Source organism: Vidua macroura, chromosome 2 (assembly GCF_024509145.1).
Source record: "Vidua macroura isolate BioBank_ID:100142 chromosome 2, ASM2450914v1, whole genome shotgun sequence".
NCBI classification, from domain to species: domain Eukaryota; kingdom Metazoa; phylum Chordata; class Aves; order Passeriformes; family Viduidae; genus Vidua; species Vidua macroura.
The window spans coordinates 93,805,120-93,877,208 of NC_071572.1; the positions used below are offsets into that span (position 1 = coordinate 93,805,120).

General features: G+C 38.0%; 1 protein-coding gene across 1 annotated transcript; it reads left to right on the forward strand.

The window, feature by feature from the left end:
• The first annotated feature begins 338 nt into the window (after window positions 1–338).
• Window positions 339–45,773, forward strand: B3GLCT (beta 3-glucosyltransferase). The gene is made up of 16 exons (XM_053971902.1): window positions 339–481; window positions 8,362–8,423; window positions 10,641–10,680; window positions 13,626–13,735; window positions 24,589–24,665; window positions 27,102–27,213; window positions 28,745–28,881; window positions 29,714–29,777; window positions 32,183–32,314; window positions 33,307–33,376; window positions 37,432–37,545; window positions 39,172–39,271; window positions 40,217–40,336; window positions 40,866–41,010; window positions 44,127–44,307; window positions 45,422–45,773. The coding sequence occupies exons 1-15, from the start codon at window positions 394–396 to the stop codon at window positions 44,292–44,294; spliced, it is 1,539 nt and encodes a 512-aa protein (XP_053827877.1). The 5' UTR covers window positions 339–393; the 3' UTR covers window positions 44,295–44,307; window positions 45,422–45,773.
• Window positions 45,774–72,089: the final 26,316 nt, after the last annotated feature.

Consider the following 72,089-nt stretch of genomic DNA (forward strand, 5'->3'; position numbering starts at 1 on the left):
AGCCCGTTCCAACGGCTGGTTAAGAAGAGTTAATGGCTAAAGAGAGCTGTGCTTATTGGGATTATTTCGGGCAGGATGCTCACTCACTCCCTGTCCCATGACGAGCACCCGGGGAGCCGCGGGAGCGCGGGGCGCTGCCTCTCCCGCTGCTGCCGCCAGAGGGTGCCGCGGCCGCCGAGCGCCTCCCCCTGCTGCCGGCGCTGGCGGCCGGTCCTGCCGGGAGGAGGGAAGGGGAAGGCAGGAGGAGGAGGAGGAGGGCGGGCAGGCGGCGACCGCGGCACCGCCACCAGCCGGAGGCCGCTCGCCCGGGCTCCTGCGCCAGAGGCGGGCAACCGAGCGCACCGTGCCCTTCGCCTCCTCCCCGCGCCGTGCGGCTCAGCGGCCCCCGCCAAGATGTCTCGGGAGCTCGGCTGCAGCCGCTGGCTCCTCTTCGCTGCCTGCGCCCACCTCGTCTTTCTTCTCCCGCCGCTCCGCGCCCGGGGTGAGTGGCGGGGGCCGGGCCGGGACGCCATGGCGAGGTGAAGGGAGGAGACCCGGGACGCTCGGCCCCTCCGTGGAGGTGATGACAGGGAGGAGGGCACGGAGAGCTCGGAGTGGCGCCGGAGCCGCCGCCGCTTCCTGGCCGCCCTGTCCCGCCCCGCGCGGGGAGGCGGGCGGGGGAGCCGAGGTGCCCATGTTCCCGAAGTTTGTCGCCGATCCGGGCTGGAGCGCGGCCGGGCGGCGCGGGGTCCCCGCGTGGCTCCGGCTGCGGGGGCAGCGCCGGGAGCGGCGCCAGGGGTTGCGGGCAGGGACAGCCCGCACCGAGGAAGCCGGCCCTGGGATCGGGAACAGCTTCGTGGAGCAGCCGAGCCCAGCGCGGGCACTCGTGCTTGTGGCTGGGCAGCGCCGCACTGACGGGGTGTTCTGCTCAGGGCGGGGGGAAAGGTTAAAACCGCCCGCCTAAAATGCCAGTCGAGAGGAAAGAAATATATTACTGTGTTTTAGAGTTGCTTTTCGTGTGTCTAGTCAGCTGGGAGAAAATGAAAGGATTATTAGAATGTCAGCGATTGGGTTGCTGCAGGCTTCCTGGAGTTGGGAGCTGTTGGCGTAAGAGGCAGAAGTAAATGTTTACATCTGTTCTTTCTCTTTATTTCTATTCTTGAATATTTCCATCTCTGTCAGAATAGACTTGTCAGTTTGTTGTGAGCTTTTGGATTTGATTCTCTTCCACCGCTATGGCTTGCACATCAAAATCATGCAGGGGAAAACTGGTACTAATAAATCACGTTTTCAGCAAAGTAAACTGTGATATTTTGGTTTTTTTCTGCTAAACACTTTTCCTTTCACAGACACAGCTTGATTTTTGGAGGAGTCCTAATATTCTACAGCTCTTCCTAAAGCTGTATGTCATTGTTTCTGGGATGAGTAGTTTTGCTCCAGTAAGGTACTACAGCACTTGTAATTGCAAACGGATTGTAATCACGGTCAGAGAATAGCAGATTCAGTTTTTCCCATATCTGTATTTATTGTACATGCATAGATACCTGCCTATATGCAGGTAGAAAGCAGAAATGGAAACACTTGTGTTCTTGTTTAGTAGGTCTTGAATGATGCGTGTATGGAATTTATTCACCAGAAGCTTCCTGCAGGATCTTGGTTTTCTTTTGGTTTTTTAATACCTGTTTATGTTACAGAGTCTGTCCTTTCCCAAATAACTCATGCTTTTGAAATGGCCTGGATAGTAAGTTTGTTCTTCAAAAACAGAAATAATTTGGACTGCCTTCCACATAAGCAAACAGCTTGTCTGTCGGTAGTTAGGTAATTTCATAAATTCCAGCTTGCAAGTGGCAGCTTACAGAATGGGAAAATGTATTCAGGTGATTTTGTATGGTGTAACATCTAGGCAATCAGAAGGGATCATGACGATGCTTTTTCTTCTAGTATTTTTCTTTGCTTGCCTTGTATAAAGATAGTGGTGTACACAGCACTCATTTAGACATTCCAGTGGTTCAAAGTAGTGATTTCAGCTGCCTTCTTCCCATATGTGCCATTTGTGTAAAGAAATATAAGTAGTTGCTTTTATTTTATGAAAAGCTTCAGAAGCTCTAAATTTGCTTGTATCAGCCTCTCCTCTTCCTCCTCCCCATGCTTTCTCCCCATTTTTGTGTTGATGAATCTGTAATACATTCTTATCTGGCTTGACCAGAGTCTTTGATGAAGAAATATTATAAAAGCTTGCATCTAAATACACAAAACTAATTTATAGTGCTCACAGGCTGTCTCATAATGGAAGATCCCATTTCTTTGCCTGACAGCATCAGTGCAGATTTTCTCTGGAATCATGTCAATCCATAGAACCTTATGTTCTTTGAAAACTTGTAAGGGGGAAGAAACCAAACCAAAACAAAAATAGACCTTTAATTAAATTATTATGAGAAATATAAAGAGATTCTGATTTAAATGTTTTCTCTACTGCATACAACATAATCACTGGCTGTCATTATTTGAGGTGGTTATTATCAGTCACAGTTTGGCAAAAAATACATTAAGTCATAGAGTTGTTACTCTTTTGTAGCTCATTGAAACTGACCCACAGCTCAGTGGGGTGGTTGGAACAACTCTGGGGTCAGTCAACCTTGAATCAGACTGTGAAAGAGGAATATAACAGAAGTATTGCTTTTCCGTCTCAGGTAGATTAGTCTGTGAAAGCAAAGAGTTAACTCCTCAGTTTTTAATGTCCTTTGTACTTCAAGGACATATAATTGTAAAGGTTTGGAAGTTTATGCATGAAAGAGTATTACCAAAGGATTGCTTCTACACATAAAATGTGATATTATATAATTGTATATGTTTATACAGTGTATTGTATTTTAATGCTGCAGTGTTTACATCCATTTTTCTATCCTGCACATATTCCTGCAGTTTGGTTGCTGAACAATGAAAATAATTGCTGAGTTTTACTTTCTAGTGTTATAAGCACATCTATTTACTTATTAAAATTTTAATGGCAATAATGGAACACTTGACAAAAATAGGAATGGAAGGAATTGAATTGAACAGGAATTCTCATATTACATGTCCAGGTTTTGAATGGATCCAAACATGTTATTTAGGTTTCCCAGTGGATTTTAGTCATACCCTCAAAAGACATAAAGGCTGGTGATAATATAGAACTTTAAAGTCTTTTTAAGATTTCTTTCCTTTTCTTATCCTCAGTTCTTGGCCATTTAGCAAAAGGAGAGGAGGATTAATGACTGACATGGTCTGCTCCTGTCTGCTTGTGCCAGATGACATGATGTTAATGCACAACGTGTGTTAATAACCTTCAGAGTACACAATGCATTAGATAATGAAGTGGGAAATACAAGGTTACAATTGCATTTAAGATGGTGCCTTGCTGGTTTTTTTTCTGTTCTGGGTGGCTTTGTTTGCGAGAAACTGTACATAATCACCCTTGTCTTTTGGTTACAGTGGTATCTACAGGGCTTGAACTTTTACTGCCTACTAAGTTTCTTCTTGCAATGTATTTTCTCTGTGCTCTGTGGCAAGTCCAACTGAGGTATGCTTACTTTGTATTAGAAAACACAAAAGGACTAGGAGAAATTCTGGATTTTTCAAAGGTACCTCTAGCTCCAGAGATTGGTATGTGCTTTAGGGAGTTATACTAAAAGAAATCCATTGCAGTTGTCTGCGTTAATAATGACGTATGAGACTGAGAAGATACTCCTTTGTTATAGTAGCATCTGATAGCTGCTAGACATAGGTCATCCTTCTTTGTGCATGTATGCCTTGCACACAACAAAAACATATCCTTCACACAGAGAATTTATGGTTTCTGCCTGTGTTGTACAAGTGACCTGGCCATGAGCTGCATCTGGAGGTAGAATTTTTTTTATCAGTGGTCCACTCCTGGGAACATCCTTTTCAGAAACCTCCTGGAAGTGAATTGCATGTGAATGAATTAATCTTGGAGTTGTCCATTTGTGCCAAGGTTCTGTATTTTCTGCCTACCCTGTGGTCGGTCCCTTTGTTGATACGTTGTAGGCCAGATAAATTTACCATGTTCTTTTCCTGCTGCTCTTTTCCCAGTAAATCCTTAGAAGAGGATATTTATTTCCACTCTGAGAGATCAGGTTGCTTAGCCAGAAGAGTCTTGGCCACAGCTGACTTCTGAAGATTGCTTTATAAAATTAGATGTGCATAATAGATTTGCTAATCATGTAGAAGAGTGTTGCTAAGATAAATTTATACAGTCTGTGTGCGTGGAAAACTTCATTACTGTTGGGTGAAGTCTTGAGGTTTTTTGGTGGTGTCTTCAGGGGTCTGTTAGTCTGTTTTGTGAATGGTTCTTCAGAAGTTTAAAAATAGTCTGAACAGTTCTTGTCTTACTAAAATGTATTAGCTGGAAAAAGTCTTCCTGATATACTTAATGTAAAGGATACCAAGTCATTTAAATGTGTTTAATTGTTGAAAAAGGATGGGAAGCTGCCTTAGTGAAATCACAGGGAATAAGAATTATGATATAGCAAGAGACTTCAGTGTTCATTGCATGTATTGGTTTGTTGAATAAATTATGTATGTGAGTGTTGAAATTGCACTGTGTGACAGGGTCAGAGCTGGTTGATTTTCAAAGCTCTTCTACGATAATGATCCATCCCCACATGCAGGAAGGCAGGCAAAGATGGCAGGAGGCCCACACGCACATACAGGAGCTCCTGGCAAAGCTCAAACATCAAAAAGGAAGCACACAAGAGATGGAAATACAGTCAAGTCACCCCAAAAGTAACATGGAGACACTATCTGAGAGTGCAGGTATGCCATTAGGAAAGCCAGGGCCCACCTGGAGTTCAATCTGGTGAGAGATTCAACTTGTGGAAGGTAAGAAAAAGGGCTTCTGCAGGTGTATCAGCAAAAGGGAGTCTAGGGAAAATAATAATAGGCCTTCTTATGAATGGAGGACAGGGTTAAAAGAAGGACACGAAAGAGGGCAAGGAACATGAACCTTCTTTACCTTAATCAGTATTATTAAGACTCACCTTCAGAACACCCTGAAACTCATGAGAAAGTCTGGAGCAAAGAAGAGTTAATCTCACTGGAGGAGGACTGATGTAGGGGACATTTAAACAAACAGGACATACAGAAGTCCACAGGACCTGATGGCAGGCACATACAAGCACTGGCAGAGTTTGACAATGTCAATGCAAGAGTTGATAATATTTGAAAGGTGATGCTGACTAGCGGAGATTCCTCAAGACTAGAAGAATATCATTGTGGTCTTCTAGGAGGGCAAGGATAAGTTGGCTAGTGGTACCTCAGTCCCTGGGAAGGTGGTGGAGCAAATAACCCTCAGTATCACTGCCAAACAAGGAAGGACAAGACAAACATCTGAAGGAGACAAGAGGGTGACTGGAAGAAGTCACCATGTTTATATGAATGGGCAGTCATGCTTAACCAACCCAAAGGACTTCTGTGATGATATGAATGTGGGGAAAGCAGTGGATGTTATTAATCTCAACTTCAGCAAGGAGTTTGAGTTCAATCCTCTCTCCTATAATGTCATAACAAACTGATGGAAGTATGGGCCATGTCTGTGGATGGTGATGTGGATAGAAAGCTGTGTGACTTTGTGGGCTCTGATGAGTGGCATGGTGGCTCCAGTAGTGTTTAACCTTTCATTAACAACAATGGGATGTGCACCCTCAGGGAGTTTGCAGAGGATACAAAATGTGCAGGGGGAGTTGATGCACCAGCTGCTTGTGCTGCCATTCAGAGGGAGCTCAGCAGGCTGGAGAAGCGGGCAGAGAGGAAACTTGTGAAACTGAGTTCAGTGAAGGGAAATACAGAGTCTGTCCCCTGACAAGGAGGCACAACATTGCACAGAGGGGTCACATTGTCTGGGAAACAGCTTTGCAGAGAAGGATTTGAGAGTCCCAGTGTGCAGCAAACTGATCATGCACCAGCAGTGTGCCATTGTGGCAAAGATGGCCAGCAGCCCCTTGAGCTTCAGGGGGAAGAGTGTTTGCAGCAGGGCAAGGGAGGTGACCCCTCCTGTCTGCTCAGCAGTGGTGTGACACACCTGGGGTGGTGCATCCAAATCTGGGCTCTCCAGTACAAGAGAGACATGGACATACTGGAGTGAGTCCAGCAAAGGACCATGAACATCATTAATAGATTGGGACCCCTGATGGACACGGAGAGGCTGAAGGAGCTGGGGCTTTTTAGCTTGGAGGAAAGAAGGTTCAGGGAGGAGATCCAACATGTAAATACCTGATGGGATACAGTAAAGAAGACAGAGCCAGACTCTGGTACTTAACAGGATGTGAGTCTGTTTACACAAACTGAAATACAGGAAATTCTGTTTGAAAGTAATTACTTTTTTCTTTGATTTTTGCTTATTTTGTTGTTTGGGTTTTGGGTTTTTTTTTTTTTTTTTTTTTAAATCTAAGAATGAACACTGGAAGAGGTTGCTCAGAGAGTTTATGGAGTCTGTTCTAGGAAATAATCAAAACCTAACTAGACAAGGTCCTGAGGATCCAGTTCTGGGAGGTTGAACTAAATGATCATTAGGCATCTTTTCCAACCTCAACAAATCTGTGGTTCTGTAATACCAGGATGAGTAGGTTGGTTAATTAATTCCCTCAAGAGCTTTATCTGTGCTCTCAAAGATGTGGTGTGAAATAGGTGATCTGATTATTGTTTGATTTGTTCCAAGGATCATGTGTGTTAATATTTTATAAAGCATAGGAGCAGCGTGGCATGGGTTATTGAACGCACTGTGGTGACAGAGGCAGCATCTCTTGTCAGTCACAGTTATCTTAGGTTTCATGTATCATTCCTCAGGTGCATATTAAAAGCTGAAAATTAGGCTTGTGAATAAGCTGAATTTGAGGTGACACTTCTTCAGGTTAATACTACATAATTATTACATTTCCTGGAATAAGCATGTTATGTGTTGATCTTGTAATTAGGATTGTGTCAAGAGGAAGGTGTGGATCTGGTTTGTGTGGGGGAAGCTATTCCTTGTCTGAACCAGTAAATACTGTTATACTGGGAGAAAAGGAGGAAAATGACCTTGAGATTTGCTCAGTTGCTTAGAGCCTGGTTCTCATGGATTCAATCCCTGTACTGACCTCTCATTTAAGAGTTGTGGGTCCCTTCCATCTCAGAATATTCTGTGATTCTGATTTATGACCACCATGAGTCTGCTGTGTTAGAATTATTTTTGGGATGTCTGGATCTATCCATGTGATTTAAGATGCAGGTTAATCAGCACCTGAGATGTCACTGTGAACCTCAGCTCCTGGACACTTGATGAAATTTGATCTCCAGCTGGAAGAGCATAAGGATGTGGGTGTTCAGTGATGGGGCACCCTAGACGTAGGACAATCTTGTCTTGCCGTCCTATATTGTAGGTTTCTAGTGCATTAAAGGAATGATAACAGCTAACAATTCACTCTGAAGTCAATTTCAAGCAGTTGTAGTGAGACTTGAATCTGTTTTCTGCCTCAGTTTTTAAGAAAACTATGAATTTGACAATGAAGAATAGCATCTTGAATTCCTTCCAAATTGTAACAATTTGCTTTCATTTGCATCTCCTTAGTGCTTTTAAGAAAATGATTTCTTAAGAAGAATCTTAGCAAGGCATTCTTATGTTAAATGGAACTACTTTTACAAATGAGCAGGCTGAGACAAATTGAATGTCTATATCAACAACAAAAAAAGTAGCACCAGAACCTATTTTATGATTTTCTCTGATACAAATCAGAAGTGTATGAAAAGGGTGGTATTGCTATAAATAGTTTGAGATACTTCTGTGCAGATTAGTTCTGTGGGGTCCCTGTTCTTTTTGTAAACATTTATTTGGGTCTCATAGATTTACAAGTTCAACTGTTGTTCAAAGATGACGTTCAAAGCCTGTGATAGGCATTTTCAGTTTTGATAGACATTTCTGTCAGCCACTGTAAGTTTCTGTGGTTCCAAGAGAAGCTTTGGTAATCCAAACTTTAACCTAAAAACAGTGGACTGCAGGTCTCCCGTGTGGTAGCACATTAGGCTGTTATCAAGTGAGTTACTGAACTGAACAGATTTTTTTTTTTTTAAGGGTTTTATTTGCCTTGAAGCCAAGAAAAATTGGCTTCATATCAGAGTGATTCTTTTTTTTCAGTGGTGTTGTGGGAATTGTCAGGCAGCAAATGTATAAATTCTATAAGAACAGACTCATGTTCCCAAAGATTATTACAAATATGGTATCATTTAATGTGAAAAATCTACCTAAATGATGGGGGGAAGGAGTTTGGTTTTGGTTTTTTTTTTTGTTGCAGAACTTCATCAGTTGTGAAAGTGAGCTCCTGTAATATGAAAGAAGTCTGTTTTTTCTTTCAGCTTTTGCTGTAAGTGTAGTTTCTGAAGGTGCAGAAGATGAGACTGAACTACCAGTGATGCAGGTAATAAATTTTAGTTGCTAGAGCAGGAACATTTTACAGACATTATAAAATAAACTGGAATAGATCTGAGCAGAAAGCCCACTATCTATGGCATTGATTATTTTAATTATTGACTTCAGTAGTACCAAATTTCATATGATGTCTTTCTGTTCTGTCATGTAAGTTCTTTGTGCTATTGCTGTTGAGAAAAGTTTTTAGTATGTAACCTTTATTAGTTCAAACACAGGTTTTCCTTTCTTCTTGGTTTTGTTACATATGCAATACATGGAGAGGGAAATGGCTGCCTCTCTGCCAAGTTAGCATTATTACATATTAACACTCAAGTCACAGCTCAAGCAAAGCTTGCATATGAAATTTCAAATTAACCAGATGAGGAGAACTAATGGTCAGAGCTAGCCCTAGCTTTAAATAGCATGCTGAGTGTTAGGTGTGTATGCATGCATGTCCTTTCACAGACTTCTGACTACCATTTTTGTATGAGTACATATTTGTACAGATATTTGTGTATGTATAAAAGAAATTGAAGGGAGGAAAATAAACTGGAATGAATCAATGGTTAGAATCTATAGCTGCTATTTAGATCTAGTGATCTGACATCAAATACAGTAGCAGTATAGTCAGAAGTGTATATTTCTAAATAATTGTTGGTTTTCATGGTGATTGCTATAACTACAGTAGTTTTTTAAGTAAAAAATATTCCTATTGCAAACTGCTGATCTGCCTCAGTGTCTGGAAGACTTGGTCATGTCATTCTGTTGTCATTACTAATAGGTTGCTCTTTGTTAAATTTCATTACTGTCTCAATCCAGCTGTTACCCTTCTCATATAGGATATAATTTATGAAGGCTTTTCTACTATTTTAGAGTTTCAGAACTTTTCCTCAGATGAAGTCAGAGGTGCTTCCTAGAACTCTTCAGGCCAAAATATCTTTTTTTCCTTTTTTAAAAAAATAACATTAACAGGAAAATAACAGGCAACAATTGGTTTGTGTTTTAATAAAAGTAGTTTTAAATATGGCTTATTCTTCACACAGTGTACCACAAAACACATAGGTTTTTGCTTGCATGGAAAATCAATCTTCCTGTGTTTTCCTCTGTTACAGGTTAGCTTAGAATGTTAACTTACTGTGCTATATATAATGACAGTGTTGTGTATAGATATCAAAAGAAATTAATCTTGTAAGAAATCTTTTAAATTTTATTGATCCAGGCAGCAGGAAAAGGATCATAAGAATGGATGCAGTTGCAGTAATTTTTGAAAAGGTTTTACAGATGGCTACCAGTTTTTTACAGATGGCTAAAGTTTTACAGATGGCTATCATTTCAGTGTAAAAGTCAGAGGAAAGATTGCCTGATGCAAGTAGAACTAAAAGGATTACATACATCTGATATTTAAAAAAAGGGAGGGAGCTAAGTATTTAAAAATAGAACTTGTCTCAAGGAAAACTATGTATGAGCTTATTACTGAGGATATGTATGGCATTTCTATCTGGAAGTCTTAAAACACTGGAACCAAGATAAATCCTACAACATTCTTTTGCAATTAGTAAAGATGATTTGATTTTTCATCTGGCCAATCCAAAGCACTGGGCTGCTGTCACCTGGGGTAAACTGTGCAACAAATGAAGGCTCTGTTTTCCTTCCCACAATTTTCTAGGCAGTGCAGAGATACCTGATGTTTGTGATACCTGAGTAAATTCCAGTGGAGTCATGTTATGTGTAACAAACTTTTGATATTTGTCTTGATATATATTGCATTTGAGTCTTCCTTTAAGATTTGTGTTTTGATAGAAGCTTGATAGTAGATTAAATTAATAGAGTGTGTTGGGTTTTTTCCCCACACTGAGCACGTGTGTTTTTATTGTAGAGCTCCATATTCAAAACTTAGTGCTCAGGAGATACATAATAAAAAAAAAGATATTATTAGTAATAAATTAAAGAGCTCTGGTATAAATTGAATTATGGAAAAGTATTTTCTCCTTTTTTTTTTTTTACTCTTACTGTATTTTTTGTGTAATAGTATTCAAGCATATAGGATATCTCTTGCAATTCTTGATGATGAATAACATTTTACTTTATTTTTCATATTAATTTTTGACTCGAAACCTATATATATATTTATAATCTGGTGAGTGCTTTGACTTCCAGTGTGTTTCTGTAGAAATATTTGAGGCTTTGTGCATATTCTTACTTGGTTTTTTTTCTTTCTTTCTTCTAGAACTCTGAAAAAAGTAGAACAATTAGTAAAATAGGCAGAGGTAAGTATAGTGCTGTTTCACAAACACCTTTTTTTCTTGTTTCATGTAGTCTCATCAAACAGAAAATTCTAAATCTTTGATGGTACTTGCAGTTCTTGTAGTTAAGTTTTCTGTGAACATGTGCACTTGCACTGTGAAAATGATTAATTGCTTTTTGTAGTGCACTGTAGTTTAAAATAAAATTTTATGATACTTAGTAGCTGTTCCTGTAACAATTTAAGATGAAACTGAATTTTACCATTCTGCTAGGCTCTAACTGTACTTGTAATAACTAGGTTATTGTAAATTGCTTATAACAAATTATAATAACTTTGTAATATTTATAAGCAATTATTTAAGAAGCATGTCAAACATTAATAGGTAAAATAGTGGTAAAACAACTTTTTGCTGCTAGACAGGTGATAAATAATAAAAATAAAAATTCTGCAAGGCTCTGCCTTCTCTGAAGATGAGTCTGATGTCCTTCTGACAAAAAGTTAACAGACCTGACTTGCATTCTCTGCACTGTAACTGGGCTTCTCACTCTGCTAAACCCTCAGGATTTGGCTCTGCTTGTTCTGAAAGGACCCAGCTTAATTATGTCTGTCTTCTGGCATTTCCTAATATATTATTTGTCAGTGCTTTGAGGGTATGAGGAGCACTGGAGAAAGTGAAGTTTTTGGGGTGTCTTTCCTATTACTACTGTTAAAAATACATACTTGACTAGATGGACTGCAGGTCTGATGCAATCGGTTTTTTGCCTCTTCCTAATAAAGTTATTTTGTTTTGAGGGTTTGGGGGTTTTTTAGGTCTTTTAACCCATTTCTATAGGAAAATGTAAGAGTTTGAAACAGAATGTAGTTCTTGATGGTTCCTAGTTCCTCTGATATTTCATTCTTCTCTTTTGAACAGTTATATACAGATCAGTAGCACTTTTGGAAATTAATCTTTCAAAAGACTGTTCTTTCTCTTGCTTCATTGAATGTTTCTCAGCTTGAGAAACAACTGAGGTGTTTAATATTGTAACTATTTTCTGTTGACATTTTCATACACTGAGGATGTCTTTTATTAACTTCTTTACCTATAGCAACGGAAACGATTTCCATTTGATTTGATCATGAAAGTAGATGTTATCTCACTCCTAGAAAGTATGCTATTGTGGAATATCACAGGTGTTGTTAAATGTACCATAAGTGTAACTAAGTGCAATTCACATGCTTCCATATCTGTAAATATAGTTAAAGATACTATAACAGCAATTAATAAAAAGAAGGTAGTGCTTGCTTTTTGTCTCTGTGGGTGCTTTTGGTGTTGTGCATGTAGATTTAGCCCTTTGACTCTCATTAGCATCAACAAAGTGTAGTTTCACTTTTCACTCTGATTTTAATTTTTGCACTGGAAATCCAGCAAAGATCTTGCTAGGTAGCAATTAGTTGCTATTCAGAAGTTTTTATTATGCATGGGATTTTTAAGCAGTTTGTTTGGTAGTTCAGAGCATGAACACTGTTGATTCCTACACTGTATGGAGAAAAATGTGAAATGAATACTGATACCTGAACCAATGCTTATTCCATCTCTGTAATATATCACCAGGAACCTCACAGAATCTGATGATGTCTTGATGAATAAGCTAATAAATTGAGGGAAAATAATACTGAGGGAAAAGTAGAAAAGCATCTAACTGCAGCTTTGAGCTGTCATAGGTCTAAATTAACAAATAACTGTTCAGAGCACCAAAGCAATGTAATCGATCCTCAGGTGTTGGACATAGCAATCTTCTCATAGCCTTAGTGCAGATACTTGTGGTTAATGCTCTTTTCACAATGTTTTCCTGGTGATCCTTTTTCATGGGCTCAGTTTTACTCTTTTTTCCTTATGATTACTTTTCCTTCTTTGGACTTCTTCATTTTTTTTTTTTTTTTTTCTGGTGTGAACTTTGTTCCTTCTCCACAATTTTCAGTATTCTGTACAGGTCTCCTGGGCATTAGTTTCTTTCCTTGTGGCGCTGTCTCAAGTTATGTTCTGAGTTTCCTGGTGCACTTTCTACATAGTTTCTGTAAAGTTCAGCCTTTTGTGGCCAAACAGTCCTCATCATTCATTGATACTTAGTTAATGGTCTTGAGTGGGCTAAACAGTATAGATCAAATTTGCTAAGAGTTCTGGAAAAGGCATCTGTCCTCTTCCTTTTATTGTCTCATCCTCTCTTATCTGCTGTGCTCTGCTTCTGAATGAGATCATATCTTCCTGGTTTTCTAAGATTTTCCAGTATTGAAGGATTATTCTATCTCCTATCATCAAGATAATTTGGCTACCTGCTTCATCATCTATTTGTGTTTTACAATAGGCACTTTTATAATCCATAAATGTTTGCAAAGCTACTTCATTATTTCCTTTTAAATTTCTCTCGGTCTTCTCTCCTGTTTAAAGTTTTTATTTATGATGCCTTTAAACACTGTGAAGACACTTGTGAGATATTGGTGCTGTCATATTAGATAAGACTATCAACTCAGTGTTCTTGTGTGTGTGTGTGTCTCAACCTGTTGTTTGTTTCTGTGTAGGGTTTTAAACTCTGTTTGGGAAGCAGCTGTTCTCTTTCATGTTCTTGCATTTCCTGGTGAGGGGAGATGCTGGTCTGTGGTGAGCACCTTTTAACTCTGGTGACAAGGAGTGCTGGTGTATTGGAGAAAAAGCAACCTCATGAATGTGGCTGCTGTTAACTGCTGCACATCTTCCAGTCATGCCACGCTCTTTTTAAATGAATCTGGAAAAGGGCTGGTTTGGATTTTTGTGTGTTGGTATTTTTGTGTGTGTGTTAAATAATGCCTTTTACTAGTCCATGAAATGTTTGTATAATTACAGGAACAGTTTACTGTGTAATAGATTCCTATATACACCTGGGTTCTCACTAGCTTTGGAGCAAATCAGAAAATACTTTATCTTTAAATGTTCGTATTTCTTGTTTGCAGAATTAAAAGGAATTGTATTTGTCATCCAGAGTCAAAGTAATTCTTTTCATTCCAAGAGAGCAGAAGATCTAAAAAGAGATATTTTGGAACAGGCTGTAGATCTTGGAAAGGTATGTTGAGATAACACTAAGTGCACCTTGTTATTTATGCTGTTGCCACATTTTACTAAAAATATTGGGGTTTGTTGTGCCTTTTTTCAAATCCATTCTATTTCTTTTCAATTTTTTTTTGTGTGCTTATAAGAAAACTATTTCAGTGGTTATTTGCTGGTTGTACACTGTGATTTATCACTACTTTTAATTTCAACTATTAACCTTTGTTATTAATGGCTGTTATTGTTTGTATGGCATTTGATGCAAAAGTGATAAGAGACTTGGAAGAGGGCAGTTTTTCAATATGACTGTAGTGTGTTTACAAAGAAAAAAAAGATGCATTCTTTATGAAGTGAAAAACATAACAATTTAATTACTAGCTAGAATAATTTTGGATTATTATTTTGGAGCCAGTGAATGTGCTGTAATGTAGATTTGTCAGAATTCCATTGCACAATTGTGACTTGGTGGCAGTAGAACGGAAATGTGTGTGGACATTAAATTCCTAAGGCAGGATTCCCCCCTTCCTGCAGCAGCAGTCCTCCACACCTCTCTTGCCCCTGTCCCTCTGTGATGGAGAACCTGCCCTAACTATTCCTTGTTCCTCTGCCACCCCTCTGCAGACTGAGCACTCTCCCCTTGACCTGCTGGTGGGTCTCACTGACCTGAGAGCTGCATGTTGTACTTTACATTCTAAAGCGAAATTTGATTTGTAATGTGTAAGCCTAGAGAGGAGGTTTTTAAGAAACCTACACTGAAAGTTCCGTGTGCATAAACAATTATTTTCCTTGTCTTTTATAAAATTAAGAAAAATTTGAGTGGCATACATCCCCTGATATGAAATAGGTCAAATAACCTCACAGCAAGCTATTTTTCATTTCCATGTTCTTTGTTGTAAAAGAAGAAAAATCTGATGTAAATTGTCTTATGTACATTAGTCTTGTAGTGCCTAAATCAGATTGCTCGATGTTTTAGGCTTCATTTATCCAAGCTTATCAAACCTATTGTAATTAAATCCATTCTAAATACAATTTTTAATCCCTTAATGAAATCAGTCACGTGAATAGCCTTTGTTCTGCTCTTCCAGAGTCCTCTTTGGAATTGAGACAAGTGTTCAGATACAATGTGTGCAGAGAGGATTATGGTGTCAGTTGTTAAACCCAAGGATTTTAGTGGAGTTCTGTAATTCATGTTGCAGAATATGAGTAATGAAAAGTTCAGTAAGTAGAATTACAAGTGGTTTCAGTGAGGCTGGAATATCAGCATGTTTTGTGGGAAAGAGGTGAAATCATTTTGTAATCAGAGTTGTACCTGAAATTGACCTGGCTTCTAAAGACCTTTATTGCCTATTTAAGAAGCTGCCTTTATGGAAATGCTGAAATGGTGATGCTTTTCCAGTATTAATAGTTACCTCTTGAACAACAGTCATGGTGTTTTAAGAGAAGCAGTGATGGAAATCCCACCAATAATCTCATATCTGAAATTTAGGAAAAGGGGAAAGCCATCAGTGTATAGGAAAAAAATAAATGAGCATAATCAGCAGGTTCTTGGTACATCTTGATTGTTTTGGTCAATTCACAATGCCACTGTGAGACAGACCCCAGTAATGCTGAATATGGACATGGGGCAGATCATCTCTGCAATCCTGCATATCAATATTTGAAGTTGGCATTTTTCTCTGCAGAGAATCTATATGAAATTATTAGTTTCAGGCAAAAAAAAGTTAAATCCTTGTGTTTTCAAAGACAACTGCTGTATGAAAACAAAAGACTGAATCATCAGGTTCACTCCTCTGTTGTAACAAGCCCAAGCAATAGATGTTTAGTCCATAAGGTTTCATTAATTATTTTCTGCTAGTTTAAAATGAGAAATGGAATCCAACTGCTAGCTTTTGTTACTTCATTAAATTAGCATATATGTCTCACTGCAAAATGGATTAAGTCACTGGCATTAATCTTTACAAGTGATTTGTCCATTTATTTTCTTTCACGGTGTACTTAAAACAAATTTTTAATATGAAACCAATATGTAATTCCAGTCACCAGTAGATGTCAGTATTTTGTTCTTGCTTAAAAACATTTTCCATAGCGATTTATTGAATATTAGCCAAAACTCCTCTGTTAGAATTTAGCAATGGCAAAAATTCATTACAGTTTCTACCAATCTTTTTAATTTTCTGAATTAATTCCTGAACATTTAACCTCTGTAAATTAGACCTTCATAAGAAGCACCAAATAAGAATAAGGAAGCTGTTGGGAGTTTAAAATGGTAATATTTGGGACTATGCCCTTTATGTCTAAATAAATGAAAATCAGGATTACTTTTTGGCTATTACTTTCAATAGAGAAAATGGGTAAAATGAAGAAAGTTTTTCAAAAATTACCAGTCAGTGCTTTTTAATTGCCTGTGATTGTGATGCCATTTAGAAGACAAAAGTCTGTATATTTCCCTATGAAAACTGGTCTAGTAGAGAAGGAGATTTTTTTGCTTTGGGTCCTTGAGGGTTCTTGCATTGAATGCCCTCGGCCAATTCAAAAAACTATAATTTTTCCTGAATAGTCTAAAGAGCAAATGGGGTCCTATTAATAATGTGGTTATAAGATTCAATGGAAGAACTTCTTTTTCAAGGCAACAGAGTTATTTTTAAACTGATTTGTATATTTAGATAAAATATACATAATTTACTTGAGACTTTTCAAAATTAATGCCATAAATTCAATGCAATCTGTAATATACCTCTTGCTTCAATTTTTAGTTACTTGCTCAAATTCAGGATTCTAGCATGAAAACCCTGTTTGCTTCTCTCCTGCCTGTAATGGCTTCCCATTTCATGGAAGCCACTTCCCAGCTGAGACTGATCAGGCAATTAATTTTTGGATCCTGCAGTTTTAACAAGGCTTAACAGATTATATTTAAGTAAAATATTGGGCTACATTCTGACCTGACCCTCCATCTTTGTGTCTACAATAGTTTGTCTTTATGGCAAGGTTTTCCACCATATCAAGATCAACCCTATTTTTTTGATTAAGACAGGTATGTTTTAACTTCAAAATTTCTCAGTATTACTAGATTGATTCCCTTTGGTTTTTTGTGTAAAATAATAGTCTGCCCTTTATTTCCTTCCTAGCAACAGCTTTGGTTATTTTTTCTACAAGGGTTTATTCATTCCTGTGTTTGCAACATCATCCACAACTTTACATTTATTTTCCAAATCTGTCCATAAAACTACACTTATATTATGTGGGGAGAGCTTGCAGTATAAAACCCTAATAAGAGTGTGCATTTAAGTGGTCAGTCTATGAAGTTCCACTTTCTACTTTTTTATCTATATTAGCACCTGTGTTTATTTTATGTTGTGTTACTTATTCTGCTTGCGTATTCTGCCTAGTATCAGTATGCTCTTGGTCATTTTTCTTTGTTTGTCTTCATAATCTTTTATTCCTTTTAGGATTTGCATTTTAAAGTGCAATTGCTTATTCTGGGGCTTCAATATTTGTGGGCTCAAGTTGTGAAATGCACCTAAACTCTGTTCTGTGGAAAGGTGAGGTGCATTCAAAATAAAACCTTTTGAAAGTGTTCTAGGGAATGTGTACAAAAGATACTGCTTAGTTTGGAAAATGTTTTGGAGTTGTCTTAAATCTCTTCAAGGTCAGCTTGCAGGGCTTTACACATTTGAGTGACTTTTTTTCATCTTTGCTTTCCTCCAGCTGTTCTCCTAGCTTTTTGTTTTAATTGTCTGATCTTTGACTTCCTAATATGCCCTTGCTTCTCATTCTGCAAAGGTTCTGGCATCCTTTTGACAATTGCCAGGCTTTGTTATCAGCCTTGCTCATTAACTGTTGAAACTGTAAAAGTTACCTACACCTTGTGCTGGAAGGTGAACAGGATCATTTTCCTCTAATGGATGCTCAGCAGATTTGAAGGAATTTGTAGCAGTTGGATAATTCTGCGCTAATGAGATCTTTTAAATGTTTTAGTAGTGATGAGTGGTCTGCCCTCAGCCCTGCCTTGCACATCATATACCATTTTTATATTCCTGCTTTTACCAATCAAATATGTGGTAACTTCCTTTGATTTTTAAATGCAGAAAATAGGACTTGTCACCTCACAGAGATGTCTTGCCATGTCAGGGCAAAATATAAACAAGGAATTCAGAAGTTGAAAGTGCTTTAGACTGTGTCTCTCTCAGCATCTTCAGCAGCAATCTCTGCATACTTAATAGGATTTGAACAAACCTGTTTTACTAAGGTATTTCTGTATTACTAAGGTATTATTGTTGAACAAACCTGTTTTACTAAGGTATTTCTTTTCTTAGTAAAGAGTAAGAGATTGCTATAAAGCTTTCTCCTCCACTGCTCTTGGCTATATTAAAATTGTTCAATCATCTTTGAATAGAATGCTCAAGTATACATGAGACTAGAATTACTAAATCATCAGATTAAAATCGTTACCTGGTGACAGTTGTTTTGTTTTTGTAAATTCTCCTGAGCGTCTATACTGGTACTTGAAATACAGTCACCAAATTTCTTGCCTTGTGGAAGCTTTTTTCTTGCTCTCCTGTTCCTTCTCTTCTTCCCTAGTTAAAATAGGTACATTAGATTTACTTGGCCAGAGCCTGTTGTGGGGAAGGGACCTGCTCCCCCACGTATCACACTGATTGAGCTTGGGAGATAATGGTCTCAATCTTGCTGTCAGTGAAAGCTGCTTCAGGCTTTCCATGAATATAAATCTACTTATACTGCTAATCTTGCTGATAGTTAAAGAAGCATCTGAACCCCATAAATGGCTTAATTTCTTGCTTGAATTGTAGAATCATCAAAGTTTAAAAACATCTCCAAATCCTCAAGTCTTTGACGGAATACCACCACTCCCACTAAACCATATCAGGAAGTGCCACATCTGCTCAGTTTTTTGAATGCTTGCGGGGATGGTGACTCCACCACTGCCCTGGGAAGCTTGTTCCAGTGCTTAATCACTCTTTCAGTGAAGAAATCTGTCCCAATATCCAACCTGAAGTGTTTTTATGCACTAGTTTGGATTGACAAAGATTTTGCTTTTAAGTAAAAACTCATTTTACACATTAATATTATGCATTACAATACTTAAGTCCTATCTTAAACACATTCTAAACAAAGACCTTACTCAGACCAGGCAACATAATTATAGTGGTTCATCTTTAATATTAGCTTTCATGAATAATAGCTATGTACTGTGTACTACGTCTGTCTTCTGTATGATTGTTTTTATTTAGAATTCTTGTAAACTGTGAGCTTGGAGAAAGTATTCCTCACTGCTTTTTATTCAATCAAGTGAAAAGCAAACAAATGTCACTTTGCTGCAATATGTTGTTGTTATTCTAGGCTACTGTCTTATACACATCTGTGGTAGCATTTATAATAAGCACTCAAAACTTCTCCAGATTTTTTCCACATCTTTTCATTTTTCTTGCTACAAAATAAGGTCTGATTTGTTAATTTGCACACAGTACTTGCTCTTGATTTGTGAAAGCAGGGAAATGCTATGGCCTTTCACTGAACTCCCTGAAATTAAATGTAATATGTTATGAAAACTCAGTTCTTCTTTTTTAAAATGATAACCAGGCATCTGAGAGTAGAACAGAAGTAGAAATTCTCTCTGAAAAATTTTCTCTATGGAAAATAGTACATTATGCTTTATTACTTTGGGCTTCCTGAGGAGCAAAGATTATTGAAAATCATGCCTTATTAGAAACATGGGTTTTGTTGTTGTGGGAGTCTTTTACACCTTATTGTGGCTTTTCAGTACTTAATGGGATCTTATAAAGAAAGAGGGGAGCATACTTATTAGAGGACCTCTAATGATGAGGAAAGGGTGAAGTTTTTAAACTAAAGGAGAGTAGATTGAGACTCAGCATAAGGAAGAAATTTTTTACAGTGATGTTGGTAAAAAACTGACAGTTTGCCAGAGAGGGTGATACCCATCCCTGGAAACATTTGAGATAATTTTGGTCATGTTTCTGAGCAACCTGATGTAGCTGAAGGTGTCCCTGCTCACTGGAGGGGCCTGGACTAGAGCTTTAAAATGTTCCTTCCAACTCAAAACTGTTTTAGGATTCTATGAATGAAGCCTAAAGGAAGAAATAGAGCAAGAAATTAAAAGGACTGGACAACTTTGGAGAAGCTCCTAAATAACAGATGTGTTAAGCAGAAGCTAAGTTCTTTTACAGTGGTAATGTAAAATAGTACTTTAAATCATCCATGAGTTTTATTTGAATGGGATTATTGAAATAATATTTACTCTTGGATTCTTGGAAGTGGGGCTCTGATAAAATTGGTATTTGTGTCTTTAAAATGTGAAAAGTAATTGAAATGTGTATTGTAATTTTCAATATTTAAGGAAATTGTTAGAATATGGAGATGTGGTGTTTGGTATAATGTTTGCAGCTGGCAATTCCTAGTAAATTGTCTGACCCAGTGGGCTTAGAGGTAGGAGATTTGCTATTACTTTTTTATTATTTCTATTGGTATTACTTTCTTTTAGAAATCCTTCAGGATGTCTACAGAATTGGCATGTTTTTGAACATAAAGCTGAAGGGAGACTTAAGGATGTATTCCACAGCTCTACTTTGTCAAAGTAGTCATAACAGATGACTGTAAGAGCTTAGCTTATTTAACCTCCCAAGGGAAGGCTGAGAAGGTAGGCTAGCTCTGAATGTGTCTTAGGGTTGATTACTGAAAAGATAGGAGAATAGGGAAAATGTTAAGTGCTTGTAGGGTATGTGGAGATAGGAAAACATTTCTGAGTCTGGAGCTCTGCAGTTCAGCAGCAGTGCTCAGGGTTCAAGGTCCCCACTCCTGCCCCTCAGCCCTGGGCTTCATGAGGCAGTTTAATGAGCTCACAAAGCACAGAGATAATATATGCAAGACACAGGTACAAGCAAACTGGACTGATTAGGAGCAAATTCCTGTACAGTACTTTGTTTTTCTCTAGTGTACTACATGATGGCTTTTTGCTTTGCTCAGGTGACTCAGTAATATAATGAACACATTACTGTCGTGTTTTGCCTTTCACTGCAGTTCTGTTTCTGTTTCTATGTTATACTTGTAAAATCATGTCACACAGGACATGTAATTAATAGTGCTGAGCAAGATCTAATGTGAGTTGTGTTCTAATAAAGTATGTTCTCACAAAAGAATGCACTTAGGGCAAGGTTTGGTTATGCTTAGAGGAAATTCAGTGAACTATTTTGTAGTAAATCAAAGCAAACACAGTTCTGCTAGAGCATCATTGAGGATGTGACATAGAGTAGAAATCCCATTTTAGCTGGGGTGGATCTCTGCCATCCTGGGTGCATACAGAAGCCCATTTTGGCCTTGTAGTCTATGAAACCATAGTATTTTAGTTTGTTTTTACCCTGTATGGTTTTGTTCTCTATAAATTGCACATTTCTCATATAGGATTTGGTAGACTAATATGAAATTCCATGTAGTGCAGAAGGAATACAGATACTTGTTTCAGGTTAACAATTCCCTTACTTAGTTCTTAATTCATTTATTCTGAATTACCTTTTCTTTATTGAATGTGCTAGTCCTCCAAGTTTATTCATATTAATGAAGAGAACTTTCAATATTTAGATTCAAAAATCAGAGTTCTCTTGATGATCTGGTGTGAAATTGATTGTGTCATTAGCATCTTCATACTTCAACTTGCATAAAAAGTACTAGATGATTTTAAGATAAAATGAGGCTGTGTGAGTCTGTGTCTTTGGAACTGGCTTGAAAATGTGCATCCTAAGCCCTTTATTCACACTTAGATTTTCATTTGTGTAAAGTTTGCAATTGTCATCTGTGGCAGGTATTGCTGATCTCACTGTGCTGATAGAGTAGGTGGTATTTGCAGTAAAAGTATCTCTTGCTGTATTTCAGACCATAAGCAATTCCATTTCATGGTTTTGCCCTTTAAAGTCAGCTCAGTTGTGCAAGTGGGGAGAGTAGTTTCTTAGTCTTCAAAAAGTGATTGCATGATGTTATTTAGATTATAAGATACTTTACTTGTGTCACATGTAGAATGTTGGTGTGTGTGAAAACACATGTGGTTTGTGACTGTGGAAACAATAGCTTCAAGCTAGAATAACGAGTGAATGCTGTACAGGCCTTGGATGCATTTGTAGGAGAGTTTTATGAGACAGACAGACACAGGGTGCAAGTTACATTTCATTACCTTGACAGCACGTGCCCTTCCACTCCTCAAAGCTGACACCAGATACATTTTACTTTTTTGTTCTGTCCTTGTACTGAAGATAGAATAAATAAAATGAGTAGGTCAGCCCGGTTCCACTAGGTTCAGAGTAAAAATAAGAAAGGAAAAGCAACAGAAATCCTCCTGTATTTTTGAAAGTGGCTGTTTTAGACCTATAGAGCGTTTTAAACATCTCCTATATTAAATTAGAATTAATGCATGGTTAGAGGTGAGTGGAAGGAAAGGATCATGCAGGACATGTATTTTCATGTTTTAGAGGAAGTTGGGTTGAGAAAGAGAGCAGGTTTATGAGAACGTCAAAAACAAAAGATACCTTGTAAGAGTATTGGATTAGCTGAAGAGAGAGTGCTTTTTCTTTATCATCACTCCTTTGCTCTGCACAAAGGAAATAGAGTATGATAGTAGAGCTACTTAGATTATATAATTTACTTTATATCTTTTGCATCGGTAAATGCTGCTTTTATCTAAAATTAATCCAGTTTCAGCCTTCAGTGTGATAGAGACACTGAGTGTATTATTATTAACTACTATTTTCTTTGTCTATTTTTACATGAAATATGTGGCTTCCTACAAATACTAGCCTAACTGCAGGTTTTGTATGCGTGTAAAAATAAACGTTCTTGTGAAGACAGAGGTCTTCCCTTTTATCTTCCTATCTGCAGCCCATTAAGTAAGCATAATTTTGTGGTTTTATCATAAACTTATACCTAAAGTAAAAATAAATAAATTTATGTAAATAAAATCAATAAAGATAAAACTATACCAAAGTAAATTTTACCATTTTCACATTCTGGTGAAATACAAGATGCTGAGAATGAGTAAGACGTGCCACTTCCACCAAAAACTCTGAACATTTGGTTTTTTAATAAATTGTAAACAAGCAGAAACATATTTGTTAGGTTAGTTTGAACTGGAACCATAAATCAGAAGTGCTGATTTTTGAGATGCAGGTGAATATCCTGTTACAAATTGGAGTTTTGGCATGGTTTCTTTTCGATTTGGGTCATTCTAATAGCATAAATCCTTATTTTTGTATGAAGTTAATGCACTCCTGAGAGACATAGCTATTCTTTAGAACAGTAAAGATGTTTTCTTTAGTATATGAAATGTGGAGGTTTTATGTATTTCTAGATGCTGTGCTTAACCGCCCTTAAAAAGGATTTAAAGTAAACTTGAAGAGTCAGCAAATAGCATAAAGTTTATCTTAGAGGTTTTCTTAGAAAATAAATTATTTTTGTGTTTAAATGTGACTTTTATGTTAATGGCATCATTCACAAAAAGCATTAATCAAGCAGGAATGTGTGGCACATGCAAGCTTTAAGTGGAAAAGGATTAGGGCCTGAAGAGACAGGTGCAACCCTACAACTCATGGTCCTCTTTCTGGTTGTGGGAACACAGACCTCCAAATACAGACACACAAAGCCTCCTGCCCAGGAGTTAGAAACAAAATTTAAGGAGAAGAAAGGACAGACAGCAGTGATCAGAGCGAGCCATGGTCACACAACTATCCTGACCAGCAATTTGCTACAAGTGACCAACTCCCTTTTTTCCTTGTACTTACCAATGGCTTTTTCCTCCTTGTCCCAGTTTCAGCCAAGATAGGGGAAAAGGGGGATTGAGTGAGTAGCTGCGTGGTGCTTAATTTCCAGCTGGGCTTAAACCACTCCTCAAACACCATGATCCCTCTTTTGCTGACCTTGTGCTCTTTCCTAAGTATCCCATGTGAAGTTTTGTGCCAACCCAAAGTGCTGTTCCCCTGAATGCTGTGGTGAGCCCTATGCTCCTGTGGGCAGTGACTCCCTGTCAGACTGTCAGGTGAGCAGGGAGCCTCTCCCTTCTCTTAAGCTGGTGTCATACTTGGACAGAATGATGCTGCAGTGGGGGATCAGACTCGCTGATGGAGTAAAGTACTGCGTGTGTATTGAGGGATGTATCTGTATCCAGCTTTCCACATGTATTACAAATTGCGCAGTTTGGCTTATCAGAAGGCTTTGTTTAAATGGTGTTTTCTTGGAAACTACCCCAGAATTCTTGCTTATCTGCTAGACATTGGGATCTGCCACATCAAATAGGCTTTGAGTAACAAAAGAGCAAAGGAACTTATGAGAAGTATTTTCCTTTGTAGGAAAGCTTCTTTGATCTTCCAGGAAGAAAAAAATGCTAACTCCTCATTTTGATTTTTCTGTAAATCCATCGGTTTTTTTGTCATGATGTTAGTGTGACAGGTCAAAGCTCAGCTCAAAGTAAAGAGTGTTAGAACTCCCACTGTGTCTAAGGTGATTGTCCAATGGAAGCCTTTGTAGAACACCCTTCATTATTTATTTCTTCATGGGATGGAAGGAGATTACTATGATATGTTGATTACATGGGTTCTTATGCAAAGCATTGAATTTGAAGTCTGTTAGCTTTGTAACTAAAAGACAGTTAGGATATTACGGGTTGGAAGAAGCACCATCCCTAACTTAGAGTTTACCTCGTTTCATACCAGCATAAGTTATCTATGGCTGCTTGCCAGTCAAAACTAATGAAAACTACGTAGTCATTCCAGAATATTTTTTCAAAGATTAATTGATGTTTAGGAAGAAAGTACGTATAATTCAAGTTTAATGGGAATATTTTTATTTTTCTTAAAGGAATTGCCTACGGTTCTGCTTATTCATCAGATCGACAGGCATGAAGGTGCATGGACAATATTGCCATTAATGACAGAGTAAGTGTAATGAATGCCAGTTATTTTCAGAAATTTTTGTAACCAAGAATATATATATTAGTTACTCAGACCTCTTTTTTCAGAGGCAAAAATTTTTAATGAGAGTTGCAGCTTTATATTTTAACTTTCTTACTGTACTTTTGTTTTATAAAGCAATTTTGTGATTAACTTAAATCAGAGAAGCTTATTTAAAATAAAAACAATAACAATAGAATTTAACTGAGCAACAACCTTCTTCAAATCACTGTACATTTAAAAATTATTAGGTAAGTAAACTAGTCTAAAGAAACAGCATTTTTAAATGTGGATTTTTCTATTTTGTCCCCACTTTTTACAGTGTAAGCTGTGAGGTGTTACAGAAATTTTGATCTTTCAGATTACTTGGTTGAATGAAGTAGAATAAATTAAAAAAAAAGTGGATCATAATACTTACTTGGGTTTTTTTGCTTATAGAGTTTGTAAGAGACAGTATGTCTCTGCAGTGAGAAGTTGTAGGTTTCAGCATCTTTTTAGATGCTTATATGGCAAATTTTCATACTAGTATGATCAGAAAAGACAGGTAGTCTCAAATATCTTTTATTCTTAGCTTATGCAGATGGCTCCAAGGAGGACATGCTGGATTTACATCTTGCAAACTGTCAGGAAATTGTTTTAGTAATCCTGAAGCTCCATGGTACGGAAGACTATCTTTTGCCTGAAGCTTGCGTTTGAAATCTGCAGCCTCCTGAGGTTTAATTTAGTTAATATAATTTATTAGACGTATTCAGGGTGAGGTTGTCAGAGTGGTTGCAGAACAAGACTTTTCCTTCTGCTTTCCATTATTTTGTTGTAAATACTGCTTGTGTAGTGGCTGTGAGATATATGTAAACTGTGAAAAATAGCAGAAGAGATTTGAAGTAAATTAAAAAACTGGAAGATGATGTTCAAACTATCAATCATCTTTCTTTTCTTCCCTGCTTAGCTCCTGTTTCAATGACCTTGTGGTTCCTCTTCTGAATTATTTATGTCATGGTGACAGGGTTTACAGACACAGCTCTTACAAGATAGTAAAACTAAAAGAAAAAATATGAATGCTCATATGTGTGAGAAAGTAGAAAAAATTGTTTAGAAATCAGAAGAGGAATCTTAAGTAGAGGATTTCCGTCTTGAGATTTCTGCGATATGAGTTTCCTTGTGTGTATTGTTTCATTTAGTACTTTTGGCAAATGAAGACATGGAGTAGTTTAGAAGTATGTTGATGTTTTGAAGCTTGTATTGTTTTGTTTTCTCAATGGACAAAAGAGGAAGGGACTTCAGCCCATCCTGCAGCAGTTGATGATGCTTTTGTGATAGAAGATGCATCTGTATCAGAAAACTGCTTTCAAAAGGATAGTTTTCTCAGTCCTGTAGCTGTCACCATTTTTATGGAGGTCTCTAAACAGTTGTGAAAATTCTTAATTTTTAGTTCTTGGGCACAGGTTAAGTTGGACAAAATATTTAATTTCAGAAGATACAATCAGTGGATGTCTTATGACACAGTATCCTTACTCTGCCCAGGAGGCCTGCTGCATTTCGTCTCAGTCACCATGTTCATTCAGCAGAGAAGAAATCCCTTTTTAAAAAATTATCCAAAACAGGATCTTACTGTGGTATCTCCAAGGTTTCTTGCAGTCTGAACTCCAATCTTTTCTGCTTGGAGATCTCCATAAGACTCTGTTGGAGACCTTAAGTACTTAGCCTTGGGAATTATTCCCAAAAGCCATGCAAAGGAAACTGGAAAAATAAATATAGTAGGTTTTGTTTGTTTGGTTGGTTTTTTTTTCCTATTAGGATGTTATTAATTAATATGTGGCTCTGTTTTGATGAGTAGTGGAAGAATTAAGGCTAGAAGAACAGAGAAACAAGGAATGTAATTTTTCTGAAGGAGTCAGGAATACTGCATTGAGATTATTGCTATCTTTGAGGAGTCTCATCAGTCTGTACAGTTTGACTGTACTGGAAAAGCTAATGAAGTTTTTAGGCTGGGAATGATCAGTGTCCAGCAGCTGTGAGAAAACCTGTCATTAGGCATTTTGATGATGATGGCAGTGCTGTTAGATTTTAGATGACCAATGGTGGGGCCTCTTGGAAGAAGGGGAAGGTAACTTAAATTGCTGTCTGTGGACTTCTGAATTCATAGGTAGCTATTAGACTTGTACATTTCTGAATGGAAATTCCTTACGTATCTCTGTTCCCTTCTTTCTAGCATAACTGGTATTTTATAAATAGCAGCAGAGTCAGTATCTTTATCCATTCACAGTAGTCCTTTGATGTGTAATTCTAAATCAGTAGTAAAATTTTTCACTTCTGTGTAAATGAAGAATTGATGGCAAATTATTTATATTTGGGGAATGTGCTTTGAATTTGCTTTTTGTTCATAAGCCACCTTATTAGTAAAATGTTTCCTTCTTTTTTTAGCTTCTCTGTTACCTATGGTCGGAACTCCTCATGGATTTTCTTCTGTGAAGAAGATACAAGAATACAGGTCATAAAACTGGTAGAAACACTCAGAAGATTTGACAAGTCTAAGGTGAAATAAAAGTTTAGAGATTTGAGGTTTTTTTTATGTGATTGAGTGTGTTTTGCCAAATGTTGAAAAAGACGTGTCCAAACACCTTAAAATAGGGGCATAGGTTTCTGTTGCTGAGGCTGAGAGCAAGGCATTTAACATGAAGCAGTACAAATGCCTGTATAGCTGTTGAAGAACTGTTAAAATCATGTAGAGAAACCTTTTTTTCTGTGAATAGCCTGAAAATTATGCACCATAAATAAAAGATGAATATAGTCTGTTTTGTGGTCCCTTCTCCCCATTTTTCTGTCTGTTATCAATTCTGATTATCATCAGAACTGAATGACTGATGCTAGTTTGTCTCTGATGTAAAATAGTAAGGTGTTTTACTTGCATTCTGTTGCTGATCTGTCTTGGTGATAAGTATTCTATACCTATTGGGGAAAAAAAACAACACCAAAAGACTTGCAGAGCAAAATAGAAGCACAGTCACCAAGGAGCAAAGCAAATTTGGCAATGCAGCTGACATGAAAGGTGCTAATATTTAGAATTTTTAGTGTTCAGGGAAAAAAAAAAAACCACCTTGGTGTCAGTCCTTTTCCTGTAATAAAAGAAGCCAAAATCTCCTGTGTGAAATATTTTGCTTCTTTATTGTAATTCTGCTTCAGGACTCACTTCAGCATGTTTACTTCTTTTTCAGGTACAAGGCCATGTGTTTTCTCACAGTTCTTTTCTAAAATTCAGAGGTCTTACCTTTTGAAACACTTGGTCTTCAAAACTGAGGACTGAATATATTCAGACCTTTGGAATATCCTTTTTTTTTCTGTTGCAGAAACAGCTACTTGTAATTGGTATTCTCAGAATAGAAACGTGAACATTTTTATTCTAGATGCTGCCCTTTTGCCAATTTTACTCTCTCCTTTGCATTACATGCAGATTCTAATAAAGTAATAAATTATGTTCCAACCTGCAATAAAAGAAAAATAAAACATTTTGCTTTTGTACATAGTAATTGTCATCTTAGTGTAACAGTCCACCCCTGATTCCTTATATATAGTAGTAGTCCATCAGATACAAAATTTAAGGTGATTTATGCCAGAGCTCCTTCAGTATTAATTTTCAAGTCTCAGCAGTCTGCATAATAAAAAGTTGATATACAGGTTGCCCAGAGAGATTGTGGAATGTATTCAAAACATGACTGGAAATATGGGCAACCTGCACTGCGTGATCCTGCTTGAGCAGGGGAATTGGACTAGATGTTCTCAAGAGGCCTCTTCCAATCTCAGCCATTCTATGGGATTCAGTGTTCTTTGAACAGGTGGAAACTAAGACATGTTCTGGAGTTTGAAAATGCAGCCTGTGTTTGATTTCAGAGAACAATCTTTAGTTTCATTTCTCACCAAGTGCAGTTTTTGTCCGGTTTATTTATTGTGAACAGTGTGCTTCCCATGTTTTTGTTTTCAGGTTTGCTTTATTCAGCATGAATGCAGTTGTTGTCTTCACTAAAAGGATGCTGTAGATGAACAAAATTGCTTCCTATATTCCTTTACAGGAGTGGTTTTTAGGTAAAGCATTATATGATGAAGAATCTACAATAATTCACCATTATGCCTTCGCTGAAAATCCTACAGTCTTTAAATTTCCAGATTTTGCTGCTGGTTGGGCACTTAGCATTCCACTTGTTAACAAGTAAGAATTGAATTTTAAGTCACTTCCTGTTTATTCTCCATTATTCTACACATTCCAAGTATAATTATTAGGAACACTTCAAAATTAAACAAGAGTGCAGAAATAGATTTCCCTATCATTGCTCTGCATGTGATTTATTTTGCTTCACTCTGCCTACATCAAGTAGCTAATAGTTGTCCAGTACTAACTGTTTAACTAGTTCAATTCTGTATTGTAATTTTAAGAATGTGTTTTCCCCCAGACAGTGGTTTTATTCTTGGGTCGTAGAGTGTCTGCATTGCCCTCTAGAAGGGTTTCTCATGCTGTGCAGCAAACTATATATTTATTTCTGCTTAGACTCTTAGGTGCTTTCAAATGAGATTTGAAAAGTTCATAGATCTCAGAAGTTGAATGTGTCTTACCATAGCAAGGATCAATGTTCTCATGAATTGAAAGGCCCTAAATACTATGCTTTGAAATACACAGAATATTGTCTGTCGTTTGAGATGCTGATCAATACTGAGCTTCAAATGTGCTGCTGCTTTTAATCTGTTGAAAATTTTATGCCAGACTCTCTACCTTCTCCAGATAAGAATTTTCTTCTTGTGCAAGAAGAATGTATCAAAGTGTGTGTGTTGAAAACTAATATTAACATCATTACATTGTCAGATGTTTTTTAAAAAAAAGATTTATATGATAAATATAAGTTGCTCCTTGAGGCAATAAATAAATGTGATTTATTATTATTTTTCCCCTTATAAGATGGTCAGTTGTACCAGCCACACTTTCCTGCATGCAGTAGTGATTGGTTTTTTTAATATTTGATTAAATTTCTTCGTCTCTAATTACATAGGCTTGCAAAGAAGTTGAAGAGCGAACCACTCAAATCAGACTTTACAATAGATTTAAAGCATGAGGTAAGAAGTGGAGTGATGAAAGAAAAAATTGTCTCAAAGTTATATATTTGAATAGTGTTAAACCATAATGGAAATAAGAGATTATTCTTAAACATTGCTAAGAAGTTTGATTGCAATGGCATGTTAGATTTCTTTTCCTTCCTTTAGAATATTGTAATACTTTAGAGCTACATTTTAAGCATAGAAAAATTCATTAATAAGCTTGCAGTCATAAAAGAATGCATACATGGTTGTGTACATTAAGGTATCTTGTAAGGATTGCTTTGTAAGGAAGGAGAGAGACTTCCAGTTCATGAACCATAGGAGGTGAGTAGTATCTCAGTTCCAGCCAGCCTCACTTTCTGAATCAGCCTCTCAGAGCTAAATATGGTGGGGTTTGCATTAAATACTCTGAGGAATCTACCTTTGTGTGAACAAGCAGTGCTGCAACTTGCAGCCTGGAAGTCTGGAAAGCCCTTGTCTCTGGTATGCAGCACTTTCAAAAGGTTGGCAGAAGGTATTTCAGACAGTGAGTGAACTGACTGAAAGGAACATGAGAAGGAGGCTCTGAAAGAGTATCTGTGCTACTTTTATGGAGGGTTTTTTTATTTTTTCTGCATTTAAAATGTTTGTGCTGTCCAGGGTTTTGTACTGCCACCAAAGTGAACTTCTGAACCAGGGGTAGAAGAGGGGGATGAATCTGGAATAAGCTTCTGGCCTGAAATAAGAATATGATTAAGATTAGCATAAGGAATGTGAAGAAGGAAAGAAGAACAGGATTAAGATTTTGGCTTGAAATGATGAAGTAGTTTTAATTATTACAACATAAATCTATGGTTTATTTACAGAGTATAGATATATTTATATGTTAATATATATAACATATATAAATAGAAATAATACATAATATATACATATGTTTATTTATATTCAAATAAATTTGGTTTTATGCAAAACCATTCTTTTATATAGTTTTCCCTCACTGATTTATGTGTTTCTCAAAAACAATTGAATCCCTCTCAGCGTTCATTTTGCTGTGAGAAACAAGACCAGAAGCTGTTTTTTTCCTCTTCTTAATTTTTCTCAATGCAAGATCTTGGGCTTCACAATGTCATTTTATTTTAACTATATATTCCCAGTATTCCAGTCTACCTCAGCACTAAAAAAGTATCTAAGCATATTGTCATAAAAAAAGATTAAGAGCCACTTCTTTATGTGCCACAGATGGCTTAGTAAAAGCCAGTTGATCACTTGACCAACAAAATTGCTTCCATCCACTTATAATTCTGTTAGGTCTTTGCACATGTTTTATTTCAAATTTGTTGCCATCGATAACTACTTTAGCTTTGTAGTTATTCTTTCTACACACGTCTCCCTAGAGATAGTTTCACTCCCTCTCATTTATTTAATAAATCACCATCTTCTCTGTCTTAAATCATTTTTTTGTCTACACTCTTTTTTTTTGTGAATCAAGATTGACAGCAAATCGAAGAATATAATCTGTTGTTTTTTATGACTGGGTTTAAGTTTATTAGAAATACTTTAGTTTGGTGGACTCCTAATAGCATATGCCTCTAGTCTTGGGTTTTTTTATTGTCCTCTACATACTTTTTATTATTTCATTTTTGTTTGTGTTACCTTATTACTTTCCAAGTCCCTATTTCTTATATCCATAACATTTATCTCACTTTCATGTCTTGCAGATATGGTAAAGTGTTTTTATCATGCTGCTGCTCATTTGTAGGTTGCTGAGTAGACTTTTTGTAACTGTACAATATATGGCATATTCTCTGATGCCTATTCAAAGCTGGAATTGAATAACAGAATTTTTTGTACATCTAACGTTGGGTCTGAACTAGGACTAAGGCTATTTTTGTCTTTATTGTAAATATGTTTGCATTGTTTTAGTAACCTTGTGTCATCCTGTGCTACAACCCAAAATGGCACTCTAACCTCACTTCTGAAGTAAAATAGCTTCACACCATTCTAAGGCTTTCTATTGAAATTTCGTTTGTCAGTGGGAAATTGTAGCACATTGTGAATTTTCATAAATAATTAATCATAAGCTACGATTGTCAAATACTCTTTGTTTTCTAGGAGCATTGCTTCTTTGTTGGTTCATGTGATTAATTCGGAATAGCTGAATCCTGAACTAATACAGGGCCAATTGGTTAAAGGACCCAGGAGCACAAGTACTGTTCTCTATCATTCCATTTGCAGAGAGTGATAGAAAGAGCCAGCAACCAATACTTGTCTCTGAGCATGGTGCCACCAGAAGAATATGGAGGAATTAGTTAATCAACTCAGGGACAAATCTGCTACACCATCCCATATCTTTCATTTTTCTTGTTAATGTGATTTTTTTGTATGTCTTGGAAATTTTTATCTAGTTTAATTACTGATGCAAATGTTTCCAATTTTGGTAGATTGCCCTGTACATTTGGCACAAAGGGGAAGGACCACATCTTACTCCAGTCCCCGAGTTCTGCACAGATGATGTGAATTCATTTAAGGTTGATCACTGTGCAACAACATACAGTAACTTTCTGCCACTTTGTGTAAGTACAATATTTTAAATACCATTTGCTTAGTAAAACTCCTACTAAAACATATAATAGTTGAGCTCAAAAATCTAAAAACTTGAGAAAATATTTTTAAGTAAGCTAAAAAACCCCCAACAAAATAGCTTGTTCTGGCATTTATCTAGGATGTATTTTGGATATGCTTTCAGGCTTCTGTGGCACAGAATATTTCCTGGCAACTAATATTGTGTATGCTTTAATGAGTCTTTCTACCACAATGTTTGGTTGGCACATGATCTATAAATTATTTATCCTTGCACTCTTTACACAGTGAGATACTGAAATATAGATGATCTTTTTTTTCTTTTCCCCACAAATGGGAATCTAAAACTTGTTGAGGCTAAAGATAAAACGTAATATAGTATTTGGTGCCTTAAAGTACAGCCCATCTCTTCCACCTCTAGGAGAATACATTTATTGTATTACGAGAGAAGTGTAGCTAGAGGCCAAAAATGTTCCATGCTTCCAGGAGAGCAAAATTCTAGGTGCCAAAAAGGACAACCAATAAAAGTGGTCAAATGGTTTATTACAGTTGAGGAAATGCAAAGATTTCTAGTGTGTATCATTTAAGCTGGTTTTTTTCCAAGTGTGATACAATTTGTGTTCTCATAGTGACTGATTTGAAAGAAATTAAGAAAACATTCTTCTTCAGATTAATCATTCTTAGTTCAAGTTTTTCCACTCACAATCTTTTCCTAATGATAGGTGTTTCAGTTCTTGTTAGAGTACTACATCAATGGAAAAAAAATTCCAATAATGTTATTTCAGGAATTTTAAACAACCAATGCCTTTCTTTTCAAGAAATAAAAATTTACTTCCTGGTGTATCACAAGAACACTATTCTGCTTGATAGGCTATACAATAGAAAGATATTTCCTGTTTTATTATATGTATGGACATACATACCCTATAAAATACTACAGGCACAGCCTGCACTTAAAAGATTAATTTTTGTTTTGTTCATATAGGGAGAGCCAGTGAATAAGGAAGATGTTTTTGTTGCTGTAAAAACATGTCGAAAATTTCATGGTGACAGAAGTAAGTTGTTGGCTGGTCAAGGTAGTAGTTCTATGCAATATAGTTCATAAAATGAATATTTAAAAAGCAGGCTGATATATACTGTCTCCATAGCACTTGGGACTAAATGTTTGCAAAATCGACTCGGAAACAGGAAGGTTTTGGAATTATAAACAGCTTATCCTTCAGGTGGAATCTTTTTGCTCTTCAGAGTCCTCAGGAGTGCTGTTAAACATTTAAGATTAAAAATGGTTTCCTCATTAGTTGCTGTTGGCAAAAAATTTGGAATTGAATACCTAAATTAAAACATGCATAGGATTAACTTATATTGTTGTAAATTGGAACTGTTGCAATATTAATAAAGCAGCTATTAATATCCTTCAGTGAGTTTCCCCAGATAATTGCTTCACTTTTCTTTGTGCTAGCAGTGACAATTGTGCAGCTCTTTGGTGGCTTAGAAATTTAAACAAGCTGAAAGGTCCCTCATCTTCTCCTTCCCCTCTCCTGCCCTCCTCTCCAGTAAAAGATGGAGCAGCTTATGGTGTTATGTTGCTTCTAGCTGTTCCACGTGCACACGTATTTTATAATGCTTGGAATGGGAAAATCTGTCCCTTCCAGAAATCTGATCATATGTAGTACATTGTCCAACCACTGGCCTAGATCAAGGGTGTGTGAAACATTATAGCATGTTTCATCTGGAAATTCATCTGAAAATTGTAGTTACATGAGCAGCGATAGTCATCATGCTAAAAACAACAAACAAACCCTAGCACAGCCCAACAAGATACACAAGTTAACTACATTGTGTTAACTACATTAACTTCCTCCTCAGAGGCACAGAAAATAGATAGAGAGAGACTCTCAGCTTCTGCTAACACATAGTAATGCTCAGCTAAGTTGAGGGAGATCAAGTCTCAACAAAGCTTGGAAGGAAAAATTCCAAATCCACCTATTGAACAGAAGACACTCCACCTACTTGATGCCACCTACCAGTCTCTTCTAGTTTGCTTTTAGACATTTTGTTAATAAGGAAGAGATTTGTTTCCAGGAATTTGCTTGACTTTTTCTTGCTCTTTAATACTCCAGGTGCATAACACTCTCTCTGTTAGGCTTAGTTTGTTTATAAACATAATTTAAAGTTGGCAAAAAATTTGAAAATCAAGTAATTGATTAGTAGTTGTACCAAATTTTGAGAGGGTTTTACCACACCTGTTATCTGAGGACAGGATGAAAGTAAAAGCTCTTTTCTTAGCTAAGTCTAGTTAAATACCGGCAGGAAGTTTTCATAATAAGATTTGTGGAATTATTTTCTTAATGCTACTGCACCTGATGAAAGCACATTTGTAGTGTTTTAGTCATGTAATTGTTAGGTTATCTTTAAAGTAGCTTTTGACAAAACAAAATTGACTGTCCTGTAATTGGAGTTCACTGAAGAGTTCTCCTTCCTGGATCCATGTTAATTTTTTAATATCAAAATTTTTTAAAAAAGAAGAAAAATTTAAAAAACCCTAGAAAGTCAGAGGCCTCAAAAAGATCGTATAAACATCCTTCAAGAAACACCTGTTGAAGACTGAGGAAAATTCTTGAACTTTCCTCACAGCTTCCAGTGTTATGCAATAGAGGATAATCTTACTCCAGATTTTGAAAGATTAATGGATGCCAGCTTCAGAGAGCTCTTTTTACCTGGTAAGTCATTCTTTATTGTATGCCCAAAAACTACATTTTTGTAGCATTATGGCTTGCAAATTGATGTGCTTTTAAAAGCAGCTAAATTTTACCTCAGAATTTACTTCAGATACAACTCTCCTTCTTAGACATATCATCTGTAACTATAAAAGAAATTTTCAAGACTGCAAACGTGCATCAGGGTTCTAGAAATAGCAGAAATAAAATGTCATTAAGAGCTTAGAGCTGACCTTTAAATATCTCTAGTGGTATTAATACTTTGGTGTGATCACAAGTATTAATACATATTGATAAATATTTGCATCGTCATCTAGTCCAAAATTTCAAGTAGTTTTCTTTAGAAGATACAATTTGCCAGAAATTACAAAGTAATGTGGGATTCAATTTACAGTTGACATTAGTCTGCATGGTGACACTTGCATCAGGACAAAAAGGGAAAGAGAAGGACACTTTAGCCAACAGCCCCCTCGCTAGAGCCCTTAACTGAGATGACTCAAGTCCTTGCTTCAGTAAAATTTTCTTCATTTATAGAAAGAAGGGGGCCTCCACTGAAAGAATTGAGGGGCCAAACCTGTAATTGCAACTATTTCTGTGTGTTAAAGGACCCTGCTGAGTTTCAGGTCCTTGTTTGGAGAAAAAACAACCTACACAAGTGCAGCTCTTCTCCAGGAGAAGTTTGGATGCTTTTGTGTATATGTGATTCTTCTGTTCTGAAGCCTTGTTTACTGAAACCTTTCTGGTTTTGTTCTGCTGAGAAACATTTTTAAGTAAAACATTTCAGCAAAATAAGAAAATTAATTCCTGCCTATATATATTTTTTGTACATAATTCAATTTGGCTTTTTTTGTGAAAAAATGAGAACACTTTTACATTTCTTTAAGAACTTTTAAAAGTAGTATGGACCATTGCAAAATGCTACAAAAGTGATTTTTTTCTTTTCAAAATATTAAAGCCTTTCCATTAGTGCATTGAGTTAACACAAAAATGAACTAAAAGGGAACTGTTGTCAAACTGACTGTTGATCAATCAAGAGTAACAAATCCTGTGTGTTCAAAGTAGAGGGAAGTGAGCAACTAGGTAGGCAACAAACATCAAATTAGGTGATGGATGATTCTAGCACGGGACTAAAGTATCCATGCTATCGATAACCTACTTCAGCCCTGTGGTTATTCTTTCTGCACAGTCTCATCTCTCCCTAGAGACAGTTTCACTCCCTCTCATTTATTTAATAAATAAATATTGTTGTTCACATCAGTTTTTGACAAGCATTAGGGTTGTATAGAAGCACAAGGAAGTTATGGAAATATTTCCTCCATTTAAAGCACTCCCTGCTACTGGTGAGACTTCCTGGATCGTGTCACGGAGCGTAAAGCAGAGAAGCAGTAACAGCAGAATGCAGAGTACTTGCTCATCTCAGGCCTGACCTCCTCATTTTTAAGATGGAAGAGAGATCATTGTTTCAATCTGGTGGTTTTCATCTGAACACCCTGCAGATGGATTTTTTTTTTTGTGTTACCCATAATTTGTTCACTTCTCAATGTAATGTAAACACTCATGACATCATTACTAGAATTTTGTGTGATCAATTTTAAATGCTGATGTGAAATGACAAACTAGTAAGAAAAAGGTTTTTTTTTTTAGAGCATTAGCATTATGCAATCCTCCTTTGAATAGAATCTCCATGGGATTAAAATTGATTGTATGATATTCATAAACTATGCTAGACAAATATGTCTTCTTTATAAATGAAACAATAAATATTTATATATTTATAAAAGGAATGTTTATAAAGTGTCCTGTGAGTGTCTCCAGAGACAGGTGCTTTGGAGCATTAATATGATATTGCTGTCAGATAGGATGTCTATAATGCCAATATAGTATTTCAAAAGGTACATTTGGTCTGTTTCTGATTCAGAATATGTTACAGACTGTACAGTTGGATTAAAATGTGCCATTTCAATACTGGAAGAAGGACTAATCTTTGATAGTGTTCATGCTGATGTGTGCTATGAATTGTACAATAGCAAGTATAAAAGTAGAATTCCATGCTTTGGTTATGCTTTGGTTGGAAAAATGTAAATATCACATTTTTCAATTATTATTAATAATAGTATGATGAAAATATATTCATATTTTAATAGAAAATTTTAGTATCATTTAAGTAACAGTGTCTTGACTGGTTTTCATAAAATTGTAAAGTTTTTTCTCTCTAAATATTATAGGAAAGAAAATAGAATGAACATTTAGAATCATGATGCTGTATTTGAAGCAGCATTTTTATTACCATGTGAAGAAATGTGGCTAACAAAACGTGGTTAACATGAATATTTGGATCAAGTATCTATTTTAATCAAGTTCCTTGTGTTTGAATGCCAATCATTGTTTTGCAGTACCAGTTGTAAAGCAGACTTGGGAAAGAGAAGCTGCCCTTATTGAATACTACAGTGATTATGCAGACATCTCCATTCCTACTATAGACTTAGGCGTACCTAACACTGACAGAGGTGAGCTTTTGTCAGTTTTGCACAAATGACTGACTAAAGTGAAGCTTTATGGATCATGTGTGTCTTTCATGTCAAGCATGTCGTGTGGAAATTCTGTTTTTCTCTAGCACATCTGTGCAGCCTAAACTAAAAGAATGCTCTTCACACAGGAAATGGATGGACAGTACATCCAGAGTCCCCCTGTGTAGATAACGTATTCTTTTAAGCAGAAATCTAAATACTAAGATGATGAAAGCGTGGTATACTGATATACACCAAGAGAAAAAAAAATGGTTTTATTACTTGGTGTAAGAGTAATAACTCTGCAGTTATTTATGATTTTCAGTAGGATTATTAACAGTGAAGAAGTCTTAAATTTATTTCAAAAGACCTCAGGCAGAGCCAAGTGGTTACTAAGCATAAACTGCTTGCTATATGGAATTCAGATATTATATCCATGTTCCTTGTATATCTTGATTTAAGCACAAAAACTGAATGTTAGGATTGAAACATCCTTTTATAGCAAACAACAGGCATTTAATTCAATTTACTTTGTAAATTAAAAAAAGGCTATGGATATGATGACTTCCTTGATTTTATTAATTTTGATATTTTTCTTTCATTTGATATATTGTTCTTAGGCTGATATTTTATATCTATTACCTTCTGAATTACAGGTGTCCAGGCAGAGTGACCTGTTAGCCTTATTTGGCCCACTAGGTCAGTTGTTCTGACCCTTGGTTTTGTCTGTTAGAGGCAGAGAGAGCATAGGCAGGGATTTCTGTGTGCACAGGTGGAGTGGGACATGAGCAAGTAGTGAGTGTTTTCAGGGGGCAGCAAGCCTACTGGGCACATGTGGATCATTGCTAGAAGCCATGCCCAGTAGTTCTAGTCATGCCAGGAAGCTTCCATGTTTTGTGATAGAGTATAATACAGAAATCTTGGGTTTAATTTTGTAAATGTTCAGATATCAGTCTGCATTAAGTTCACAGTCTCACAAAATCACCAGAGCAAGGACTTCCTTCATGTCTTTAGCATAGAATTACTGCATTTTCTCAAAGAATATTTTAACTGAGAGTGTCTTCAAATATAATATTATTTTGAGTGATTGTTTACTAAATGTAATATTGATAGCAGTAATTACTTTAGAAAATCAGCTGTGATCAATAAAGACTGATTGAAATGAGGTTTGTCCAAGATCTAAAGAAGACTCAGTAGAAGTTTGAAACTTCTTGTTTCTCAAGTCCTGCTTATTCTGAACAAGACTGTTTCACTTCTGCACTCCTAGCAAAGGGTGTCTTACCTATTGAACTTCCTTATAATCTCGTGATAAATGTCCAGACCTTTCCTTGGAGGCAGTGATCAGGACCTGAGTTGCCAGTGAGGAATACAGTAGATTAAAATATTTCTATAGAAGCAATCAGCATCAGACAGATGCATCTTGAAATGCTATGACAGTGTCTTGGAGTATTTTGTAAAATATTTGCTTCTATCATAGTCTCCTCATTTTTACTGCTCTTTAAATGAAGAGTAGTAGTTAGTCCAGTATTGTTCAGCAGCTTGACAGATAACTGGAATAAAGCTTGTTTTTAATTAAATTCCTGTTTTATTTAAAAAATATATTCTGTTAATTTATCTTCTTTTTAGGTCACTGTGGGAAAACTTTTGCCATTTTGGAAAGGTTTTTGAATCATACTTCTCCCAGAACCCCTTGGTTAGTTGTAGTGGATGATGACACACTGATAAGGTATATATTACATTACTTTAGGAGCTACTACCTTTATGTCAATAAGAGATTTAGCAATATTCAACCATCCTTCTTTATTTAAGAGATACAGCTGTTTTATTAGTCATGTGGCTTTATATTACTTGAAGAAAAAAAACTCATTTCCCATCTTTTGACTGATATTAAAGACAGTATTGTAACTTCATTAAAACTGTGCTATCATGTAATCATATAGTCTGAATACACCACATTTTGTGATTCCTCAGTGTAGGTATGTTTGAGCTGATAGGGTTTAGTAATTTGCTAATAACCTAAGCAGTGTTGCTCAGAAAAATGTGTCAGAAGAAAGGTTTCATAAGCCCAGGTCAGTTGTCTGAGCTGCTCAGAATGGTGTTTTGGAACTTGCATTTGTTGGACAATTAGGTCCCATTCTCGTAAAATCTGACACTGCAATATAAGCTAAAAAAGGCATGTGAGCTATGTGCAGGATCACGTGGTCATGAACAGTGATTTAAGACTTTACATTAAATCATGTGACAAAAGAAATAGTGAGAGGATGTAACTGTGGATAATGCAACGTTCATATAACTAAATCTACCTTTTCAGTTTTCAATTTGTAAATGTTCATAGATAATTTGCAAAGATCTTACCATTGCTTGGAAAGTGTCATTTCATGTTTTCTCTGAGATGAGATGCAGTTTCACCAACAAACTGACTACTTAGAAAATACTTCAAGCTAATTTGTTCATCATTTGACCAAATTGCTTAGTCATATCTCATAGTAAATTATCCATCATAAATTTCTCTTTAGCAGTTTGTATCTCTGGGGGAGTTTTTTTGGGTAGAATTTCTGAATGTCTCCTGTCATCTTTGTGCTATTTAATAGAATGCTGCTGAGGGTAGCAATGTCTGTTCCAAAATGAATGTTTACAAGATTTTTTTTTTTAATGGCTTTTCATATTATAGTATATTCAGACTCCGAAAATTGCTCAGCTGCTATGACCCAACTGAACCAGTATTCCTTGGAGAGCGTTACGGCTACGGCTTGGGAACAGGAGGATACAGTTATATCACTGGTGGAGGAGGGTAATTTATTTAAGTTCCTACTGAGATCTATGTTAGTTCCTGTTTTGAGTGCAAATATTTTAAGTTATGACACAAATCAGTTTCAACAGAAACAGTGATGTTTTCCCCAGATGTGTGCAATTTACGTCACACCTTCTGTGTAGTAAAACATGCTGGTCTCAAGGCCGCAACTCTTCTCCCTTACATTTGAGAAAGACTGGGGAGAAACTTCTGAGTCCAGGCCAATTTTAGGAGGACTTATAAGGTGTAGTAAAAATGGTTGGTAGCTAACTTATTGTTGGAATAACAACAATGGGTATAATTGGTGTGATTAGTTTTCAGTATAAAAAGTAATTGTCTTTGAGAAAATGCTTCTTGCACTATTTGTCAGTTCTGACCCCTTAAATTTTGAATTTCAGATATGTTGTATCAGAGGGCTACATTCAGTCTTACATTCAGTTTTAAATACTTTAGCAATATTTATTAATTACAGATATTTGGTGTGTTTAGAAGGTTTTACACATTTCATGTGCTTTTTTTTTAAATTCAGGATGGTTTTCAGCAGAGCAGCTGTTGAGAAACTACTTGCTAGCAAATGCCGGTGTTACAGCATGGATGCACCCGATGATATGGTCCTTGGGATGTGTTTCAGTGGCTTAGGAATCCCTATAACACACAGTCCGCTCTTTCATCAGGTCAGAGAGCTATTTTTGAGTATTAAAAATGTATTTCACTTTTTACATGTACACATAAAGCAGTCATAAATATTCAAATGCCATCAATATGTAATAACACTAACCAAGATGCTGCTGCTGCTTTACCTTTATTCTCAGCAGAACAAGACTGATCAAATAAGAACATTCTCATACCATGGATTACTACAATGCTTTGCTAGTTTATGTAATTTTTTAGCTAACCTATGACTACATTATATTAGAAATGCAGTCGGAGGTGAGGATTTTGAAAAAGAAATAGAATTAGGAGCCACGTGCTTTGAATAGTTGTCATATGTCCTCTAAGGGAAAAAGCCTACAACACAATAATTTTTTCTTCAGGAAATGGAGAATTGAGTGTAAAATTTTTCAATAAATCTGCCTGCTCTACTTACCTGATTTTTCTATTTTTTCAATATTTACTATTCTGAAATACTTCATTAGTGAAGATATAAGAAATGAAATTATTGCTCTTATGGTGGATTCTGAAGAATGATATAATTATGATAAATTGCTCTATGCTAGCACATAGGAAAGAGAGCTTACAAAGCATAATATTCATGTGAGTTTGGGAGAAAAGGGCTGGAGTAGATTTGAATCTTATGTCTTCCACAGTATTTAACAAGCTAACTGTAGTGTCACAGTGGAAAGCATGATGCATTGAGGCCTATAGATATTTTCTTCCCTTTAAGCCAAATAAACCAAATCCTTCTGTGGTATGAACAAGAATCACTAGAGATTTTTTTTCCCCAACAGTGCACAACTGTTTTAAAAGTCAACATTTAAATCAGTGTAGCATTTGATGTTTTTCACCTGCGTATCTGAATGTGAGCTGAGAATAAGATAATAAGCTACTTGAGAATTAGTAAATGACCCTGTAGTTCAAAGCAGCTGTCAATGGAGGGAGTTTCTTATTTAAATTATCAGCTTTTGCTATGTTAAAATTCCATTTCCGATTACATTTACTATTTAGAGAAATGGGAGGACTGAGAACATACTACTCAATATTTTAATTCCTTGTCCATATAAAAAAATCATATCTGTTTACTCTCCTGTTTTATCATTGCTTACTCCTTTCAATATAGAAAGAAAACAAGTCATGCATATTATAAAATCAACAGTCACTGAACAATTTTGCTTGCACATGTTAGAAAAAAGCAAACCAACAAACCAGCCTAATTAAAGGAGAGTCATAACAGAACTCATTCTCCAAAACTGTAAGGATGATTCTTATTCAAAAAAAGGACCTCCTTGTAATTCTTCATAGTGTGCATTTGATACTGAATCACTTTGAAAGTGAAATCCTAGCAGTTTGATTTTCCACATAGAAAATTGCACTTGACTTCTAATTCATCTTTACTGCTGCTTTAACAAATTCTAATTTAGCATCCCTTGAACAAAAATTAACCTGTGAGGGAAAACCACTGAATAAAAATTTAATGTTCTTGATCTACTAAATCCACTATAGTGCAAAAAATATTTTAAAAATGAGAAAGCCAATTTTTGATTTTCTGTCAACCAGAAAAGAACTTTTTAAGGACTTGACTGAAATATTTGATGTGTGATGTTCCTTGAAGTATGTGACTCTAAAATTGTACTGAGATACAGATTATGAAACAGAAACAAAGATATCTTCATTCTTGGAGTGTCTATGATGTGTTTGCTCACTCTTATTGGTTTTCTGCTGCCTACTTGCTGAGGTAGATACATCCATATTCTGTAACCTATTCCAGAGGTTTTTGACATGATCATACTCTTAAAGAGAACAGGAACCTTCCCATGTTGAGTAGCAGCCAGAATTATGGTCTTAAATGAAGCAATATATTTGGCTTTTCTAGAACACCAAATACAAATTTTAGCAAAAAACATTACAGTTATTAGAGTATTATTTTAGAATTATCAAAACACCAGAATTTTGTCTATAGCTTAGTAAAAAGATGATTCATTTTCAAACAGCAAAAATCTTTGGTCTCAGATGTGTAAAAACTTCTTCTATCCAAATTAAATTATTTAGGTTCTTGAAACCTAAATATTCTTCAAAGTGTTTTTCAAAAGTCGTGAGGGATATAGATTCCCTCTTGCTTTCTCCAGTGGAATTTTTAAAAATAAGCACTCTGTGTTTTAAATATCAGAATAAAAAAACCAAAACACCAACAACACATACTCAGCTTTCATAATGTCAAATTCTGTTGCCTAATTTTATGACTGTAATGTATACAGAACTGCATGGAGAATTCATAAATACCACCATAAGTAGGTGAAGCCTGCAGTATTGAATCAGTTACCAGCTTAGGCATCAAATCAATTCTTTGTTATCCAAATCATTACATTTTCTTCTTGTTTGGGTTTTTTCCCCTAGATGTAAAACACAAATGTTTGCCTTCCATGCATTTTTCTTACAAAAACTCTAATAGCAAAATGAAGTTGTTTTACCAGGGCCCACTACAGGTGGGAATGTTTAATGTAATGATGCACTTAGTGTCATTCAACTGGCAGAGAAAATGAAATACATGTGGAGCGTTAGAACAGCACCTGCATCTTGTAGCTGTGTTGTAATTCTGTCTGGCTTGATATAGGCTGATAAAGAATAACAACTGAGTTTTCTGGCACCACAATGTATCTCATGTTTGGAATCTTTACCTGTCATAAACTCTATATGTTTGGGCTGCTTATGGCCTTATTAGAATCCTGCAATCACAGTGGCAGTGCTGACAACTCTCATCAGAGGAGGAAGATAATATAGTTTAAAATAATTTTGTCATTATTGACCGAAACCTACATGTTTTAAAAGATTTCATACCAACTACACTGTTTATTGCTTGACTACTGAGAAGGTGGCCATTTCATCCTGAGAAATAGGGCATATTTAGTATCAGTGTACTTCATTCCTAGCATGATGACTGCAGTGTGAGTTGAAGATTTAATCTAATGCTTGGTCAATTGATTTAATAGAATGATGTCAAAACCCCTTTGTTACGATGTTGCATATTTTGTCAGTGCCACGTTGTTGTGTCACAGGGGCCATTGAGTAGTGTAATCTTTTAAAAATTATTACTAATCATTAATACTGGTGCTTCTGCTCTGTTCTTCCATCTTAGGCAAGGCCAATGGACTACCCAAAAGACTACCTTTCTCACCAAATTCCGGTATCGTTTCACAAGCACTGGAATATCGATCCAGTGAAGGTGTATTTCGCATGGCTGGCACCAAACACAGGAGAGTCACATAATGGAAAAAAAGTTGGATATGACAGAGAGGATTTATGAGCAGTAGAAGAATGTAAGTGTTAATTACTATTCTACAGCTGAGAGACAGTCACTACTGTGATTTCTGTTCTGTTTTCACATTGTTCATCTGTTCATGACATAAGATGACAGTGTTTTGTTCCTGTCGGTTGCATCCCTTCAGGACAATGGAAGAAGGCACTTAAATGACTTTTGTATTCTTTTCCTCCACTTGCTCTTTCTTTTTAGAATGATTTTGGGCTTTGTATACCAATGAACTTGACTCACATTTAAGAGTCTTATACAACTTTACCTGTGTTCTGCTTTGGACTTGGTTCAGACAGCATCAATTTACATTCCCTTCCTTTGCTTTCTCAAAAGCTGAATTTATGTATTTGGGAGCCTAATATTGAATAAGAGTTGAACATCTATTAAACATCATCTCTCACTGACTTACAGAAAACACTTCTCTAAAAGGTTCTGGAACAGTTTCTTGATAAATCATAGAGGACACTTGACTTTTTTTTCTGCGACCAGGAGCTAGATGGTGTGAAGGCTGTGCTCCTTTATGCTCATTTCAGAAGTACTGTCGTTTGCTGGAGTAGCTGGACCAGGCGTGAAACCACTGTTACACCTTTTAAGTTTGTTGGCATTTGTGTGGAATGTTATGTACAAAATGGAAAAAAAGGTTAAGGACAGGGATCTCTTAGGTGGCCATGGGAGGTCACTGTGGCTCCTTTAGAAACTGAAGTCACTGTACATCAATTTGGTAAATCTAAAAATGACTCTTAAGGATTTTTGCAGAACTAACATTTCAGTATTTCTAATGTGTGCATTTCAATAGCATATGAATGCCAGCTTTAAAAATTTTGTAGTATCCCTAACTTATATTGTCAAGATAAATAATTTTATTCATACAACACGTAACATGTGATTCATATTTAAAACGTTCTTGGATTTTTTTTTAGTAATTCAGTTTTGTAAAAATGTTTGTACAAAAACTGGCTTTAGTATGTTCTAAACGTATTTTTATATTGTAAAACTGCTTCTTTTAAATGACAGTATATGGAACTTGTATGCTGTTATTTAACTTGGCTTGCTATATTGTAACCAAATACAGGGTCTTAAAGCCATACTGCTGAAGTAATTCATGTTTTGCTTTCTTTTAGTAGATTAAAAATGTATTCCACTCCAAAGAAAAGCAATACTTGCTCTAGAGTCGAAGTAGGGGAGCCACCGATTCCTGTCTTGGTAATTACCAAACTTGTATAAACATTTGTTTGTGAATGTAGCTTGTGGGCTTCTAAGCATTGACTAGCAAGCACATATTCATAATAGATTCAAATTCTGATTAAGAAATAGCAATCCATGTTATGTCTTTTTTTCTTCCCACTGCCAGTGCCTTAAACAGTAGACATTTTACTGATACCAGGACTATGTTCTCTGATACTGTTGGTGAATTGTTAATTATGTTTACTGTTTAGAACTGTGAAAGCTGAATAAAAGCATTCTTTAACCTTTTGTGCCTTCTTCCTCTTTGCAAGCCAAATACAGGATTCTTTAAGCACTAGTTAAATAAGTTCATCACCTTAATTGTAATTACTGTCAGTTTTGTTAAAAGGTAGCTTAATCTTTGGGGTGTTTTTTTTGGGGGGGTTCTGTCCTGACCTCCGTATTAGGTCAGTTTTCAGCCTCTAGTTTTGTGCAAATGGAAAATGTTTCAATGAACACCTTGTGATTGAGAGTCTTGATGCTATCACAAAACATATTTCACTACCAAATTCTCCAAAGGTCTTGCAACACAGTCCAGTCAGGTGCAACTTCCAGTTGGTGATATTTAATCTCTCCTTGGGCCCTGTGGAAGCAGACTAGATCAACAAAAGATGATTAGATTTGAGTCCAGGCTGTGTTGTACCTGTAGATGTGGGAAGTCATTGACTCATTGATTGCTTGCTTGCTTGACTTTTATTTCTGGTTTGACAAATGTAGTAGTTGCTGTTCTGAAGTGCATCTTTTCCCTTGCTGTTAGCTCTGGGTTTTACTGCAAGGTTTCTGGAGGTATTAGTAAGCATCAGACTTCTGATTTTAGTCTCCATAGTTTTGAAGGCAACAAAGCCATAATTTGCTCAAATATTTTGCCCCTAAGATTTTGACTTTTGAGACACTGCAGCAGCATGACACAAAGGACCTTTTAGTCCACCACCTAAAATAAGATTTTTTTCAAGCAAAGAATCACAAAGAGTTTATATAAACAAGATGTGAAGCCTTCTATGTGAACTTTAGTTTTAGAAGATTCAGGATGACTGTTACTAGCTGAAAGCTAAGGACAAAACTGTGTCTTAATGAGCCTGAACAGTACTAATGTTTCTAAAGAAAATCAAGGGGATTATAAATGGTGTAACATTAAAGCAAATCCATAGAAAAGGCATTCACAAATCCCTTGGTAACGGGCAGATTAAAACAGGTCTGCAAAGTTGATTGACTGGTTGAAGTTTCATTTTCTGGGACATTGCAAGGTTGTGGCATGAAAAAGAAAATCTGGGAATCATTACTGACTACTTGTTTTTAATGTTTATAGCATAAAATTTCTCCATGTATTAAGATCTTTCTTTCACAAAATTATTTTGATAATTTGTTTGGTTGGCTCATCTGCCAGGAGCCAAAAAACCCTTGTGCCTTCAATAGAGAAGGTGAGTGCTGCAATGAGGAATAATGATCAAGTGTTTGAGGCCCACATTTGATCATGAGTGAGAAGGAGGGCTGTGAATCTATTTTTATTTCCCTACACCTGCAGATGGCCCAAGCATGGAGAGACCTGAAAGCATATGACCTTTGCCTCTTCTTCTGCAATTAGGAAAATGAGCAAGAGACTTGAGGCAGCTTGAAAGCTGGGTAAGTTTCTTTTTGTGCAGGGACACTTTGTCCTGACACCAGCTCTGACGGCTGCTGACTGGAGGGAGGAGTCAAAATTACCTTATTTTCAATTCTTTAATTTCTCATGGATTTTATTATCATGGCTGAATGTATCAGCCAGAGGCCTGAGGCACCATTCAGTGAGATGCCTGGAAGGTGAGGTCAACTCTGTAAGATTTGCCATAATTATTTACTGTGAGCACCTCCAAAGCCAACAGTGCCAGTGCATTACTGAGAAACATAGAGAAAGTAGTAAGAGATTTGCTTTTTGCAACACTGTAAAAGTCTGAATGCTTTTGTGCATTGGACACCATGATAATACATATATTTGAGTTTGATTCAATGCAATTGCTGCTTCTTGTTGTTGATACGAAACTAAAGGAAAAATTTAGAATTCAGAGCAAAATGCTCCCTGATGGTGTCACCTCATCCCACACTGGCTGAGGAATCTAAGAGCACTTGACTCTGCTCCATTAGTGCTGCCTGGTGTAGCTCTGGCTCTGAGGTCCCAGCTCACATCAGCATGGTGGCTTCACCCTCTGTACTACCCCTCTACACACATCTGCTGTGTAAGTATAGAACAAATTCACCTCCCTGGTCACACTGAGGGTTTTTTCTTTAATTGTTTCATTCAGCAAAGAAATAGATTTAATATTGATTTGTAGGCAACTAATTTATCTGTTTCAGTTTTATATGTGCACACAGAATGTGCACATATAAAGAATAGCTTTTTTAATACACAGTCTCATAGTGGTAGCCATTTTGTAATACCTGATTCAAATTCTGTCCTGAGGAGAAAATTCCTCATGCTTTTCAGATCTTAGCCTGTTGTTTACAGGAAGAGACCTGTGGAACTAGAGGAAGTAGAGAAAGGTGAACAATGTGTTTTTATCTACCTGCTTTTGCAGATTCCCTTGACTTGTTTATTTGTGCCCTTGTCAGCCAGGAAGCAGAAGTACCTCCACTGAAATCAGTAAATCAAATTTCTTCTGCTAGGACCTGCATTTGCATGGCAAGAATGAAGCAGCTTTGGTGGAGTGTGTGTGCATTTTTAGTTCTGAACACAAGGGAGAATGGCACAGTAGAAATAATTTATTTAAAGATGAAAAGGTAAGTAGGCATTATGCAAATGCATACAGAGACCTAAAGGACCCACTGTCAAAGAAAGGAAGAACTGGTTTGGAAAATAGGCTATGGAGAGAAGTGATAGGAAATTACATCAATGGAGTTTAATGAAACATTCTTTATGGAAAATCTATAGGCATGCTGCTTTTATAAGCTAAAAAAAACCCAATGCTACAATGCTAAGCTATTCTTGTGAGAAATAAAATTTTAAAGCAATGCTTTTGTAAGTCTGAAGGCTTAAGAGCCTGACTATTAAACAGAACAACTCCAAAAAAGTTGAAAGCACTAGGCTGTTAATACTTTACAAACTCAACTTACAAAAAAAAAATTAGTGTAAGCAGATTTTTAATTAATAAGAAGCCATTAAGAAAAATTACCTACTGGGAATATTATTGTGCATCATCAACTGACTTGTGTCCACCTCTCATTCATGTATTTCTAGCTGAGACATCCTCCAGATGAAGGTCTAATCAGACAGTTCATAATGTACCCCATCAAGGTCCTCATAGCAGGAGCTCATGCATTGCCCTTGTTCTACAGGCACTGCACCCATCTTCACAGGGGTACTGTGTGACACCTGCTCCCCAAAAGCCTGGGAGAATGGCAAGAAATACAGCACATATTCCTCAGGAAGGAGGGAAACTGTAGGACTGAAGACCTGTGAGTTCCTCAGTTGTCTTAAGGAGAGTTCTCACTGGTCCTCCTTTGAAGTAGCCATTCCCTGGCTAGCAAGGCAGCAGGAATGATGCGAGGTGTAACCCTCAGTAAAGACAAATGTGCAGTGATAGCCTGGAGCAGCTCCGGAGGCATTGGTAGCTCTAAGGACAGTCAGTCACAAGCACTGATGGGAGATGTTGGGTAATTCACCAGCCTTTCTTTCCAGAGTCTTCTTATGACTTCTTATATTGCTAAGATGGTTTGCTCCTTGAGGAGCCCTTTACACAGAGCAAAGTGCTCCAGGTGCAGTGCTTTGATGCAGCTTCGTTCTGCCCAGTCCTGAAGCTGTGCTGAAAAGTTCTCAGTCTATCTCTTGTCCTGACAAACCAAGATACTAATTGGTTGTTCCTCTTTCTGTTGATGTTAATTAAAACATCTGGTCCTACAAATGCAAGTTCTGGAATGACTTTACACTTAACAGTGAAATACATTTTTAACAAAATAAAATGCAAATATTTATACTATAGTTACCAGGTTATTATATTCTTGTGAGAAACTCTGTCAAGTGCACTTCAAATGTCTGAAAAAGATATGACTTTGTTTCATAAGAGCTAGCTTACCTCTACCCTGTTTTGCCCCTTGTTCAGTTAAATGATACGATTAACATGTAAATAATCCTTGCTTTAGAAGCCATATTTGTCCTGCCACCATTGTCCAAACCCTGCTCTTGGGGACTTGGTGCTTGAAAGCTGAAGCTCGAAGCAAGGAAGTTCCTTTCTTTTCTACAATTTTCTCTTGTGCTCTGTACATCCTGCAAAATCTGTTTAACCCTGGACCTGTGACCTGAGCCATACCATTGTTCCTGGCTTGAGAAAAGGAAGATGAAGCCTAGCTCTGGCTAGGCTGAAATACCTGCTCCAGGTGAGTATTTAATTGACTCCCATTAGCATTAATCACACTTGGTCCCTGAGAGGACTGCCATCAGTGCTGTACCAGCTTCCTCTGGGTGAGCAGATCCCTCATACTTCATGCCCCTCAGGCACTGCCTCTCAGAGCTGTTTCTCAACAGGAGCAGCACATTTGCAATGCAGGAACTCAGAACTGCAGAGCAGCCCAGGCTGCTGTGGAGGTCACCTGGTCCACCCTCCCTGCTCAAGCAGGAATACCTACAGCTGATAGCTCAGGACCATGTCCAGGTGGCTTTTGAGTGCCACCAAGGATGCAGACCCCACCACTTCTCTAGACAACCTGTGACACTGTTTAACTATCTTCACAGTATAGAAGGATTTTCAATTGAAATTCCCTGCATTTCAGTTTGCTCCCACTGCCTCTTGTCCTGTCATTGGGCTCTACTTGGAAGACTTCGGCTCAATCTAATCTATACCTTCTCATCATGTACTTATTGATAAGATCCTACCTGAGCCTCTGCCGCTGAGAAGTCTCTGAAGCTGCCTAAGTGGGGTACAGATTCAATTTGGTTTTGTTTATCTGACAGTTTCTCTTTAATGTGACAAGGTGACTCCAGGCACTTTCCACCAGAGCCTGTTTACAGGTTTTTAATAACTGTCACAGTGCCAGGCGTTTGCTGCATGGTGAGAAGCTGCTGGGAATAATTAGCACCAAGGGGAAAATGTCAAAGAGATTCAAATGTAACATTTATACAAAATGCTGCTGCTTTTTAAAATTCCGATCAGCAGCAGCACAAAACCTCTGTGATTCCCTGTACCCTGAGGTTCACACCACCCACACAGCTGTGCAAAGCGAGTTCCCCACTCAGAGTCCCATTTCTCTTCCCTGCAGGAGTGGTGCCAGCAGTGCTGGGAGCTGGAGAGACCCGTGAGCTCCTCAGTGCCCCGGCACCCTGCACATGGCACCTCTCTGCCAGCCGTGTTCTCCACGGATCATGGTCCTGTAGGAATTTGCCCAATCTGTCTGCATCATTTACATCGCTGCTCAGGCCTTCTCTCCTGTTGCCTCCCTCCCCTGCTTGGTTTTGCCATCAGCCACCCTGGCACTGTGCCAAGCTTTCCTGTTCTGAACATCAATCCCCCAGTACCAGCCATGAGTTATGTGACATGTTCCTCCTGCTGCCCTCATCCCACTAAAAATCAATGGGCAGTTAGTGTAATCTGCAGGTTTTGAATCGTTTGCATGTGAAGGAGAGTCAGTTTTCCATTAACCCTTTGCCCCCTTGCAGGGTTAATTACCAGTATCCAGCATAAGGTGTTACTGCATCCTCCCTAGGGATTGTAGTGCTTCAGCTGAAGGTGCCGGGGAAGAGATTTCCTCCAAAACCCACTTGCTCTGTGCCTTCCCTGATCCTCCAGTGTGGAAGTGCCTTCATCTTGCTAGTGACCTGCTCTTAAAAGTGCATACTTTGCTGTGTTGGTATTTTGGGGGTCAGATTGAGGCTTCTCCTTCCAGAGCTTCTCTGCGAGCGCAAAGAATGGAGGAAAAGTGTTTGCTGCTGAGGCTGAGCAGAGGGTTTAAAACATTTGAGGGATTGGTGCTGGCATCTCTCTACCTAAATGTTCACATGGAATTGCTTCCATGGTGAGAAAAAAATTAATACATTTCTCTGGAGATGCCCCAGTAGAACTGAAGTGCCAGTTTGTATCTTCAAAGCAGGTTTATATCTTCAGGAGCAGACATTTAGCTCCACAGCAGCCCCACCACGGAGTGCAGAGCAATAGAACTACTTTTAGTCAGCTCTTGGGGATCTGACCTATGGGTGGTAACTTGGAAATATAAAGTATTTAAATTGGTAAGATACAAATACTGTTCTCTGTAATATCCCCAGGCCTCTAAAATGTTTTCTTTCCCCCACTGAGTCCTCCTGCTTAGTGAAAAAACAGTTATTATTGCAGATTTCCAGATAATCATATATATTGTTCTCCCATCCCCAAATTAAAAAAAATTAAAAATTCAGCAGCAATCTCTTTGGCGTGTATGCCTAAAGAGAATTTATAGGTATGTGTTCTACAATATACATGTACATTTATAAGACCTCTTTCAGAGACCCATGATTCTGTCAAACCTCAGTGTTAGTAGATCCAAAGAACTGTTTTTATGCAGTCACCACCATTAAAATCCTGTGTTTACATTTCATTATCCCTAGGCTGGGAAATAATGGTACTATATAGGGGAGCATACAGATAATGATTATTTCTGTCCTGTGTGATTTTCTTGGGTGCTTCTCATGCAAATGGAGCCAAATGGCCAAATCCTTTCTCAAGTGTCCTTTTCACCTGTGCTGAGAGGAAGCTGGAGTGCCCATCTCTAAGTTAAAGCAGAAACGCTCCATGCTCCCAGGAGCCATTGGACTTCTGGAGCAGCAGTGGTGGGCAGGTTGCTGTTGAAGATGTTTCATTTTAGGTGGAGTACATACACACCTGGTGGAGCAGCCCACACATCTCAGGTCTTTCCCTGTACTGGCTGAGTGGCTGTAGAGGAAAAGAAAGGTAAGGGGTCCCTATTCAGGTGACAAGGCTGCAGTTACCTATCTTTATACTGAGAAATGTTTAGTAAAGTTCTAGTTGGACTGCTGTGGATATAAAGCACCTCTCTGCAGTTGAGGGTCATTTATTCCCTCTCAGTAATTGTGCGCTAGAAATAAAAAAAAAAAAACATGTGGTGTATGCTAGTGAATACTGGGCTTTTACCTCTCAGGCACTGTGAGGACTGTAGGAAGGCTTTCTAAATTCTGTATTTTTTTAATTTATTTTAAAATGCAGTCTTTCTGATGTATCTCATGCAATGACTATTGTACAGATAGAAATATCCCACATTAGACAAATAACGAATCATGTTTGAGTTGACCAAATCATCCCTTTCAGGGTGAAATTAATTGTTCAAGAAGTACACATCCAAATGTTACATAAGAGCTGCCTTCCATCTGAAATTACCAAATATAATTAAAAATGTATAAAGGAGGAGACAAGTAGCTTCAAATAACTTTGTGAACTTCTAATTGTTTTCAATATCGGTTCAAAGCCAGTATAAGACTTCCACGTTTAACCTGCATGCCTCTGACATCTGTGTGCCTCCACTCTGCCCAGGCAGCACCAGTTCACAGTTCATCTAAAACCCTGGTCTGATTGCAGACAAAACCAGGGCAAAGCCTTATGTTTAAATCACTTGCTAGAAGAGATTATTTAATAGGAAATTATGCGTGTTTGTTTATCCTAGCAGCAGGAAACAGGAATTTTCAGCAATAAGCTATTGAATAACAAATGTCATCTTTGCTGGGCAAGTGTTTCAATTTTATTTATGAATAAGGGAGATAAAAAAATATTTACTCACAGGTTGAAAAACATAACAATCTTTCCTTTCTCTAGTTACTTGTCAGGGGTTGTGATCAGCCCTGTCAGGCAGGCAAAGGGAAATGCTCTTTAAAAGCAACAGAGGCAGATTAACCTGGTGGGGCTTCTTCACAGGCATGCTGCAAAGCTCCACACACTTCATCAGTCCTGCAGGGATAATTACAAGTCTGTCAGTTCCTCCTGAAACACTTTAAACTTTCACACCACTCAGCTTTCAGAACCAGTATTGCTTAACAAATCCCAAGGCCTGTAAGACTCTTAGAAACTTCATGCAGTCTTAAATTTTACATCTCTGCTCTTTTCTGTTTCTCCCTTTCTTTCACTCTCTTTTCTCCCTCTGGTCCCCAGCTTGTTTGGGTTTTCTTTTTCTTTTGCCTAATCAACCATTCAAACAGATTTGGTAGGGAGGCTAAGGGGACTTTAGTCACCCACCCCAGCCCAACTAGTCTGGCATGCCCTTGACATGGACACATCTTGTTTAAACCAAGGCTACCTTTAAAGTAGAAAATGCCCAGAGCACCTCAAATTTATTCTCCTGCTTGCCGTTTTTTGCCAGTCTGTGCCTCACATACAAGTGAATTTTACTACATTTTGTTCCCACAGAGAAGACAGATGTGCCATTGGTTGACAGGGTCAATGCAGAGAAGCACCCCAGGTCTATTGTGTGTCAGTGCTCCCATCTGTGCCTGCTGCAAGGAATACCCAGAAAAACTAAATGTGGTGTTTTCCTGCTTGCCAGTGCTCAGCCACCTTAGGCCCTTGGCAGCACCTTCCTGGGTAAATCTGCCTCCTGTGTTTTTAATAATCCATCCCTTACCTGAGGTTAAGGTCCCTATATGTAAATGCTGAATGCAGTTAGGAGATTTTATCCAAGTGTTACCATGAAGGAAGAATTATAAACTCATGGTGACCACACTCAAAGCTGAAGAGCTTTACAGGAGGAGGCAGACCTCGGTGCTATACAAACCCAGAAAAGGGGGGAGTTTTGCAGGCTGTTAAAGACCAATACACAGTTGCTATTTTGTCTTTAATTAATACCTCTGCACCCAGTACCTGTGAACACTGCAGTGGTATAATTTCTCTTCAGAACAGGAACAAAAATTCTCCATAGCCAATGTGATTCATTTTAACATACTTTTCCCAGGAAATGAGGCTGTTTTTCTTTCTGTTATGACAAAGTCTTCAGCTCAGTGCACCGGGCGCCTGGCTTCATTCACAAGTGCCAAAAGGACTATACAGCCCCCTGGTCATTCTGCTCAGGCTTGAGCTTGGCTTATCCTGGTACCACAGCAGCAGCTTTGGGTAATCAGAGCCACATGAAATTCCTGTCTTCAACGGGATACCTGTTGAAGATCCCTTGGGTACCTTATGGGTATCACTGTATTTTGGCCATAGGCTTTAAGGCTGAAAGGACCTAGTTACTGTCTGGTCCAATGTGCTGCAGAGTGAGAGCCCTGTGCCCGGCTGGAGGCTTGGTTACGCAGTCTGGGGAAGGGTGAGGTGGGTGAGATGAGACCTCGCTGGAAGGAGACATGGCAGAGTCCTTGGGAAGGGGTGAATGGCACACATGGATTTTGTGGGGCTGCATGGTCATGGAAAGCAGGAAACAGAAAGGATATGTGTGTTAGGGGCAGGAGGAGCTCTAACATTTGCAGTGAAAAGGAAAGGAGACTCAGGCAAAATGTATGAGACCAGCTTCTCTGTTGCTATGTAGCCCTCTTAAGGGCTAACTAGGGTAAAAAAAAAAGCAACAGCAGAGGGACCAATTTGTTGAATTTTTAAAAAGTAAAACCAGTTCTCTTCATGTCTTGGAGTGCATGGCTTTCCTTGACATTTATAAACCAAAATGTTACTGTATAGATAAATTTGGATGTTTACTCTAAATCATGCTTGAATATTATAAAAATTTTACATAAGCTCAATTAGTCAAGGACTGATGTGCAACTGACTCAGTTGTATTTCATCATGTCCACTGAAATCTCTTTTTTGTGATGCTTTAGTTTTGACTCTCAGCAAAATTCCATTCAAAACCAGGCCCCGGTAATGGTTTATCACTGGTCAAGGTTTCTAAATGTGGTCACCCATAAAAATTTCTTCTCCTCTCTACTTTCAGATTTCCAGACGGCATCTATATCCTTGTTGTTTTGGCTCATCCCATAAACTGCCTTCTCAGCTGATTTTCAAGGCCTTTGGCAAATTTTCCTGCATGTGCCTATTGCTCAGGGGTATTTAATCTCCTTCTTCCAGAGCACTTCTCTGTGCTGCACTCCTGGTAAAGGTGATGAAAATCCACAGAGACTGAGAGAATGTGAATCATATAAGTTTTGGGGTTTTTTTGCAAAACCCTGTTTGACCTCAGGCAAGTTACTTTGTGCCTGTGAGATAGGATAGCGGTAGATGTCAATTGATGCCACAGTTTCACGGCTGTTAAAGTATAGTTTAGTCCATGGAAAGTCCTGGATTGCAGTGCCTTTGAAAGTAAAGCCACAGATACCTAAAGCTAGACACGTGAAACAAAATAACCTTTAGTGGAATGTGGGTCTCTGTTTTATTTGACCTTATTTTTCTGGGCACTGGAATAATCTGTAGCTTCAGAAAACTAGATATTTGGCTGAATTAAATTTTATTTCTATATGATAGATAAGTCCTCAGGACTTGTTTCATACAACAATATGTACACATTTGTGTACATATACATGAGCTAAGTAATTGCACAACTGCAAAAAAAGCTTTTTGATAACTTTTTCTATGAAACCCCCAGAGAGACACTTTCTATCACAGATTTATTTTGGCTGACAAATGTATTTTAAATACTGCTCCCTATATCAGCTCTGACAACCCTTCTTAGCTAGTAAGTTTGAGGTTTGGGAATCGAGACAAACAGAACTTACATAAATGAAAACCTCTGTGCTATAAACAGAGTTAGTCACCAAGTCATAAAGCTTAATGTATTGTAACCCATTAGTGGTAATTCTGGCTATATCTGGCAGTTGGAAAGGGCTGGATTAAAATATTTTAGAAGGCTAAGGAAAGTCAAATTTACACTCAAGATTCAAAGCTGAGGTGAATTGTTTGCTTTCAAAGCCAAGAAAAAAAGGAAGATGAATGGGATCCACATGCTCAGCTGTGTGTGATGCAGCACTGCCTGTGGTCCTATCTCACATGATTCATGTAATGCTGTTTGCCATGGCCAACACTGTGACTGCCTATGGCAGACTGAAATCAGGCTCACAGGATGATGTCCTTTGGGGAAAGCCTTTGGTGCTGGGGAGGGATCCACCACAAATGTAACAAGCTCAAATTCATCCCTGGGGCTCAGATTTGGGTTCAAAGGGAAAGGTACTGTCTGTGCAGCTCATCTCTTAAGAGGCCAGGCAAGCTAAGCTTCTGCCTATATGGACATTTGTGTGAATGCTGTATTTGTAGAGGCACCTTCTGCCCTCACTGGGATAATGGGAATGGGCACAGGGCCAGAACCCCTTGAGGAAGCCTTCTTGAAACCTCCTTTGTGCCTGTGGGTGTCTTTGCAAGTGGATTAGTGAAAACCTTGGAATTATTTTGAAATAAGCCTTTTATCAAGTAACGGAGAGTGGTGTACCTACAGCCTGGTAGCTTTGGAGTTTTTTTTTCTCTGAATGCTGTTCAAGATAAGTGTTATGCAGTCCCTCTTATGTTATGCTTTATGGGAAGAAAGCGGATCTCACAACAGTTCCTCGGGTTTCCTGCAAGTTTCAAGAAAAGCAAGGGATTTTTTGTGATTTTCACTGAAAAATTTTGCCCAGTTCTACAGAGTCCTGAAAAGTTAAATCCTTGTATAAGGCTCTGCTCGAAACTAAGTGATGCATTAGCAGCTCACAGCTCCCATTCATTTCTGTCCATTTATCTTGTCCTAAGGGGGAAGATGGTGTTTCATCAAAGGAAGCAACAGAGTTGTTGTTCTTATAGAAATATAAAATTAAAATTTTGAAAATAGGCATACATTTACTTATGTTTCTGTTATTGAAAAACTTTTCCTGCCTTATTATGAAGATTTTGAAAAACTAAACTTATTATACTTTTTTTTTTTTTTAATTCAGAATTAGATTTGACCAGTAAACTTTGATTAGAAAGGCATTTTTAAGAAAAATAATTATTAAGAAATCATCAGTGTTTTCCTGGGGAATTTTTTTTTTCCCCAGATTTGAAGCAAGTCACAATGTTCTGTGAGCTGTCATGAGTTGTCTGGAGTTTGCAGCATTCAGGGAGTCCTGACTTCTTTTCCCTTTTTTTTCCTCTCATGGGACAAGGTTTATAGAAAACTGTTTGTCCCATTGAATGTGTTTGGAGGTCACAGCACCCTGAATTTGTTCCATCCTTTTGCTCACAAAGATCAATAAGGTAATCATCAACTCTGAAAATTATCAAATGAACTTGGCAACAAGATCAATTAATTGTGCCAAAACCAGGTACTCTGATTCTGCAAATGCTGAAGTGGCTCTTTCTGATATTGCTCAAAATTATACACACCAAGTTTTGCCCTGGAATGGGATGAGAAACATGGGTTTAAGAGCAGCATTTGCTGCAGTCTGGATCTTGTGGACTCAGCTCAATTTGGTTTGGTAGAACAGTCCATGGAGGAGAGACCATGCAGCATCCTCTCTCACCTTTGCAGTGCAGACTGGAGTGAATGCAAACCTCTAAAGGTCACTGAGCTTTTCTCAGTGCTCAGTTATAGAAGAACATGTAACTTCTGTGGTTTCATAGTGAGAAGTGATGTCTTGTGTCTATCAGGGTGATAAATGCCTGTGCCTGGGGCCACTGGAACTGCACTTCAGCTTGTACATGGTAATGCAAGAAATGGTCTCTCTCAAGACCCCTACAGGGATTAGCCCTTCTCCTGCTCACTTGAGTGACAGCTCAGTCTCCATTTCCCTCTGAAAATACAACAGAAATGGTCACTGGTTTTCAGTGAGCAATTATCCAAATAACAGTGCCTTGGGCATGGAAAGCTGAACAGATTTTTGCTTTTCTAAAACAGCCCACAAAGAGCTCCCCTTTGGAGCTTTCATCTGGATCATGTAAGTGGTACTTCTAGAGCTTTGCCTAGTGGTTTTTTTTCAATCTTCTTCCTCTTGGTGGTATGTGTCTGCTGTGTATTTTGCTCTGATATGCTGCTGACAGCCACTCAGCTTGCTGCCTCTGCATTATCGTTATATCTGCAGTGGGAAACCCTGTGACTGAATGAATCGATATCACATATGGCCTCATTCTAGGGAGGTAGAATTAATTAGTACAAGCCATCACTGATAACATGTTTTTCCATTGTTTTGCCAAATCTGTCCAAAATTGTCATTGTCCATTGTCTGGGACTCAGTCCATGTGGCGAGAGTTTTCTCAAGCACTCAGAAAAAATTTTTGATCCAAATATGCACCAGCCCGTCTCTCAGTGAAAAAATTCCCAGGGCTGATCCAAATGGAGGGAGGTAAGGGGGGAAACTGAGTTTCAAACTGCAAAATAATAAAACCATTGGATGTTCTTAGTCCCATTAGGTTAACAGGGTCTTAGGGTTACAGCCACAGAGACTTCTATGAAGATGTGGTGCTTAGGGTTTGTGGCTCTGTTAAATTTTGCACACAGTCATTACTGCAGCAGCTGTCTCTAAATACTGCATGTCTATTTGCATGTTTTATGGGCTTCTTTTGAAGATGTGGATCTCTCTTAAAGCAGTTAATAGAGGTATGCACAACAGAGTGTGACTTTGTTACCCTCTGAGGAAAATCAAGGAAAAGACTCCAAAGCTCTCCAAGATCTGCAAAGCTGGTGTTTGTTTCCTCAAGGCAAAGTGAGCCCAGCAAGGGAACACCAGGCAGAGGCAGTCCTGATGAAGAAGGTGTGCTGTCCTTCATCCAGATCTGAGCAATGTTGAACACTCTTCTCAGCCTGCTTATGTCCCCACTGTCCTGGTACCAGCACCAGTGTCACATGTGGGTTTTTGTGAGGGACCAGATGGGGAGAAATCTTTGAAAAAAATCTCTGCTTGGAAACATCACCTAAAATGAGATTGTTTTAATTTGTTGACTTGATCTTACTATAATATTACACCTTCACATGATGAAGGAATAAATGGATAGGACTCATTAGATTTTAACTTACTTAAGATGTTTCAAATTAACTGATTTTGTTTGGTTTGATTCCTGGAGTAATCCTTGGCACATGCATAAAAGAATTAATTACTCTAAGTGGAGATGATGCCAGTCTTGTTTCTGCCTCAAGGCTCGACAAGGCCTCAGGGCAGCCCATCCCAGACCCACCCTATTCCTGGTGCCTCGGGAAGGACCCCCATGGGGCAGAAGGTGGCTTTCAGGGCAGAGATCAGACTCAGGGGGCAGGCAGGAGCCTAGAAGTGTGTCTTTAGTCCCAGTTGCTGTTGAGACACAGAGCAGTTTTGTTTTATGCCCTGGGCATGCAGACAGCAGCAACAACCGAGCCAGAGCCCTGGGAAGCCCTGTCCCTTCCAAGCCATCAGCAAAGCAGATGGATCTGACAGGGAAGGGTTTCAAGAAAGACGAGAAACCTTCAGGGGAGCGCAGATTCGTGTGCAAGGTGGGCACTGACTGCTGTGTGCACCCTCCCTTGGGAAGTGCATGGGGGACCAGGATTTCTTGCCACATATGAGGCCTCCAAGCCATGCAGAAGTGCCCCAGTACAGGCTGCTACTTGCTGGTGCATGCAGACACCGTGGGCCAGCAGGGCACACCAAACCCAGGGCAAGTTGTACAGCTGGATAGAGGTGGTCACTACAAAGGCCAGGTGCAAAGGCCTCATTTGGGAAGAGGGAGATCACCATCACACAATCCCAAAGAAACTGAAGACTGGTTGGAAAGGACCCTACCTGGAGTCCATCCATCAACATTTGGATCTTTGGCATCCAACTGCTGCACCTCTCTGCCTGTGTGCACTGTACCCCTTTGCCAGAGGAGCAGTAAAATACATGCAGGAAAATTACTTGTGGGAGTCCCCCAGCAGTTCATGTGCAAGAATTTCATTAGTGAGAAGCTGTAGTATTACCCAAAAAATCCTCACTAAGGGCTATAAATCAACTCAAGCAACTTCCACATCCAGGGAACCAAATGGCTGTAAACTCCAGTGTCCATGCCTGCAACAAGCTGTTCTATGGCTCCTCACCCATGGTGTGGAGGGCAGACCATCCCACCCACAAGGCAAGTGGGAGGAAGAAGAAACTAGGAGAGCAACTGGATCAAAACATTTTCTTCCATAACTAGGCAGCAAAATGAGAAAATGAGTTTTCTGAATCATATTAAAGTATTTTTCCTGGAAGCGCAGGGTCTTCTTAACATGTAAAGCAGGAATAGCCTCTAGAATTTGCTTTTCTCTTTCAGAGAAGTCTAAAATTAGCTGCTAAATTATTCTCCTCTCTGCTGGCTAGGAAAAAAAAAATCCAGAGATTACTCGCATTTGACTTAATTTGAATAAATATACTATCACTGACATGATTGTTAATTATCCTTGTGCTCAGTTACTCAAATTAGCATCCCATGAATTGATCAAAATGGATAACCTGTGTCACGGAAAATATGTTTGTTTGCCTAACCCTACAGTGTTACACAGATAGAAGCATATAGCAGGGCTTCAGCCTTTGACAAGGTGAGACCATGCTGCTGTTTCACAGTATTTAGCACTTTTCCTTAGCACCTTGGGGTGAAGGGAACAAGGCTGGCTGCCCTCCCTTCGCAGCAGATAGCAAAGGGACTGATGGTACCCTTTTCATGGGACCTGACTGGGAAAAATGAGATGGACACACTCAGCTGCTCCAGCCCCTGTGCTCTTCACATGTTTCCTCGTGTCTTAATCCCATTATTACATTTCTTCATGAAACAACATCACAGAGAAAGAAAGGAACTTGAGTGATACAGAAAGAAACATCAAGAAAAGAGCCCTGGACATGTTTTCCCTTTGTCAGAGGAATATGGCAGAGTTTCCTCAGCAAGAATAAATACAGAAATGTGCTGAGACAAGTCAGGAGAAGAAAAAGAGGGAGAAATAACGAGTGGAAAATTTACTCTGGGGCTAGGTTAATATAAGAGGTGAAGTCACAGATGGAGGTAATGTAAAAATGAAGCAAAACCTGTTTGTTGTGGGGTGGAAGTGACTACTAGTGAGATGGAGAAGCAGCAGAGGGAGCCAGGAGTGGAAACAGTGTAATTTTGGAGTCCCTGGAAATGCTGTAGCCCCTCACACAATCCAGCAGCTCTGTTTCCAATGTACCTGATTTCCTTGGTGGGATCACTTAGCTGTGGGACACATTTGTTGTTGAAAAACAACATTTGTTGGTTTTCTTTTTTTTCCTCCCATCTTAAATGCATGAGATCACTTACTGCAGAGCTCTTCCAACAGGCATGAGACCTACAGGGCTTTGACCATAGGAATACAGTCTCACAAGAGATTTATTCAAAGGTAAGTGAAATCATGAGCTTGAAAGCAAGAATTTAAACATAAGAAAGGAAAAGGCTTCCTATTTCCTCCCAGAAAGAGCAGGCCAATGACCATGTTAAATCTTGACAGCTCCAGAGGTCCCATGGCAAAGCCATCACTTGCAGCTTTCAAGATGTCAGTGGAGCTGCACATAGATGCTGAGCACCTCTGAAGACCATACCTTTAACAATATCAGATCAAAAATGTTCCTACAAGTCTATTAAATTGGTTCTTCACTGAGTTTTTCTTTAGTTTTTATTTAACCTGCCAGAAGTGAGAACTTGGCCTGGGGTTCTTCAACTGGAGTTCAGATAAAGAATAATGTTTGATGTGAAGTAGGACTGAAATTCTCTCATTTTCACAGAGTATCTTGGCTATGTACTAATCAAAAGAATTAATACTTCTCTTAATTGGCCAAAGGGGAAATGCCACTGAATATGTCATAAAGAGTATATCCTTTTAAGTAGTCTCAGTAAAAACACTTCCAGCAGCTATGTTATAAAGGCATGTTGCCAGGTAAAACAGACTGAAGAGTTATAAAAGGCATCCTATAGATCCAAGTCTTAGAAATCATAAGTTACATCCTTTTCTGCATAACTTTCCATCACCTGCATTTGGCTCTCTTTTGCCAAAATTATTGTAAAGAATTATTTTAGAAAAAGAAAATTAAAATATGAGCAATATTCTAAAATGATTTGATTATGTTCACCAACTATTTCTGGCTTTGCGTAAATGAGTGATTATATCCAATCTCTAAAAATCTTCCCCTCCCTCCACTTTCATCTTTTTCCTTTTAAAATCACTAAATGTCCTTTGCAATATTTCCTGGTATAGATCTTAAAATATATCCCAAGCACAAAATGTACTCTCCCCCAGAACCCTTCTACACCCTGGTGTATTCCATTAGTGAGAGGAGAAGCTGAGAAGCTGACTCATGCTCTGATGATTGATACATCTCCTGTCTCATGCCAACAGTCAGGAAATTTGACATACAGCATTACTAAGGGATTGTTTATAATCTGTTCACTCAATTTTTTGGCTAATCTAACTAAATTTGCTGATTCTGTTGAAGTCCATAAAACCCTTTGCCTGAGTTACCTTTAACGTGAGTCTGATTTACTCTTTGTTTTATTGTGAGCACAATAATGTTATTTAAGCCCCAGAGTGACATATTCCAGTGTCGAAGGTGAGTCCTCATTTCTACATATAAATCTAAACATACATAAACCAGGGCTCAGCTCTTAAGAATTACTTTAGACCCCCAAATAAAATCCTTGCCATTTACCTTTTGTAATTAATGTCCATTACTCTTCTTAAGTAAATGATTCAATTAAATTAATTCTATTAATGTTACTGTGTTCATTACTCAATGTCATAAATAAAATACACTTCCAGGGAATTACATCAGTGCTTTTTCCTATTAGCTTTTTTCATTCACTAGAAAGCATCTATTCCTCAGCTGGTCTAAAACTGCCACTCTTTCCCCATTCTTGTCTGCTTTGGTGCTACCATTGTAACCACTCCATGTGTGCCATGGAAGAGCTTGGTGGTGATGCACACAATCACCACACTTCTCCCCAGGCCCTCAGCATCTGTACTTCCAATTTAATCTTTGCCTTTCATGCTTTGCTGCTCTTGGCTGGGTTTGCCAGGTGTGAACCGGCTCAGCACATCCTTCCCTTCCCTTCCCTTCCCTTCCCTTCCCTTCCCTTCCCTTCCCTTCCCTTCCCTTCCCTTCCCTTCCCTTCCCTTCCCTTCCCTTCCCTTCCCTTCCCTTCCCTTCCCTTCCCTTCCCTTCCCTTCCCTTCCCTTCCCTTCCCTTCCCTTCCCTTCCCTTCCCTTCCCTTCCCTTCCCTTCCCTTCCCTTCCCTTCCCTTCCCTTCCCTTCCCTTCCCTTCCCTTCCCTTCCCTTCCCTTCCCTTCCCTTCCCAACAGGCTTGTGACAAAGGTTTGGCTCATACAGGATTTCACTAATGGTAGAAGCTGTTCTGCATCTCTCCTCAGGAAACACAAACCTTTTCTCTCAAAGCAAAGCAATTGAGCACCCACGAAAAACAGCCCTTTCAGTACTATACGTCACAGCTTTAATTCAATCTCTCTCATTTCAGCAGGGTCTTTCAACAGCTTTGTGGACTCAGTGAACTGATGAAGACTTGAGCTGGAAAAAGTGATTAGTGTGGCTACTGACTAGGACAGCTCTCCTGCATGGTATGTGCCACATCACTGTCTTAAGACAGGACTAATCCAAACAACAACATCCTGCTTGTACGGGTGTGGCTATTGTGTAAAAAAGCCATGTGACTACATTTAAGTGCAAGGTCATGTTTGCACCTGGTGTAATTCTGAGTCCTGGAGCAAATCCCAGCTTATATGAGCAAGGTAAAGGTAGTGCTACACTTATATTAGCTCAGCAGGTAAAACTGCAAAAGTCAAACCAGTTTTCAGGTACGCTGGTTCTCAAAACCATGAAGGGACAGGAAGGGCCACTTCAAAACCTAAAACAGGATATCTGTGCTTAAAATCTTCTTAGTCTTCCAATTCTACCCAATGGTCTCCTGAAGGACAGTTATCCTTACCTACAACTATTTGGTTCCCTTATGCTCCTGAGAAGCAAGGTCTACAGCAGTATTGCCGATTCATTTGTGCCTCATCCTACCATCCTTTGGTCTTTGGAGCCTTCTGTCTGGAGCAGGAGGGATATGGCTCCAAGAAATGCCACTATCTTCCCCAACTTGGAGCAGATTCCTCCTCAGGAAGGTGGGTCAGTGAGCTGTCCCTTAAACCTGCTTCACAGCAGCATTGAAAGGTTATGGATCTAAATAAGGTTGAAACAAAAACCACTGACATTTATTTATTTCCTCAAACACGGATTTCAGCTTCTGAAACTAAGTTATTACTGCAGTTGTGAAGCAGACATCTAGAAATTTTTACAAGGGCATGCAATGATAGGAAGCGGGGGTGGCTTTAAACTGAAAGAGAGCAGATTTAGATTAGATGTTGGGAAGAAATTCTTTACTGTGAGTGTGGTGAAGTCTTACTTCAGGTTGCCCAGAGAAGCAGTGGATACCCCATCCCTGTAAGCATTCAAGGCCAGGCTGGGTGGGGCTTTGAGCAGCCTGGTGTAATGGAAGGTGTCCCTGTCCATGGCAGGGGCATTGGAAGCAGACACGTGTAAGGTTCTTTCCAACCCAAAGCGTTCTATGATTCTATCAGTAACACCTACGGAGCTGAAAGAGTCTGCTCCACAGAGTGGCTGCTTTGGCTCCTGAGTGCCTTGCAAAAGGCCATGTCAGGATGTGATGTCAAATACCCCTAAAATAACATATGCAATATCCATTTTCGTCCTGAGCTGGGAACTGCCCACTCCTGGAGGAGAGAGGAAAGACTGTGCAGGGGGACTTCTTCCTGGAGATTGATGAAACAGTTGCTTAACTGCTGAATTGAGAAAAACCATCCTGGGCAGAAAGAAAACAAGAAAAAAAGAACATGTTTTAGCATGTATAAAAATACCTAAATACAAAATGATGCTGTAAAAATGTAAGTGAAGGCATCACAATGCCAAGGTACCCTGTGTTTATCAGGAAAAACATGGGACAATGTTACAATTGTTATACAATTGTGATTGTTACCCTGATACAATTGTGCAAATGAAAGCTTTAATTTTTCTTGTTTTGTCCTTCCTGATGCCTATTAAATCTTGAAAATCAGCCATTTACAGTGATTCACAAGCTGGGGAGGAACAGTAGAACTGGAAACTCACACACACGGAAGACTTCTTGGCTGAAGAAGCACTAGAAAGAAACACAGATAAGAGGTCTTTTGTTTGAGAGAATATTTTCTTACAGAAGCAGTTATTTTTCTAGCTGTAGTTCCTAGAGATGTTCTTTATTACATGAACGTGCCTAAAAATCTGCTAGGAATCTTAGGCAGCTGTCACAGGGTTCAGATTTGGGATGTGAGAGTGTAGCATGGGTTTTATTTTCATCTGAGTGAAATGGCTGGATAACATTCTGCAGTAGTATAGCATAGAAATAATTCAGCTGTTCAGAGGGCTTTATAAATAAAAATAGAAATTATTTAACACCGCTTTTAAATTGTAATTAGACCAGCTAGCCACTCTTAAAGTCCTATATGTTTTTCCTTGTATCTCTCTTTTTTCATCAATGATAAATGTAGGATTTTTTCTTCAGGAGTTAGTGTGTTTGTTTTGACATTGATAAAACCAAACTCTTTTGTGAATTTTTAATTAAATCAGCAGAATATGTCTTCCTGTCTTCTTTGTTACTGCAGCTTCCTCCAGCATTCACTGTATGACGATAGAGGAAGAAAAATAATTCTGTATGAGAAATGCAGATAATGTGTATTTACCAATGTCACCAAGTAGTTTGAGTTCTAATTTTCTTTGCTTACATGTTTAGACTCTTAGAGAGTGGGCACTATATTTAGATAAACTACTTCTTCCCATCAATTTTTGTGGGGTGTCAGCCTAAAGTTACCCCTCTGATTTACTAAGTTGTTAAACACCAGTTGGTGTTAACAATCATGTTCACACAGCGCTACCAAAAGTGGTTCAAATGTCTATTGTCACCTGGAAGTCGTTTCCTCCAGAGCTGAAAATATTAAATTTGTTTTCCAGGCTGCCTCACAGCAAAGTAACCATAAATTAACTTAAATCACCTTCAGCATCAGAGGTCAGGGAGCATTGGCATAAGGTGAGAACTGCCAAAAGGCAAGATAAATTACAGCCTGCAATTACCTTACGTTTTTTTTTAAGTTACATTGACTAGAAAGCGCTTTTTGAGCCATAGCAATTAAAAGAGGAAAACAAAAGATATAGGGTCACCACTATGGGTGAAGGGGGCAGAGAGGGGCAGCTTGAAAACATTCTAGGCATGGTCCCCACCTAAATGCTTAAGATTAGTTTTTTTAGTGGAACACTTCTGGAGTATGATGATAAAAGCAGGGTGAATGGTCAGAAGCAGGCTATAGAAAGAGAAATCTGAGGATGGACTAAAAATCAGCTTCATGAGGAAGGGCATAAATCCAGTTTGTGCAAACAACTGGCTTCAGAAATGGTGGATGTGATAGCAAGAATCTCAAGCAAATTTCTTGTGCTGGGAGAGGTGATTGAGAAAGTGAGCCAGGCAATTGAAAGTGCAGATTAATATTCCCGTAAAAGTGGCTGTGGACATTATTTATTAGCACACAGCCAGTCTGCATCACTCTGTTGTGCTGAAGGTGACCCAGCTGTGTCCCTGCCTTTGCACAGGCTCAGCAAAAGGATGCTGGGGGCATGGGGTATCCTGAGTCCACGGGCTCCTTGTGGGTATCCTGCTGTTGTCTCAAAGGATGCACTGGCATGAAATGATAGGCCAGGAGCATATGGCAACTGTGGTGCCACAGAGCAGATTGAATTTGCTGCTAGGAGAAAAATGCAATGAGGAGGAAATGAGGATAGCTGCCAAATCTACTGACTAGATTGAGCACAGGAAAACACCCCAACAAATGTCCTTTATGTGGTTAATAATGTCCCACTTGATAAGCTTTTACAGTTCTGTTGCAAAAATGTCAAATATCAATTTATTTGTATAATGCACTCACTGAGGTAAGTCATGTATTTCCTCAGAAGCTGAGAGGTTCACCGTGCTGCAGCCTGCAGCATGACCTCTTGGGGTTGTCATGGACCTGTCTTGTGTTTTCAATTTATGACCATATATCATAAACCAGAGAGACCAATATTACTCTAGCAATGCCTTGTATTACCTGACAATATTATGACACATTGGAAAATAACAGTATTTGACCATAAGGTATTAGTTACTAGAGCAAGATGCAGAACACACAAACCACTCCTGATCTCCTTTCTCTTTTTTTGTTCTGCTCAGTTATTCATGCACAATGAGCATGCCTGCAGCCCAGCCTCAGCTGTCATGGGACCTTCTGTGCTATTTGTAGGAGTAACTATTGATTTTAGGATCGTAGAAGATTGATCACTGCTGAGTTTGTGTGTGGGACTGAGGCATCAAAATCTAATTTAGGGACATTCCAGGCAAGCTGTGATGGGATCCTTTAGTTATTAGTGAAAAGCAGTATTTTGTTTCCATTTTTCAGGTAATCGCCTTTATCTATCACAAAGTTTGTATTCATTTATCCCACTCCCAGAGGAGAGTTGTGTTTAGTCTCTTATGCTGGCTCATATACAAATGCATATATATATAATGTATATGTATATATACATATATATATGTATATTTATATATACATGTATTGCTTTTTTCCATTAACTCAAAGCAATTTAAGAATGTGCTTTGTAGTTGGAACAAGAGATTGAACAAATTCCTAGAGCAGTTTCCCTATAAAATTTCCTTTTTTACATAAACTGGTTTGATTCTTTTTCAACATGCATTTCAATGGCATTTTAAAAGTTAGAATGTACCATTTAAAAAATTTTTAATGACAAAATATATAATTTTGACCTTATTTTTGATTCAGATAAGTTACATTCAAATATAAATTTCAAATACTTTTTTCCACACTGTTTACAACTTTTTAATGCAAACCTTATACTTACAGAATAATACACATATCCAAAATTAGGAAAATGATCAGGAAACATTGAATCATAGAACAGTTTAGGTTGGAAAAAATCTCTAAGGTCATCAAGTCCAAACATTAACCCAGCACTGCCAAGTTCACCACTAAACCATGTCCCCAGTGCCACATCTACACATCTTTTAAATACTTGCAGAGGTGATGACTCCACCACTTCCCTGGGCAACCTGTTCCAATGCCTGCCCACCCCTTCAGTGAAGAAACTTTTCCCAATGTCCAGTATCAACCTCCCCTGGCACCATGTGAAAGCATCTCTGCTAAAGCAACATAAAGTAAACAGAAGAAAAAGTTGGAATGTAATATTTTGAATGCCTTTCTTTGTTTTAAAATACAGTGAGAATTTTTTGTGCCATTTGTGTTATCTGTATATAATATCTAATATCTTTATATATTCTTTTAAGTACATTGTGTTTAATTTACTATGAGTGTAAGATTTGCTATTTTGCTTCAATTTTCTGAAGGTGGAAGGCTTCCTGTTCAAACAAGTGCTATGTCAAAGTAAGAATATATTTTAATTATCTCCATGGAAATGTAGAAATTTCAGCTTGGCATCCAGAGGTGGAAGAAAATCTCAGAACAACCAAGAAGAAAACTTGATTTTTATGTACAAGTGGATACCTGATCTATCATTTGTTCTAGTAAGCTTGTGCAAGATGATGGAGTCTGAAAAAGTCTGCCTTTATTGGCTGTGACACAGCAGAATGGCTATGTAGGTAGTCTGAGCAGCACTAATTGCCCTGATCATTCCCTGATCAACTGCCACTTGCTGCCCTGCCATCCTTTGAGGACCCTCTTCTCCCACCTTTGTCCTTGGTGACAGTAGTTTCAAGTAGTATAAACTCACTACAAATGAATATTGTACAAAGTACAGCTGATGAGCAGGTATAATCCAATTGATTTTATTCTGTTATTCATTACAAATTTTGTGCAAGACATTTTTGCATCAGAAATTTAGGTAATTCAGCCAGTGGATTAAAAATCAACCTTAAACATTCATTTATGCACAAAGCCTTTAGGACCAGAATATTGAGAAGATCTCAAGACACAATGGGCATGTCTTGCTGCCTAAATACACGCATTTCTGAAGAGAAGAAAATTTCATGAGCAGCTCATGAAACTGTTCTCACAAAGAAGATCTTCCTAGGGGATCTTGGGTAGAATTTGCTAAAGATAGCTACCTTTTCTAATGCATTTCCTTTGAGTTAGAAAGTCTCATTCTATACTGGAAAAAGGAATTGGTGTCAACCAAGATGAATAATATAAAACTTTGATCCCAGGTTCAAATGACACCAGTAATATCACGGTGAGCTTGTAGTGTTAGTGTCATAACAGTGAATCCTATTTTTGTTTCAATAATGTAGTAATTTGGGATATTCCTTGCAAAGCAAGAAATTTTGTTTAAAATTAAATTAGTTGGCTGTATCCACTGTTCAACTTACTGGTTTTCAAAATTCTCTAGCTAAAGGGATTGTTATTTCTGGAGGCAGATGTTGGAGGAAACCATGGAAGTCTTCAGAACATAATAGGGATTACTGGCTGGCAGAAAGCCTTCAAGCTATGAGATTCTTCCACTGAAGAATTTTTAGATTAGATTCTCCAAATATTCTGTCAAAATCTTGCAATAAATACATCTGAGAAACAGAGGATATGAAGTGTGGAGCCGAGGAAAAACAGTATTCTTTTTTCAAAAGTACTGGTTTAAAATTAATAGATCTAAAAGATTATCCATTGAATCTTGGAAGGTTTTCCGTTCCATTTTCAGGTCTCTTCCTGAGAATGTCATATAACACACTTTTTAATAATGGACTGAATTATTGCAGCACATTATTTAAGGGCCATACACCCTGAGTCCAATTACAGCAGCTATTGCAGATGAAATTACACTCTGTAATGAGGATATGAGATCTAGAGGTGGGGGGGAAATGTGTGTCTTCTCAGAATTTTTATTATGGAATAAGAAGATCTCCTTTGAAGAGCCTCCTTCTGGGAATTGCCCCTGAGGAAAACTAAACACCAAGTGTGGGACAAGCAGTGTACATAAAACTCATGAAGAACCCAATGTTCTTGTCCTTAAAATGACTTATTTTACCCATTCCTGAATTTAGAGGTGTCTAGGAATGATCTATTCTATATGGTGAAGGGAATGGTTGTTTACTCATTCTCACAATCAGATTGCTCTGATATATGAGTGATCTTGGATAGAAAGTGATAAGCACAGGCGTTAATCAAAACCACCTAGAGCTGCAGAAAGCCTGATGGAAGCAGGAATTACTGCTACTGCCACCTGTCACTTCCATTCCTTCAAACTGATCATGTGTAGAAAAAGCTGTCCAATTGAAATTTAAGTACCTATGGCAAATCTGAGTGCAGTAAATAAAATAACTTATTCTGTTTATTATTGAAGTTGCTAGCTGGAAAATTTGCTATAATAGTTTGGAATTGCTACAAATTAGTTTCAAATTATAGTAGTGGAGTGGAAGGTAACTGAAGCGCTGGTTTGGCTGGAGAAAAAAGTGAGTAGCACATCTGGGTCAGTCCGTGCTAGAGTCACCTACGCATGGACTGGCTGCCACAGGGGGATCCAGCTTAGCTTTAGCTTTGGTGGAAACAGCTGGGAGTGGGTATTTTCTCATACCTGTAGCTCTACAGTGTGTTTTCTCACTGTGATAAGCCTGACAACCATTTTTACAGTAACATCTCTAAATTGATATTTCCACCTTCACTGTGGATTTGCACAATTTAGAGTCACTTTCCCTGATGCCTTTGGGTGCCTGTCTATATGCTGACTTGTATTTCAAGTGGGCAATTTATCTCTGCATTCCCCAGCATGATTTAGGCTTTCAGGGACTTTGTAAAGAATGGATACCTGGTGGTGGCTGAGCCTTGACAGCAACAAGAACCAGATCCACACCTTGCAAGTCGTGCTGGTTGACCAAACTTCTTGGTGTCACCAACCTAATCCTTACTCAGCTTTCTTACTCAGCCTGCCTTTTTATTTCTAGACATTTCTGTGGACAGTTTGAACTGATTATCAAGTTACTCAAAAAGAGTTTTGCCACTAAATTTTGGTATAGGTATACCTACAGAAAGTGAACATGAAATGACTATGAACTTAATAAAACCAGGTTTATTTAATAAAACCATTTCCTGAACAGATTCTGTGCTATTAATGCATTAAATATTCCTGAAGCTTGAAAGGAGATGTAATGGAAAAAACATCAAAGACATTAACAGTCCCCATAAAGAGAGGTTGGAAAATGTAACTTATATTTCTCAAATTATTTGCTTGGGAAAAAAAGACTATTGATATTTATTCCTTTTCTGTAAGACTATTATATCATGTCATGATGTGATGAGGTTGAGGATCTAATTGCTAATGATTTTTATCCTGTTTGGTTACTGTTTGCTAGGCCCACTGTTTGATGAACATGAATATCTACAATCAGGGAAGTGGTAGCAGTAAAGTGTGTGTGTGGTAACAATTAAACTTTTCTTTCATTACCATTATCTAATTCTTATCCCTCCATTTACCTATACTTTCCAACTTACCCCAATCATTTTTAAAGTTTTCACTGCTCACTTTCATTGCTGGTAAGAAGAAGCTGATGTGGCTGAGCATTGCCAGGAGCAGCTGTGGAAGATTCGGTGCTTCCCTAAGGAGCACTGTGACTAGGAACAGCAGGAACACAGCCAGGAACAACAAATAATGAGGCTTCCCTTAATACAAATTGATGT

Bases quoted from the DNA above. Each gene is read 5' to 3' on its own strand.
- B3GLCT (XM_053971902.1), top strand. From the start codon at position 394: ATGTCTCGGGAGCTCGGCTGCAGCCGCTGGCTCCTCTTCGCTGCCTGC. The intron at 8,424-10,640 runs GTAATAAATTTT...TCTTTCTTCTAG, and splicing joins CTGAACTACCAGTGATGCAG to AACTCTGAAAAAAGTAGAAC. The intron at 13,736-24,588 runs GTATGTTGAGAT...TTTTTCTTAAAG, and splicing joins AGGCTGTAGATCTTGGAAAG to GAATTGCCTACGGTTCTGCT.